This window comes from Pituophis catenifer, unplaced genomic scaffold (assembly GCF_029215685.1).
Source record: "Pituophis catenifer annectens isolate HBS135680 unplaced genomic scaffold, rPitCat1.0.hap2 SCAF_3, whole genome shotgun sequence".
In the NCBI taxonomy this organism is placed as follows: Eukaryota; Metazoa; Chordata; class Lepidosauria; order Squamata; family Colubridae; genus Pituophis; species Pituophis catenifer.
Window position 1 is genome coordinate 191,359,023 of NW_027256883.1, and position 72,089 is coordinate 191,431,111.

Genomic DNA, 72,089 nt, shown 5'->3' on the forward strand with positions numbered 1-72,089 from the left:
ACTTTGAAATCTATCTTCATTTTTTTCTCCAAGAAAACAACTACAAATAATTAGTCATCTAAGGAAATAGTCATAGCTGTTCTGCTCCTCAGAGTGAATAAAATAGTTGTGACTTTACTACTATATTCACCCTAGCAAGAACCCAGTTAAGTGTCTTCTTGAATTACCCACATTTTTGTGCCACTGTAACAATGATAAGACAGTTTTTATATCACTTTAACAATGGCTGGGTGATGCTAAAAGACTCTTTAAGACACTCCTTAGAAATAAATTATTTCTTCTGCTCTGCCCTCAAAAAATTAAGTCATTATTTTAAACACCTTTTTTCAAAAGCATATTTAAAATTGTCATTCTGGAGTTAGGTCTCTTTCTCTGTGTATGTGTGAATTTTTCTATACCAGCTTGCCTTCTTTATTAAAATAAGCTACTTTTCTTTTACTAGTCATCTATCTGATAAATAAAAGACAATCATTTCAGAGAGCATTAGTAATTCAAAACAAATTGCAGCAACAAAATATATTAAAGGGCAGGACACATGCAATGCATTCAAACTTATTATTCATAGGGCTTAAGACAAGGTCAGAGGTGGGCTGCTGGGGGTTCGCAGAGGTTCGGGAGAACATCTAGCTAAGATTCTGTGCAGTTTGGAGAACCCCCAAATCCCACACTTGGCTGGCCCTGCCCACCCACCCTTCCCAGGAGTCCCCACGCGGCCCGTTTTGGATGCAGATAAGTGCAGGGTGCGCGTGGAGGCTCAGGGAGGGAAGAAACGAGCCTACCGGAAGTTTGAGGAGGCCAGAAATGGGCCTGTTTCCAGCCTCCAGAGGGCCTTCAGAGCCTGGGGAGGCCGCTATTGCCCTCCTGGAGGCTCAATAAAAGCCTCTAGAGCCCGGGGAGGGCAAAAATGCCCCCCCCGCCACCGTGGTGCAGGAGGCCGACTAGGCCACACGCACCATGGCCACCCCAGCAACCCGGCAGAGAACCCCTTGCTAAAATTTTTGAAGCCTACCCTTGGACAAGGTCCTCTCCCAACTGTAGATTTAATTCATGAACTCAAGAGAGGTTGAAACCTCAAGAATTATTGCAGCAACCCACATCAAGATAATTTTTCTTAGATTCCCCTGCAGTAAAAATAGGGACCAAACAAGTATCCAAAAACCAGTGTTTCCCCAAATTGTTGCTCTTAGCAAATGCAGCAACGGTGACACAGATATATAGATAGATAGACAGACAGACAGACAGACAGACAGACAGACATAGATATAGATATAGATATAGAGATATAGAGATATATATAGATATATATAGATATAGATATAGATATAGATATAGATATAGATATAGATATAGATATATAGATATATAGATATATGGAAAAACGGACGTTTTATTCTAAAATTCTCCTGGCTATTTTCTCTAGCAGGGCACGTTATTTTTACAGCCTCTGCTTTGTGGTGTTCCTTGTCAACGTGTGCCATCTGTTCCTGGCTTATTTTCTACCCTTACCTGGTGACCTGACTACTGTAGGATCTGGTATCAGTCTGAGGCCCTGCTCTTTCCAGAACCCCTCCCCCCCTATAGAATAAAGGGAGCACCATGGCAACCAAAGGCTTATTTCCAAAGGAGGAAAGCCAGCCAGGCCTCAAGTTAGGCCTTGTGCTGTCTTCAGGTCAAAACCGCCTTCCTCATCCACCTAGCCCTGTTGATCCCACTTCAGACATAGAGAGTGGAAGACTTGCACCTGTTTCTCTGTGTAGCATCCCATTTAAATGCCCTGGCGGTTAAGCTCCAACAACTCCAATGGTCAGGGCCACCTGAAGTTCACACCTGACTCTTGAAGATCTGGAGGTTGGAACACGGTCATTTGCAATTTTAACTTCGTAAAATGCAGGACTTGGGTTTTAGGGGTGCCAAAACAGCAATGCTGTACGAATAAGGAAGAGCTCTTCTCAGACTGTACGGTCTCCCTATTTGTTTCAGTTTGGCTTGATTCATTTTTTTTTCTTTTTGACCAATGCTTCATAACTGGACAACAATGTCATTAGAACAAGAGGGTTACACACATTGCACAAAAGGGGGCCTTAACAACCACTAAAAAAGTTGCACACTAGCCACTTCTAATTTAAACTTATTTAGAAGCAACAGTCTTCTCTTTGTTAGGCTAAACATACCGAGTTCCCTTAGCCATTCATCATATGATTTAGCCTCCAGACTACTTACTTAGCCTCCACTCACACATTTGTGTTGTGAGTTGTGTTGTGGCTAGATTTCAATTATACACTATTCTTCCCAAAAGGAAATATACTTCCTAAAAGATAATAAGAGGAAACAGATTTGCATATCATTTGCATATGCTTATTTGCATATGCATCTCAGAAATACCAGCCACTGACCCATAGATTTGCAGACATCTACTGAAGTCTACAGTCTAATGGAAGAAAATATACAGTATTTTGTATGCAGAAAATTCTCATTGAAATCCCTGAAATTTAGCTTAAAAAATTCTCAGCAGGCACCAATTATCTAAGTATGAGAAGGCTAATACTACTAGGAAACATTGCCATTCACAATTGACCCACTCCTGCTGCTTGAAGTAACTCATGAGAGGACCTCCCAAGCTTGGTACTCTATTTACCCACTTTCTCTAAGGCAGCTTGGAACTTTGTCATTTCACCCTTAAAATTGGCACCATTCACGCTAAATTTCATCCAAGGCTTTTGACCCTTTATCCCCACCTCCTCTTTAATCTTGAAGTCTTAGTGGACAATCAGCTAAATATGAAACAGCAGTGTGCAGCGGCAACTAAAAAAGCCAATGCAATCCTAAATTGCATTAACAGAGGGATACAATCAGGATCAAGTGACGTAGTAATACCACTCTATAAAGCCCTAGTAAGACCACAACTAGAGTACTGCATCCAGTTTTGGTCACCACACTATAAAAAAGATGTTGAGACTCTAGAAAAAGTGCAGAGGAGAGCAACCAGGATGATTAGGAGACTGGAGACTAAAACATATGAAGAACAGTTACATGAACTGGGTATGGCTAGGGAAGGACCAGGGGAGACATGATAGCCGTCTTCCAATATTTGAAGGGCTGCCACAGAGAGGAAGGTGTCAAGCTGTTTTCCAAAGCACCTGAAGGCCAGACAAGGAATAATGGATGGAAACTGGCCAAGGAGAGATTCAACCTAGAAATGAGGAGGAACTTTCTGACTGTGAGAATAATCAACCAGTGGAACAGCTTGCCTTCGGAAGTGGTGGGAGCTTCATCACTTGAGACTTTCAAGAAAAGATTGGACTGCCATTTGTCAGAAATGGTGTAGGGTCTCCTGCTTAGGCAGGGGTTGGACTAGATGACCTATAACGTCCCTTCCAACTCTGTTAATCTGTTAAAAAAACCCCACCAAAAATGGCCCCAACATGTTGCCTCTGCACAATACTGTGATATCATGATGTCATCAACTATACTATCTCTGGCTTCTAGGAGAAGAACAACATAAAATGCTCACCTCTAAACTAGAATGAATCATGCCACTTTCTCTTTCATTCTCTCTTGCATCTCAGTATTAATATTTCTGTCTCAGGCAAATGCTGACATTTCATGACATTATCCAGGTTTTAGAAACCACATTATTGAAGCCTGGCAAACTTTGGACCTCTCTACTAGATCCCCGTGATTCCCTTCAAAGACAACTAGAACAGTCTCACATGAAATTCCCAAACCAAACTAAGAGGTTTCATCTTATAAATAAGGGAATGAATCTCTTCTCCCCTATCCTTGACCTGTGAGAAAATGAGTTTTACTTTGTCTGTAGGAAACCAAAAAGTAGGAAACTCTCTTCACTCCACAGTTGGCCAGCTCTTAGTAAACAGAAATAAAACAGCACCCATGAGGGTATCACTATGGAAAGAGATTTTGCCAAATGGCAACACGGAGATTTTTATTCTCTGAAGACATGATTATTTTTATTCCTTTATCTTCTTGATTTAAAAAAATATATTAGCCAGTAATCTTTCTCTAAGTTGCCATTGGAAGAATTGAACAATTCCAGTTTTGGAATACATTGTTAGAAAGCTGATAAAAATTTTTACAGTCATATGGCTTTATATGGCAAGAATGCAAAATATATACTAATCTAACTAGGTTATATTCAAGCAATTTGCTGCAGTCTTGACATCACATAGTAGATTATCCATACAGCAAAGAATGAAGGCTGTTAATTGTCTATGTACAGAACTTGCAGAAGGTGGACTCCATTATAATGTACACAGTGGGAAATTGCCCTTAAACAGTAAAATGGCCAACCCCTAGAAATAAAATTAATTTTATTTCTACACAGTGCAGCCCACAAATGTCTAGTATAAACACTGCAAAGTTCTGAGAAATTCTTTGAGCAAAGGGTAAAAGAATATTGTAAGCGAGATGGGGCATCATATACATTTTATCAATTAATAAATAAAATAAGCATGATAAAAATTCCTAAGGCATTTAGTTCTTAGCAAATTCTTCATTTTGATTTTTTAGACCAACCACCTGTGACTCCAAATGCTAAAATAACATGAGATTTGAATCAGAAGTTGTATCTTCAATAGAAAGTTTCAAATTCTAAACAATTAATGAATCACAATTAATTGGTAGATATGCAGTTACTAAACTCTAGATTGTACAGAGTTTCTTAATTTATTTTCTGAACTTCTCGGTATGAATGAAACTGAAACAATTTTTCTATTTGAACTAGCACTGTCAGTGTGACCTAAAGTAAACATTTTTTCAACGTAATTTAGACTTTGCCAAACTGATCAAATGTGTTCATTTCCCAAAGTTCCCAGTCCACAAGGTTTAGCCATATTTGGCAAAGATTATGGAACTTCTGCAGCATGATGGAGGAACTCAATTACAGAACTGATGGGATATACCTTTTGATGGCACATCATCCACCCATCAGTGAGACTTCTAATATGACACATTTGGAAGGACACTGATTGGGATAGGCTGTGTTGGTGTGACAAATGAAGGAACTCCAGTGAACTTCAGCTCTTTCCAAGTTCATGCTGTGTATCACAACTGATCCCTAACCACATTTTCTTTTCCTGTGTACTTTTTGCAATAGAGAAAAGTAGCAGTTAACACCCTTTTCACATTTTGAATAAGTATGTTTTAAAACATGTGAGATTTTGTTACGTATGATTCTTAGTACAAATATTATGCACTGGACTGAGTTTTGTTGCACATTACAATTTTAGTACATCATCTGTACTAAAAAAACCAGAATCAAGGAATATCAGAATATGTTTTGTCTTAGAGTGCATACACTTTTCTTCTGCCTTGAATTATTTCTGGTGGTCAGGTACTTACCAAGAGCCTTGGTAGTACAGTGGTCTAAAGCACCCTGTTATTAAGAACAGCTGCCTGAAATTACTGCAGGTTCGAATCTCGCCAATGCTCAAGGTTGACTTAGCCTTCCATCCTTTCTAAGGTAGGTAAATTGAGGACCCAGTTGTGGGGGCAATAAGCTGACTTTGTATAAATATACAAAAGAATGAAGGCTATTCCTTAGCGCATTGTAAGCCGCCCTGAGTCTCCGGAGAAGGGCAGCATATAAATCAAATTAAAAAAAAAAATTATCTTTGTGTGTCTGCATATGCATGTGCATGTGCATATTTATGTGTATATATCTCTCATATGGGATTTTCACCTTTTCCAGTTTCTTTACAAATCCTGACTTCAGGGGTGAAATGCTCCCGGTTTGGACCGGATCCGGTAGTGATGGTGGCGGGTAGTTTGGAGAACCGGTAGCAAAAATCCCTGCGCCCCCCCCCCCATGCCCAGCTGAGCCGCACCATCATCAGAGGCTTTTTTTTTTTTTACTTTTAAAAGCATTTTTTCATTGGAAGAGGTTGTAGAAAAAATGCTTTTAAAAGTAAAAAAAAAAAGCCTCTGATGATCGCGCGGCTCAGCTGGGATCATCAGAGGCTTTTCAAAGCATTTTTTTCTGCAACCTCTTGGCCGAAGAGGTGGTAAAAAAAATGCTTTGAAAAGTCTCTGATGATCCCAGCTGAGTTGCCTGATCGTCAGAGGCTTTTCAAAGCATTAGAAAAAATGCTTTGAAAAGTTTAAAAAAAAAAAGTTGGCCATGCCAACCCAGTCACATTACCCCACCACCACCAAGCCACGCCCACAGAACCGGTAGTAACAAATTTTACATTTCATCTGCCTGACTTCTACTTCTGCACCTATTTATAAATAAAATATATTTAAATTCAAGGGAAACCAGAGGAATTAAAGAGGATTGAAAAGGAAACTATACCCCAGAATAGAAGAAGAATCAAAAAATCTTGGAAAGAAAGGAGCAGACTTCATTAGTACATATAAAATACTCTAATTATAAATGATTCCAGATATCCAGCAAGAGAGTAAAGTGTTTTCTATCCCCACTGATGAAAAACCTGGATTCATAGTCACCAGATAACCTATTGCCATTCAGATGCCTTGGGCTACAAGGCCTACCAGACACTGTTGCAGTGTTTGGAGATGATGACAGCTATAATCCAACACATCTGAGTAAAGCTAGGATATAGGAAGCTTCTCTAAGATGATGTCTAGAGACGTTTCTGTCTTCTGTGGCTATAATAAGTCTTCTCTGGGATAAAGTTGACAGATTTATCTCAGCCTTAGTTCCTAATCTGCACAAGGGGCTGTTATGTAGATAATGGCCTTTTAATTCTTAGAGTTTAGGACTGTATGCCTATTGAGTTCAAAGTAACACACAATAAATTTAGCAGATTTTCCATCAGATTAGTCATGACTAGTTTCAGGCTATAAGGCCTGTTAAATTCAATAACCCAGGAGACATACTCCTTTGAGCCTTTTAGTAAATGTACCATCATGCAAAATCCATCATGATAGAGTTTAGCCTATGCCCTACAAGTAATTAATAATATTCTATAACCCAGAAACCAAATATTAGATTTCATAAATATACATATATTCATTGACCTACAGTATATCAACTCCTAAGCATTAACCTTAGGCAAGATTGGACCTAAGCAATACATGGAAGACAATCAATAAATGCCAGATCTGAAGACTAGAATGGGAATATAAAGAACATTGAGAAGAAGACAATAGTAAACTATTTCCATATTGATGCAAAATAAGTTATTTAAATATATTTATAAAGTTGCCACAAGTCATTCTGTAAAAGAATACAATTTTGATATAAATTGTAATTGAAGGTTGTAAGAATTATTAACTGAGTTACACCAATGATGTCAGTCCAGATGTTTTAAAGTGCAGCTGCTAAGCAAATGTTGTATGCGCTACTGTTTGTTCCAAAAAGGATATCCTTTCATGTGGCAAACCAAGTTGAATCACTAGTTAGCATAAACTGATGCAACAGTTTGAATAAACCCTGTCATAATCTCATTCACTTTATTTATTTGTTTGTTTATTTAATTAATGTGCTGCCCATCTCACCAATAAGGTGACTCAGAGATGCTTACAAATAATAAATATATATATATATAGAAACAATTACAATTAAAATGCTACCTAAGAACTAAGACCAAGGAGATGGATGGCATGGGGTTGAGGTCTTATCATGTCAACCATCTCCAGCAAGGAATGCTTCCATCAGGGCACCAAACCAACAGGCAAAAACAAGTTTTTAGACTCCTCTGGAAGGCCAGGAAAATGGGAACAGATCTCACCTCCAAAAGTAGAATGTTCTACAAGGTGGAACAAACTCTATTCCTCAATCACGCTAGCTGAAATTACTGGGGCAGGCTAATCCCATTGGAGCGAGATGGTTCCTCAGATACCCTGGATCTATGACATAAAGGGCTTTAAAGATAATGATCATTTTGAATTGGACCCGGAAGCAAACTGGTAACCAATGCCTTTAAAGGTACTGATTTCATTGTGAAGGATAGACTTATGATATAAACTGATTTAATAGACATGACCTCTCTTTTGAGAATTTATGGAGGGCCCTTATTGCCTGCATAGAACTACAATTCCCAGAATCTTTGAGGAACAGACATGATCTCTTCCTCTGTTTTGGAGTCATTTATCATGAAAACATTCTCAAAAGATGCTAAATAATATTCATTGTGGAATATTCTGTGATTAAATGCCATTTATTCCAACATATTCTTCCAGTAATATGCATATTTATTTGTAAGGACTTTTTTTAAGATGTCTTCAGATGTGAATTGCAGTGAAAACTTGGAAAAGTATAGATTTCAGTATGCCTTGCATTTGGAAGTTCAAAATGAATTTATTCATATAAAATTTGGGATGGAACAAATTTCTCACCCATCCATATAGTTTTGAAAATGCATGCAGTAAAACTGGGGGAAAAAAACCCTGCTAAAGACATATCTTATCACCTCACAGAGCTGTTGTTGAGGATAAATACAGTAGGTAGCAAGAGTATTGGGTATATTCACTTCCTTGAATTACAGTATATTTAAAAAGGACAGCTGAAACTCTTATATAGGGAAGACATAAAACTAATTGGGGTTTGTGTTTTAGATTTTAATTCCTTTATTTATCTTGATACAAACATTCCCTTTTTACCTTTAATCTGCTAAATTTTAGCATATCTCAATTTTACACAAATTAAACAAGTTATAAATAATCTAGCATTCTTCTGAGATTTAGAGGTAGGATACCGGTATTTTGATTACATAAATTTAAATCTGAGTTTTATTTATATTTTAAAAGTTCTTCCTATTTTGATTCCTTCATATAATTGTAAGTGAATTTATATGCTGTTAAGTAACATTTTTTTGACAGGAACATCCTTTGAGAGTTGCACTATATAAATTGCATAATGGGAAAGATAGATTTAATTTTCCACAAATGCAGTTCTATTATTATGTGTTTATTTTAGCTTTGGTCAGCTGGAATGTCAGGAAAAAAACAACCTGAAAGTGACTGTCTGATTGCACTGAAATCTTGGAAACCTTCCTTGATTAGGAACCTTCCTTAATTAGGGATGTGTTTGAATATCTGATTTAATGCTACATGTTATATATGGAAACTATTAGGTTGCAAAACAAAGTAAAACTTCACATTATGGAATTATATTATGGAATTAATTAAAAATATCCCATATTTTAAGGAATATGGGTAGTCGTCAACTTATGACCATAATACAACCTGCTCATCACAGCTGTAAGTCATGATGGTCTTAAAATGATTAACTCAATTTTATGCTCTTTTTTGCAAACCTTTTGTTAAGTCTATGCCACAGTTTTTAAGTGAAACTATTGATCATTATGGGTGAAATTTTGCTGAAAACCAGAAATAAATGCCACCTTTCAGTAAAACTGTTGTAAAATGCAGTCATGTGACTATGAGTTGCTGCAAACAATTGTAAATGAGGCCTGACTACCAACTGCCTGAAATTCGATCATGTGACAGGGAGGTTTATTCTGACCATTGGAACTTCAAATTTGGGTGATAAGTACCCCCCCCCCCCCAGGTAGGGCCACTGTAACTGACTGGACATAAAAACACGGGACAATTATTCATCTTGGACTAATTCAGTTCTGTGGCGCAGCAGACTAAAGTGCTGTTAAGTAGCACCAGCTGCCTGCAATTACTGCAAGTTCGAATCTCACCAGGCTCAAGGTTGACTCAGCTTTCCATCCTTTCGAGGTAGGTAAAATGAGGACCCGGATTGTGGGGGCAATAAGCTGACTTTGTATAAAAAAAAGAACACCGCTTTGGGGGGAGGCGAAAGCCCTACTAAGCAGGTATATACAAAAGTATGAAGGCTATTGCTTAACGCATTGTAAGCCGCCCTGAGTCTCTGAAGAAGGGCGGCATATAAATTGAACCAACCAATCAATCAATTAATAAATAAATAAATATTTTTTAAAACATTTCTTGAACTCAATATCAAGTTTAATTTACTTGGCATACTTTTCAATTTAAGCATTGGTTATTTGGACATGAGGCCATTGCTGCTTCTGAAATTCCATACTTATTAAAAATTTTGGAAAAACCTATTGCAGCTCTAAAGCCAATAGGTTACTACATAAGAAACAGATGAAATTTATAGTAATTATTTATATTATTTGGGAGATAATGAGATTGATGGCTCTGTGATTTGAAATTATGAAAACTTACTTTAAGAATTTAATTTATTTTTATCTTAAAAAGTGAAGAGTAAAACGTTTTTGTTTTGCACATATTGATCACCTCAGAAAATATAGAATAATAGATGATTGCAACTCCTGCTCAAGAATTCAAGAATTAACTTGTTCTAATGGTGCATTATTTTGAGTTGAAATTTTCAGAATGAACATTAAATATCACTTTAGGCCATAACTGCATTTTGGGTGGAAATGTTTTTCTTAGATAAATCTTTTTAATATAGGAGAACTTTGGACATCTTGGGGAAAGTAAAAATGAATTATTATGCAATATAGATCTGCATCAAATGTTAAGCAATAGATTACTAGATAAATTAGACTGAACAGTAGGTTGCATCTTGCCATTGAACTGAAAAGAAAAATGGTTTTTGAACATAGACATTCACACCCACAGACAGAATGATGCCAAAATGATATCTCCACCCATTTGTATTTCTTTCATGATGTCTCGCATACAACTATTGCATTATGATAGAGGTTGCATGATGTATATTTTGCCATTTGCCCTTATGCTTTTCAATAATATGGTGAATGCTTTTATGTTTTGTGTGTGTGTGTATAATTATAGTCTAATTATACAGATACTGCTTCACTAAAAAGACAGCAGAAACAGCACAATTTAGGACAAAGTATATTTCAGTTAAAGACAAGTTTAAGATAAAATGGATGTCTGCCTAGGCTTGTTTGTTTTTTGCAATGATTCTAATCCCTTGCAGTTCCATCTTTTTATCATTTAATAACGTTTGGCCTGGATTAAAGTTAGTCATACCTTTTAAAAAAAAATAATAAAAGGACCATTTTACTGCAGCTACACTTTGCTGTATGGAACCACATTCTGAATACAGAATATTTTAAAATCACTCCCTAAAAAATAAGTTAGAAATCTTTCAGACACAGGCTGAGAATAATATTTGCCTATGTTCTTGGATGGATGTTGCCAATTTATAATTGACAATAGCTGACTACAGAGAAATCAATGATACACGCGTGAGACTAGTTCATAGTATACATGAGTTTGTTACAGAGTGCTTTGCCAATTTATCATTTCATATATTCCATTTCTCCTATTTTGGCCATTAAACTGTGTTTGATGTTAATTAATCAATATTTTAAAACTCAAATGTTTGTTATCAAACATTAGCAAATATATCCCAAATTATTATTTCATTGATATTGTTCAATGCTTCATTATAACTGTAAGGATAAACAACACAAAATCTTGAGTTTATGTAATAAATTGTTAATTAGGAAAAGAGTTTAAACAGTACATATTAATATTGATTACATATTAATACAATAAATGAATCAAACAATTGTTAGTGACATTATTGAGATAACAATTAATAGCTTCTCTTTTTCCAGTTCCTTCATCAGCAGAATGCAATAATCTTTAGAGCCAAGCGGTTGTGTACAGATCACTACAGTGAGATATATCACTGCTATTTCTGAAAAAGACAAATTTTCTAATAACTTTAATCTGCTTCATTTCCCCTAAGAAATGCTTCATATATTTATTTATAATTTGTTCCTATAAGATATGTTTTCTAGTAGGAAGCATAAATTCCTACTAGAATTCCTAATTTTCCCTAATTAAAATTCATGTTAGTAAGAGGCCGGCATAAATATTATAGAAAAAGTACAATACATTTGAAACAAATATCCTGCATCAGTCCAACATGCCTCTATTAGAATTTGGCTGTCCTTTCAGTATAATTCCCTTAACTTTGTGAGGTAAAACTCATTTCTACAGCTGTTAACAAGCATAGTTTAGCATGCTGCACAAGTTTACTCACAGAAATGGCTTCAGCAGCTCTCAGGCCAACAAGTTAAAGTCTCTTAAAATTCAAGGATCAGATACAGTTCAGTCCCACATGTGTGCTTGGGATGGCAAATAGCCAGAGTTCCTAGAGTATTCTTGCTTTAGACTTGCTGCTTCTGTTTCTAAACGCAGATTGATGAAGTTGCCCTTTCTAGAGCTTAGGAGGCGTTTCCTTGCTCCTTTGTCAGTAAGTCTTGTTTGTTGTAATCCAATGCTCAGTCTGGGTGATGTCAAAGAGCTTCTTGCTTGCTTCCATCTCACTGTACACAGGAGGGATCTATTTCCTCTGCTTTGTTTAGCTGCATTGTAACCTCATCTCCCAACAGCTGTGTGCACTGAAACATCCTTCCTCCAATTTTCTCTTTAATTCAACAGGGCTTCCGACTTAATGTACCCACCAATTTTTTAGGTGCAGACCCACTTCTGGGCAGGAATGTCCTTCTTTGGGTCAAATGCATGTGAATTATGACTCAACAGAAGTCACTAGAATGTGGCTTAGATGTTGGAAAATTTGATTATCAATTTCCACATGGAAATATATTATCCCAACGGCCACATGCAACTCCATGGTGTAACTGCTACTTAAACTATTGATGCAAAAATGTAATCAGCCTGATGTTACATGAAAAAGTATTCAGACCAAATGTTTACCACAAGCCAGTCTTTTAACAGAAATGTTAGAGTACCTTTTACTCTTTAACTTATTTTTCCTTGAGACGTAGATGCTGAATAGTCTACCTACTTAGCAGCCACTGTATTAAATCTGGGGGCATTTGAATTATCATTAGATGCAAAACACAGAGCGTAAAACTTGTATTAGATGCCATCTTACAGGTACTAAAGTCATCTCTATATGAACCACTGTAGAATTCATTACCAATAGATGGCCTTTGACAGGTTCACATAATGGTTTATTTAATTATGGCTTGTTGAATCAACTATAGTTGGCTGGGTTGGTATAATTAATTGATAATTATGCTTAACAAAGCGTGATTGTTGGGTTTACCCAAGTCAAAGCCAAATAAACGATATTAGGAGTGCAAATTCAGCCACTAATGTTATTCTTAAAGTTTAGTCAGTGCTCTGGTAGTGAGTATAAATTTAAATTGCAGCGAATGTATAATATTTTTTTTCAAGGAATTTCCAAAATTCATATAATACTAAGTGGTTTATAATACTTGATTCTACTAAACCTGCATTTCTTTCTTTCCTTTTTTTTTTTTTTTTAAGTACAGGCAACTTTCTTGAGGTCAGGGTTACTTTTCTTTTTAAGAAAATGGCTGCAAGAACAAATCAATGTTTCTCAATCTTGGCAACTTTATGATGTCTGGACTTTAATTCCTAGAATTCCTCAGCCAACATACTGTTTACCTTTTCACACTTTTGTGTGGAGGGAGGTTTTAAAGACCAAACTGAATGCTTAAATTACTGCAATTATTAACCATAAATACTCTGTACAGTGACTGAAGAATCTGTTTTCATTCCTAAGGAACATGTAGTTTACATGTAAGTCTGAAAATAGATAGGCATCTGGATATCTGATAAGCTACGAAGTTGCTTTCTACTTGTAACCAATTGAATGAAAAATAGTGATGGAAGGCATGTGCAAAATTCAGATACTCTAAAATATTTTGTTGCCTTTGCTAATCATCTGCCAAATTTACATAAATATAAGAAAAACAATTGACAATTGCTTTTCATTGGTACACTGCTTTGGCAAGTTGACTGAAACAGTAATGTCTTGGAGCAGTGTTTTTCAAACTTGGCAATTTAAGACATGTAGACTATAATTCCTAGAATTTCCAGTCAGCCACATTCACTGGGGAATTTTGGGAATTGAAATCCATGCATATTAAAATTGCCAAGGTTGGGAAACACTGCCCTGGAGCCTTATTTAGAGTTTATTAATTTAAAAGATTGTCTGTCTGTTTCTCTGTCTGTCTGTCTGAACTTACAAAGGTGACAAACTGTAACAAATGACTATTTCACCATTAAAAATAAAACATGGGATGATGAAAAGTATAGTTCAACACTTTTTTAGGTTACCAGATTGCCTGGAAACTTTCTTAAAGGCAAAATAAAAACCCAGGGAAGTTGCCATTTTATTATTCTTGTCAGCCACCAAAGCAAAATTGGTTTGGAAATTGAGATCTCTACGAGATACAAAGATACAAAAGTATCTTTAAAAGCATATTATCTTAACTATTGGGGTTTGTACCTCTTAGTCTCTGAAGTGTGGACGTGCAAAGAGAAAACATGATTCTTTGAAAACTGCACTGAAGACCAAGGCAAATGTTTACTCTCAACTAGCTATTTATAGCTGTAGTAATCTGTATTGAAATGATAAACTATGGAGGAGAGGCAAGATAGTGCTGTTTTTTTCCATCCCTTGGGATTTCATTCCACAAGTGTAGCCAGTTACTTCCCAAGAAAAACTGTTCTCTGGTCCTAAATTGCACAAACAGATCTGTTTTTAAAATGGTAGTATCAGTTTCTTCGATAACAGGAGTAAGAATGTGAATACTTACTTGAGAAAAATGCAAACACATTTCTCATGTGATAAACATGTAATGTTTATCAGAAAATTGAATCCCTCATCTTTTAGCAAATGGTTAGAATAAAGTATTTGCCACTAAATGACAGCTTATTAAATGTCTACTTTGAAATGGAAGAATTCACAAAATATTCAACCTGACAAATTTTATTACAAAGAGATTCCAACAAATTATTGCCTATAATTAGCATGACTTTGCTTTGCCAGTCCAGCAGTATTAGTGGTAACTCTAGAAAACTTGTGTAAAGCATGTTATGTGGAAGTAATGGGAAGAAGTCAATGGATCAAGCCCTTAAAATATTTCTTTATAGAACTATGTGAGCTAAAATATTTGTTCCATATACAAATGTGCCTGAGGTCAAAACTAAACCTAATGGCAATTATACAATACGTATTGCATGCCAGAATTTTAGTAGTACACTTAGCAAACAGGAAATTCCAGACTGGGATGGTGAGATGGGATATTTTAATTCATGGTCCTGTTGAATTGGAGCACAATTTAGGAATCAACATAATGGGCAGATTCTGGTTCAAACTACTGGGTACATCTAGCCTAGCATTATTGACACTGACCAACATGTGGTTTCTAAAGTTTCAAACAGGAGTTTGTACCAGAACCTGGGGACTGAATTTAGGCCTTCCTTCATGTAAACATATTCTTTTTGAGATATGCCTCTTTCTTTTAGATAACAGAATAGTTACAGGTTATGCCAACTTGATCTGTTTAAAAAATGTCTAATGCTAATGTTGCATAAAGCTTCTGAAAGGGCAGGAGTGTGAATTCAATACTGTTGGGAACTGTACAATCTCTTCCTATGCCTATTTGACCTCTAAGACAAATGGTTAGATAAATAGATAGAAAGATCTTTTTATATTCTACTGTGTATGTTTCTCATTTGGACAATTATTAGATAACTGACTATCTATTTCTGGTTTTTTGTTGTTGCTTCAGATAGAATAACAAATTACAGAATTGGAAGGACCTTGGAAGTCTTCTAGTCCAACCCCCTGTTCAAGCAACAAAATCTATATCACTTCAAACAAATGATTGTCCAATCTTTTCTTAAAAACCCATTAGAACTGCAGTTGTTTTACAAAATGTTTCCCATCTGCAGGTTATTGCATTCTGATAGAAGAGGTTATAAGCAATATGTATTTTAAATTATGAATGCTTTGTTCATAGTTTTTAGCACAGTACTAGTGCTGGACATACCCAAGAAACTTACATAAGAAATGATTGCTAAGGTATTTAAGTTTTATTCACAGGTATTTTTATTCATATATTATAGAGAAAGTCGAAGTATGAATCTAATATATTTTAATGAACATTTGGGCAAATTAACCATTGCTAAAAAAAACATTTGAAAACAAGAAATACAAAAAAACAAACCATTTTATTTTTAAGAGACAAGCTCTAGAATACAGTTGCACGTTTCCCAAGCACTGAATAATATATACTTATTAAGTCTTTCATGTGAAAGAAAAGTTTTATCAAAAGCCTTATCATTGAGAATTGTAAATCTGCAATCACATACTAGATAGTAAAGATTTTCTCATAATTTAGATAGGATATAATGATTAGACTACAATAAAGCAGGTTTTTTTTTTACTTTATCCATTTAACAGAATGGTAAACATGCTATTAAACTGTGTTCACTTCCTTGTGACTACATGAATACATCTATCTATGCATGTTTAGCAAATGGAAGTGATCTGCCACTCATTTCTTTTACAGTTGTAGAGGTCATACAGAATATATTTCAGAATGAAAAGTTGAAGTGTAAGAGTTCTCTAAGCAGTTTTTCATTTGTAAATGTTTTGTTACAGGCCTGGGTAATATCTTTAGTGTTACATTCTTGAAGACGTAAGCACTACTGAAATTGTTACCTGCATGGTAATAAAATGTCAGCAAATGGAAAACTAAGCTCATAGACTCCTGAAACCCAACCTTGATTTTATATATAGGAATTTCCGCTGTAAGTACATGTCTTTCAAGAAATATAGGTTAAATGGTACAGGACACGTAGAAAACTCATACTGTAGAAAAGCAGCACGTTTGTTTCTTAAATGGTCTATTACCTTATCAATCACTTATTCATGGTAAAATATACTTGAAATATAAACAGTGCATTTATCTAAAAAAGTATATGAGTAAAACATTCACCATGTTCTAAACTTTTCATTTTAGAGCCTCGAGCTTATATCTAGGCTCTTTTCTTAGTAAAAAGTAAGTTAAAGATAGTCTCAGACAGGGGTCCCCAACCCCCAGTCTGTTGACCGGCACTGGGTCACAGCATACCAGAAACTGGGCCACGCAAACAAGCAAAGCCCCATCCGCTGGATGCAGGCAGCATATGAAACCATGCCTGCTATGGTCCATGGAAAAACCTCTCTCCACAGAACAAGTCCCTGGTGCCCAAAAGGCTGGGGACTGCTGGTTTAAGTTATGAGAGAAAGAAAATTATGTGTCATCATGTTGCTGTCAATTCTTAGTTACCACACAGATTTTCTACAGGATGACCTATTCCCAACCTGGTCCTTCAGATTTTCCAGTGGTATCCCTATGCCACTGAGTCCATCGACCTTGTGCTGATTGTCCTCTTTTTTTCCTTCCTTTCCACTTTTACAGCATTATAGTTTTTTTTTAGAAAGACTTAGATCACTGGACTATGTGTCCAAAATATAGTAACTTCAACCTGGTTATTTGTATTGTTTAATATAGTTATATGCTCAGATGCACTTTGATGTCTGGACTACGAGTCGCAGCTGCCCTAAATAGAATGGTTGCTCAAAACAGATGGAGTGCATAGATCTTTTGTTCCAATGTGCTCTCCATTCCATAACAATACACGGTACAGAAGAAGCACAGCAAACAGAGAAATATTACGGAAAGAAAAGGCAGCTGTCATATCAATGGTACTATAAAGATTAAGAACTGCATAGTATTTCTGAGTATTCAAGTGTCAATTCAAAAACTAAAAAAAAAAGGAGAAAACCCCACTTGGTTCTACATTAAATGCTAATTAGCTGTTATGAGAAGTACATTGGATATGTGTGTGTGAAGTCTTTTCTCTTAAACTGCTTGATCAGTTGCAATCCCTCTCTCAAACTTGTCCAGGAGGGAAAACTTGCTAGTAATTGGATGGAATACAATTCAGGTACTATGAGTTAATGTAAGTACCATTTATTATTCATTAATTCTAGATTATTTAACTTTAAAATAAGTTGTTTATTCCTACTCGGGCATTGTATTACCATATATTTTATCTTCCTTCCAAACAGCTCATGGTTGCATACATTTTCTGCTGATAAGCAAGGCTCGGTGCATGGTGCACAATCATCCAACAACTTTCATGGTACAGGATTTTGAAGACGATTATCACAGACTTAATGCAGCTACTTTAACCTGTTTAAAATAAAATGGAGACCGTTAAAATGGCATTATGTATAGAAATGCAGACATGACCCATACTTCTGATGGTCCAAAAACATTCATTATTATCTTAAATATTTCTGAAGTCCTGCCTTAGGACAAAGCCAACTTTGGATAAATAACAAACCCAAAATAAGAATAGTTAAATGTTGCTGTTCTGGTCCAGAATTTGGCTGCTAAATTGTTCCAAATATCTTGAAGTTGCTAAATGAAATAATTGAGAAAGTCAGCTAATGCAGTTAATATATGTGATCTACCCTGTGACAAATATTCAGTTCAGCAAATAAAAAGTCATGGGAAGAGAGTTGTATACCAAGGAGATCATGTGAAACTATTTCCTAGCCTGGGGGACTCATTTGCAAAATTGTGTAAACAATGCAACATCTGAAGTACTTTCTAGTGTTCTATAAAAATCTGGAATCTAAAAACATTAGCAATGATGCTAAGGAGATTGTTAAGCTATTTAAGGGAGAAACTATTAACTCTTTTATTTAGTAACTGAATTTGGAAATGTGTAAATACACTGGAAAAAAAGAGACAGAGTTGGATCCCAGCCAAGTGAGTCCTACTTGCTGAAATTAATTGAACCTAAAATAGTAATTTAATCTTAAAAAACTAAATGTTACACCATGGAAGGTTTTTTTATAAGTGAACACTGTTGTGAAACAGTTATATGCACAAAAGTGGAAAGATTCTGAAATAACCATCAATGGAGGAATGATTGGTAAAGATGGCAGAGTTAGCAGATAATGGCAAAATTTGCTTAGAGTAACTTCAATTCTTACAATTAGTAGTGACTGGAAATCTCTTACGGACTTTCTGCTGAAAAAAGAAAATGAACTGATGATTTATGGATTTGAGAATTAGAAAAAGTAGATAATGGGGAAAAAGGACACTTTTCCAGGGAGTCCTTGAATTATTACAGTCGTTTAGCAACCTTTAGAAATTATGACAGACTCTCCAAAAACTATTCATGATGTTATCCAATATATATTCAATCCAGGGGTGGTATTCACTTACCTTCACTACCGGTTTGCAAAAGTGAGCACGCTCATGTGCAGAGCATCAAAAACACTATGTGATATCTGGATGGAGCCTCCCGCAGCCGCCACTACAGATTCGCCTGAACCAGATAGAACCAGCTGAATATCACCACTGATTCAATCCTATCTGACCCTTGGTGATTCTATGGGCCAGGTCTCTCCACATCTTCTGATCCTGCATTACTTCTTTGAGTTTTTCTATGCTATGGCTGGTGTCAGCTTTGATGGTGTCCAAGCATCACTAACTCTTCCAAACATAATTGCTTTCTCCAGGGAATTCCCCCATATGATATGGTCAAAATAAGTGAGACACAGTTTTGTGATTTTTATCTCCAAAATCTACTAACACCCCAGTTTCAAAGTTATGGCCACTGCAGTGCTCACACCGTTGTTCACCTTTACGACCAACCAGAGAGATGCTGCAGAGCCTCCCCCCCACCCCATCTCTCCCTATCCCGCTTGGTCTCTGCAGGCCTTGATGTGATCCCAACCCAGCCACTCAAGCAGCAGATACTACTGGTGCATGCAGGACTGTGAGAGTTTGCAGCTTAAGGCCTTATTCCCACTCAGCCATTCAAAGAGCCTAAAGCCAGGCAAAAGACACAACCAGTGTGCGCAGGATATGAGACCTTGTAGGCCAAGGCCTTTTTCCCATTCAGCCACCTGGGGACCTGCAGGATTCAACCTGCTCTTCAAGCAGATGCAGGGTCCAACAGCATCCAACTTCTGTGTTTTTTTGCACACCCAGTAATGTGATGCAAGGCTCAGCTTTTTTGCAGAGGCTGCCTCATGGTAACCACGTACTATTCTGCAAGCAATTTCTATTGTCGTATAGAATGCTCGGTTCTATAAGGAGGCTCCACAAACTCCAAAACAAATGGAGTGTCTGCAGAATGGGACGATGATCTCGGCGTACAAGCTCTTATAGTCCTGTGTGCCCCAGTAGCATCTGCTGCCCAGCTTTAGGCTCCCTTGACACTAAGATATCTGGGATTCAAAGAGCAGGACGTGGAGCACAGGATGCCCCAGGGGGTGGGGGAAGCCTTGAAAGGTTAAGTCGAGAACCACCTGTATTATACAACCTTAAGAATGAACAGTAAAATATTGTTGGACGACTGCTTGGAAAGATGGTTTAATAGTAAACAGGACCATGTGGTTTGAGGTCCTGGGGAAAAAGAGCACATGAGTAAGAGAGGGAGAGAGATTTATACCCTCTGTTGGGCTTTGAATTTGCTTCCTGTTCCTGTGGCAAGAAATGTATCCTGATTGGTTGTCAGATTCCTATGCTTGGTTGAATCTTGCTGGGTGATGTAATCTTCCCGGGTGCTATGTGGTGAGATAGGTAGAGGGCTAATCCTATTATGTCCTGAGGGTGAAGGTCTTTTGTGTTGTAGATAAGCTGGCCCAGCCTTTTTCAAATAACCAAAGTATCTGCTGGGGGCTGAGTTTCTGTTTTAAGATTTCTATTTCTCTTTTAGGTGAAATATTCTGCCTTTTTAATATTTCCTTTTTCTAGGAGAGGGCTGGGTGCTAACTTCCTACAATATAAATGTACATATATTGTGCCAATTTGCACAAACAAGTGGCAGGATTTGGACTGCATCTCTGATTGCCATCTTGTCTGTTTTAAGTCCTCCAAGGCAGATGCTATTCACAAATTGACTCCCCCTCCCAATCATTTTGCAAAATGTGCTCTTCACTTCAAAAGATCTGGTGAGCTGCAGGACATCTGTCTGCTCCTTCCTCTTTCCCTCATGAAGGGATACAGTTGATCAAGTTAATGATAACTGATGTATTTATCTAGATAAATTTAGATTGCAAGGGGTTCCCATCTCATGATTTGAAATATTATTTCCTGTTAACATATTCAAATGAAAAGCATTTGTACTTTCTCACTGAAGCTGTTTGAAAAAACTTATATGGCTTGAAAGGTAAGGACAGGATATTAAGAAAATCCAAATGTTTGCATTTTGTACCTTCCTACTGTACAGAGGATAGTTTAGTTCACTTTCTCAAGAGGAAATCCATGTCTGGCCCAAGCTATTTATTTCAAGCTTGACTGATTGAGATAACCTTCTGGCATATTCTGTTTCTTTTCCTACAACAGTCAAGAGAGCTAATCTCTATTTTTTTTTAAAAAGCAAGTAGTTAAGAATGACATTGAACAAAACCAGTAGTCTTTTGTTACACAGAGGCAAATGAATGTCATCTATTGATTGATTGATATGATTTACATAACTGCCTATCTCACAACAGATAGGATGTCTCTGGATTAATGGATTACAATGTAATGTAATGGATTAATTACAAGGATTAATGCTACAATAGTAACATATGGCTCATGACAACCAAGTTTAAAACTGTAATCCTCAAATGATAAAACACATCACCTGGAGAAACACATAAGCCCTGATTTCACCCAAGGAATAATAAAATCCAGTTCTAAGCATTTTTTAATAAATCCCACTATATTCAGTGTCATACACTCCCAGGCAAGTGTTCATTAAATTATAATTTTGAATCAGGCTCTTGAACACAGATTTACTGCTAAATACCTGCTAGAGGATTCTGCAATAGGATAATCATAGTGTCCACAATTTGGATAAAGCAGAAATTTTTGATTTTGATTATTCAGGATTTAAGGAATATCATGGATCCCTTTGTAAAATGATCCCTTTGCTATGGTAAATGTCGTTTCTAATCCCAATAACTAAACAATAGAAATATCTTCTCTTCCTGCCTCTATCTTCCAAGCTGCTGAAACAATGCACCCAACTGGATCAAGTTTTGAGCTCATCTCACTCAAGACTAATATTTTATTTATTTGTCAAGCATATATAAGATTACAGATAAAAGTATAAACGTAATTTGAATACATGAAAAGGATACGAGTAAAAAGAGACATTAGGACAGGGATGGTAGGCATGCTAGTGCACTTATGCACGCATAATTATGCATAATATATAATTTAATTATAATTATACTATATTATATAATGACTAGGTGGCTCAGTGGCAAGCCTGACTAGGTGGCTCAGTGGCTAAGACACTGAGCTTGTCGATCAGAAAGGTCGGCGGTTCTAGATGACTTCCAAAGGTACCTTCCAACTCTGTTATTGTTAAATTATGTACGCATAATTCTGCACAAATGATGGCAGTGGGCAGCGACATAATTTGGGAATTGTGTGCTAAAATGTTTTGTTTGCTTTAAAAAAAAAAAGAGGGCACACAAAGCACTGGCAAGGTCTGTGGATTCTTTATAAAAAACTCCAACTGTATTTTTAGTTTCTATCCCGAGATTTTTCCACTTGGATTTGAGCACGTGGATTGCAGTTACGAACCACCCAGGTTACAGCGGGGGGGTTAGAAGCAGTTAAAAGACACCCAGCCTTTCTAGAGCAGCAGAGCGCAATGGCAGATTCGCGCCAAACAATGATGCCACGAAATGAATCTCTTCCTTCTTTACGTAGGTTCCTACTTGAAGCAACCGCGCATTTACCAACGGTTGCCCCAGATACAGTACTGTATCCAAGTCTGCGGGACTGAACACGGGAGGAAATGCTTCTGCCCTTATTTCATCTCTTCCCCCCCACCCTACTCTTCCTCCTCTGGTAATTCTAACTTTCCCATTGGTCAATGCAGACAATAATCTCCCGTCCATCACAACCCTCCACCCAATCAGCGCACTCCTCCTTTATTAGGCTTCCCTCCACCCCCTGGCCAGCTGCTAAGGTGGCCGCCATTTTCCTTCTCTGGCTTCGCGGAACCGCGGGTCGAACCTTTCCATTGGTCTGCTCATTATTCTCCGCCCCCCTCTCCGATGACTGGCTTGGGGAGCAGCGTCCGCGCGGCCAATCAGCGCGTCCCGACAGGGTGTCGCCTGGGCTAGCAGCGCCCGCGATAAGCGCTGATAGTGCTCGGGGTTGGAGCGAGTTGGCGGTAGCTGCGCGGGGGCATCGCTGTCACCATGGGGGCAGTGCTCGGGGTCTGCTCTTTGGCCAGTTGGGTGAGTCCGGAGGTGGAGGGGTGGGACGGGATCGGCGGGGCCGATCAGCCTTGAGATGGATCCCAGTCCAGGTGGACTGGATCGAGCTAGCGGGGACCCAGGGGGAAATGAAAGTCGAAAATCCGTAGCTTTGTATCCTCCAAAGGAGCAAAGTCTGCTGTGGTTTTTTTAATGGAAAATCTGGCAAATCGGATATCCCGATCATTACTCGGGTATATGTCTAAACCAGGGGTCTCCAACCTTGGCAACGTTAAGCCTGGAGGATTTCAACTCCCAGAATTCCCCAGCCAGCTAGAGGACTTCAATTCCCAGAATTCCCCAGCCAGCAAAGCTGGCTGGGGAATTCTGGGAGTTGAAGTCCTCCAGGCTTAATGTTGCCAAGGTTGTAGATCCCTGGTCTAAAGGAGGAGACATAAACAAGGGGGACGGGGTCTTCTGCTCCTCTTTTGGGATATCTGCCTAGCGACAGGTGAGTCCTCCAAAAGACATTCAATAGGCTGTGATCCTAAACCTGGGAGTGAATCTCCTGGCCATTCGAATGAATATTCATTCTTCCAAGAACTGTAAAAACACAAGGCGTTCCATCAAACTTTTTAAAATGATTTTATTAAATAATTTTTCAACCCATTGAACCCCAGAGAATGGGCGATAAGGTAAAAAGCCCTATCAAATTGTGAAAACGTACATACTTCGTTATTTTGTGTAAATACAACTGTCAAGATGGGGTAGTAAACATTGGAGGCCCCGTAGCTCATGATTTTGTTCAAAGGTTTGTTATGGCCGTGTTATGATTGTACTTTCATTTCCTTCCCTCCGTTTCCTGTGGCATGTGATTTAATCTCTAAGAATGGTACTTATGTCTCAGCCAGGAAATGGCTGCTGAGTCATAACCTTTGGAGTGTGGTCGATGGCATGTCCACATAGTAAGCAAACCCGTCGAGGTTACTAGAGCCATTGCAGTGTTTCTAACTCTTTAATTTACCCTTCTTTTCTTTAAACCCAGTGAATTGTTCTAAACAGGCTTAGGGGGTCATCCTTATTCCCTAAAAAATAGTTTAGAACTTGGATATCTTTGCAGGGCAGGCTGTAGAGGAGAGAGACAGTACATCTATTCATTTTCACTGGTTTGCAGGCATTTAGAACAATGATATTTACAATGAAGGCTGACAAAAGGGAATAACTTTAAAGAAGGCAGAGATTGCAAAGTGAACAAAGGCTGCTTTCATATTTCTGCTCTTTGGAGAAATTAAAACTTAAAATACTTGGGAATCGGGATGGTAAAAGCTTCAACTTGAGTGCCTCTGGACTGCTTTCAGTTTGAGCAGAACTAAGACTTATTCAAAGTACAAAGTGCTATGCTAGTTGGCAGGTATAGATTTTTCCTACAATAAAATATATTATGTATGTTGTGAATTGCTAAACTTTCAAAAACACCCAGTGCTTCACTAATTTATATAGTAGTTCCATCCATTCTATACAACCATTGGAAAATTAAAGTTTTTCTATTATTCAGTGTTGATATTTACATTTAATCTTCACCAGTCATCTTTTCAGTATAACAATATTTTTCTTTGTCTTACCCTTTTAATTTGGTTGGGAGTTTAATAACATGGAGTTGGTTATTGCCCAGAGTTGATACGGGTTAGGTAGAGTGCTCAACTATGTTCTAGTTAGTAGTTGTTAGTTGTGAAGTCTGAGCATACAAATTGTAGGTGTGAATTAAGATATGCAATGCACACATTAACAAAGAACAGCATTTCTACTACGTTTACATTGCAGCGTTCAGTAGGACTGATTGGAGTCGACCTCCCCTTACAGAAGTGGCCCCCAACCTTTTGGGTACCACGGATCGATTCTGTGGAGAGAGGTTTTTCCACAGATCAGAGGGCGTGGTTTCACATGCTGCCTGCATCCAGTGAATGGGGCTTCACTTGTTTGCGTGGATCAGTTGCTGGCATGTCACAGACCGATGCTGGTCCACGGACTGGGGGTTGGAGACCCCTGCTGTAGAGAAAACTAATCCTAAATATACTATGTCATGAGAAAGTAAAAATATATCACCAGAAATAAGTTTAATTGAAGGCTTCAGTTAAGATAAATATATAACCACTCATTAAGGTGACTACCTGCAGAGAATTTGCATGATTTATTTATTTGGCTTTACAACTTTCTTGCAATATGAGTACTTTGCCATTGTTCTTTAGGCTTCCAGATGGGCTGTTCATGCTAATCAGAGCATTAAACTTGTATTGGACTATTAATATGCTAGAAATTAGTACTCTCCTAATCATAAGACATTTCTAAGTTGGCCTTTCTAATTTGGCATTCTGTGTTTCAATGCATTTCACATAGTGTGTGCCCTGGTCACATGTGGCCAATAGGGCAGTGGCTACACTAAGCCCATTATAAATAAGTATCTTTGAAAGGATGTATAGTACTGCTAATACTTAAATATTCTCATTTATTCCTCTTTTTTTTATAGATTCCATGTCTTTGCAGTGGGGCGTCATGTTTGTTATGTCGCTGTTGTCCTAACAGCAAGAATTCTACAGTTACTCGGCTCATTTATGCTTTCCTGCTTCTTCTTAGTACTCTTGTTGCATGCATCATGCTGGCACCAGGAATGGAGAAACATCTAAAAGAGGTCCTGAGGTTTTAAAATCTTGCTTATAATACGTATCATTGGGGACTGATTTCCTCCACTTAAGATAGAGGCACACTGAAAGTTGAAAGAAAAAAACTAGTGGAATTTCTGTTGAGTTCTTAATAATAATATGATCATTTTATTAGGTGCAATAAGACTCCAGTCCAGACTAATTTGAAAGATCAGCATTTCAGGTTTAAGCTGCAGAATTTAGAACTTGCCACCTTTTTTTGTTTCTTAGGCACCCTGATTTCAAAATCTGGAGCAAGCAAGCAAGCATTTCTTTTTAATTTTTTCTTAGTCAGAATTTTGTGGAATATATATTTCTGAAATGGCAGAGAGGAATGGGCTCCATATTTCTCAAGGATTACAGTCAGAAAACATACATACATACATACATACATACATACATACATACATACATACACAACTTTATTGTCATTGTACAATATGGGTAGACACAGTATACCCATATTACCCAGTATACACAGTATACCCATACAACGAAATTCACTTAACACCCAAAGACCAGGTCCAACACACATAACAATTGTAATGCTGTAATACTCTCTACATGGGGCTCCCCTTGAGGAGCACCCGGAGGCTCCAACTGGTCCAGAATGCGGCTGCGCGGGTGGTTATGGGGGCGACTCGGCGCTCCCATGTAACACCTCTCCTGCACCAGCTGCACTGGCTCCCGGTGGTCTTCCGGGTGCGCTTCAAGGTATTGGTTACCACCTTTAGAGCACTCCATGGCTTAGTACCCAGGTAATTACAAGACCGTCTTCTGCCACCGGTAGCCTCCCACCGACCAGTACGCTCCCACAGAGAGGGCCACCTCAGGGTGCCGTCGGCCAGACAATGCCGGCTGGTGGCCCCCGGGGGAGAGCATTCTCTGTGGGGGCACCTACGCTCTGGAACGAGTTGCCCCCAGAGATACAGCGGATCCCTGACCTTCGTACTTTCTGAACTGCCCTAAAGACGTTTTTGTTTCATCAAGCCGGGCTGGCCTGACCTACTCTTTTTAAAAAGAATTGTTTTAAAAAATTAGGGGTTTTAATATAGGGTTTTTAACTATGGGCCAAATTGATTTAATTGGATTTTAATATTGTTTTAAATTTTGTATTTGTGTATTTTATTTGCTGGCTGTTCACCGCCCCAAGTCCCTTGGGAGAGGGGGCGGTATATAAATATAATAAACTAACTAACTAACTAACTAATTCCCAAACACACTCCCACCCACCATGATTCTCCACCTCAAACCAGCCAAAGATCCACACAACAGAGGAAATAGTACTGTCCAACAGCTCACAGCTCACTGATTGTGGCCCTTTAGTTCATTGTGGAGTGCAATAATAATAATAATAATAATAATAAGAATAAGAAGAAGAAGAAGAAGAAGTTAATCTTTAGTGAGATTCACAGCCTTTGAGGCTGGTTAATAGCTCAGCTGCTCGAGTCCTAACCAAGGACCTAGGAACTGTTAAGGTATCGTCGGAGGATGTAAACTGTTCCGAGTAAGGTGGTTTTTTGTTTTTTAATTTTAATAATTTATTATTATTATTATTATTATTATTATTATTATTATTATTATTATTATTATTATTATTATTATTATGACTATACATAGCAAACAAGATGACCATGCTGGATTTCGTATCCCAAATCACTAGTTGAACACTTCCCAAGCGTTTAGGACTGCGTGATGTATCGGCAGATTATGTGATTATTATTATTATTATTATTATTATTATTATTATTATTATTATTATTATTATTACATCTTTCAACAAGCATCTCTTGCATGTTGGCAGCAGGAAAGAGAACTTTCATCTCTTTATGGTCCTATCCCCCCCCTCCCTCCCCCTCCCTCCCGCTCCCCCTCTATATCTATACATACATACACACATATACATATATATACACACACACATATATATCGCATACATATATACAAACTTTGTTAAAGCTTAATTTTCCTTCCTAACTATATCTGATAATAATATATTGGACCTGAATGCTTTTGGAAAACTGGAACTTAATTCCAGATTATTCTGCTCTTCATGAGCTATGATCAAAATGGAAGTCTATTAAACATTGAGCCCTAGACATGAGCAAACTGAGTTGACTTGGTCTGCACCAGCATTAAGTCCTGAATCAGAATCTGCACCCAGTCAAATATATTATCTCCTTGGAATTGTAAATAACGGACTTGGATTAATATACTGGGAATGCTTATACTATAGGAGCATTGTTAAGCAACAGCTATTTTAGGATAGAATGAGCTAGCAGATCCTGGCATTCTGGGTGCAGGGAGCCTTCAGTTTAAGATCATGATTGAGCTTGAATTACAGTTGTAAGCTGTTACCATTAAGCGAGTCATATTTTGTATTTTTTACCATGGTCATTAAGCAAATGCAGTGGGATGAGTGGATGTCATTAAGCAAATTCATTTTGCCCACTAAGCATTTTTTTTTGCCAGAAACACGAGGTAAACTCTGGAAACAGGCCAAATTTTAAATTGCAGTCCTGTGACTTGTGGGATGCTGCAAATGGCCATAAAGGAGAACCAGTTGTTAAGTGCTTAAAATGTGATCACGTGACCAGTTGGGGATTCTTACAGTATTGTATCTTCAACATTGAATTGTAAGTAGCTTTTGGGGCTCTGTTGTAACTTCAAACTGTCACTAAGTGACCACTTGTAAGTCGAGGACTTCCTATAGATGGTCAGCTTGATAACATAACCTAGAGCGGTACAAAATAACAACTTATAAACCATGGATTTTCAATCATGATCATCATCTGTAAGACTAGGATTTGAGGAAAATGAATATTGTATAATCTACTTGCATATAATTAAAGTTTTTGAATTTATTGTTCTCTTTTAGGTGCCTGGTTTTTGTGATGGCTTTGATTGTGAAGCTTTGGTTGGATATAGAGCTGTCTATCGAATCAGTTTTGCTATGGCCATGTTTTTCTGCCTCTTTGCCTTACTTATGATACAAGTGAAATCGAGTAAAGACCCACGGGCTGCCATCCACAATGGGTGAGTTAGATGGAAAAAGGGGACCAATCCCTTATTTATTTTGTCCACAGCCTGAAATGATAAATTTCCAAAACTGAATGGGTTTAACTCATTCAAAGTAGGAAACACTCATTATTCCAAGCAGGAAAGTTGAATAAATACATGCCGATGAAATGAAACAGGATAATGATTAATTTCAGTTTATATAATTCCAGATACAAATTTAACAGGAGAGGGTGACCTAGTAATCTCTACATATTGCAAATAACAATCCCTTATTCTTGGCTATATTGGTAGTGTGATTGTTGTATGCTTAGTAAATTGCTTGAAGTCCTGGGGATTATGATGGTATATAAATAAATACCCAACATCCAAACTTTGGCTTATTTTCTCCAGGCATAGATATTAAAAACTGCCTCTTGCTTTAGTCCTTCAATTAAAAATCACCAATGAGACTTATTCCTATAGCCAGATGCATCCCGTTAGACATATTTACTTTTGTTAACTTAATATAGGCAGAGAAATAATTCTCAATTGTCTTCTTTATGTTTCAATAGATTTTGGTTCTTCAAAGTAGCTGCAATCGTTGGAATCATGGTTGGGGCATTTTATATTCCAGAAGGGTCTTTCACAAGAGGCAAGGAAATGTCATCATTTATTGAACTATAATAGTCGGAATTATTTTTTTAAAATGTCAAATAATATCCAGTGAATGAAATGCTTATATAGACAAAAGCCGTTTGATAGTCCAAGGAAGAATTACTAGAGCGGGATTTAGATGAATGTGTGCTACACAGTGGTTGCTACTCAATGCTCCATCAAGCTATTACAATCATAATGGCTTCAGGGAAGAGAGACATCTAATAGAAAACCAGTCCTTTGCTTTCATGTATACAGGCACACCCTCTGTACATACGCACATTTTCATGTTAATCTATTCAAGAAAGCAAAAGTAAATGTTGCACATGGGACACAAGCTCCAAACTCTATTAGGCTATAAAACTTGGCTGCCAGAGTGATCATGAGAGAAAGGGAGTGACATGAGCAAGGTATAATTTTTTTCCCTCTTTGTAAGATGATCAGACTTTAGAATTACTACTCCAATAGTATGTTACAACTCTAAGAGATACAATAGAAGTGCAAATATTTGCAAATATGTCCTCTGTGGTATGTATAACCTTTCCCAATTTGCCATCCTGGGTTTTCTTCAAATGTATTGGGTCTTTATCCCATCTTTATTTTTTATTTACTCAAGGTATACATGCTTACTGTTCCCATGTCCTATTTTCCTCAACAATAACCTGGTGGCGAGGGATGACAAAGAGTGACTAGCCCAAAGTCACCAAGCCAATCTTAAGAGAGGACTAGAATTCATGCTTCCTGGTTTTCAGGCCAGCAACTTAGCCACTGCAGTGGCTCTCCCATTTATCTTCAAATCCACATTCGAGTTCAACTGCGATGGTTCTCAAATAGGATGCTTATCCTTAAATGTAGTTCAAAGCACTCCTTGTGCTGCATGCACCTGAATTTCTTTTAAAATCTGCGCACCTTCCGCCGCGCCTTAAAGACCCTTTTATTTCACCAGGCAGGCCTGGCCTAATTTTCTCCCTCTTTTATAAAAGATTTTTAATTTTTAATATTTTTTAGTATTTTATATATTCAAATTTTAAAATTGGTTTTAAATTGATTGGGGTTTTAATTTGTTTGGGCCAAAACTATTTAATTTGATTTTAATTCCACTTTTAAATTTTGTATGTATGTATTTTATTGTTTGGCTGTGCACCGCCCTGAGTCCTTCGGGAGTAGGGCGGTATAGAAATCAAATAAAATAAATAAAATAAATAAATAAAAGATTGCTCATGAATTGTTTTAGACAAATTCTTACCTGATCATAAATTCCCTGGCATAGCACCAACCAGAAAGGCATTTTGTGTCATCTTCATAGCACCTGAAATAGCTTTATGAGTTTTAAAAGGCATACAAATGAAAGTATGTACAGTATATAAATGGAGAAAATTATTGATCAGCTTTCTATCTGTCTTCCCTATTTGGGTTATAGCCCCATCATTCACATCCCTGTTCAATACATCACATGGAAGATGATTATTCTCTCTTGCTCCATTGAGATACATTTAACCAGATGCTATCATGATAGTAACTTAATTTCTTTCTTTCTTTCTAGTATTATTTGTTTTTGGAGCTATAGGTGCCTTCCTCTTCATTCTCATCCAGCTGTTGCTGCTTGTGGATTTTGCTCATTCCTGGAATGAATCCTGGGTTGAACGGATGGAAGACGGAAATTCCAGGTGCTGGTATGCTGGTAAGAGTCATTTGGCTGATGAATAACAAAATGAAAGAGCAGCTTTAATTCATGCTGCTTTGGGCTTCTCTTTGCTTGGGCAGTTTATTGACTGTATTTAGAGCCACCTATTACAGTGTTTTTCAAACTTGGCAACTTTAAGAAACGTTAGATTTCAACATTCAGAATTCTCGACATACTGAGTTGAAAGGAGTTGAAAGTCACGTTAGGGATGTTGTTGTGTTACCAACCAGCAGAGTAAGTGCACAGAGAAACGGTACTGAGAGTAATGAATACAATACATACAAACTGCTTTAACAAAGCTTTTACTTTGTAGTGAAAAACAATTGCATAGTCTTTTAGTCAATCCAAGTCTTTAGCCATTCAAATCAGTCCAAAGTTACAGATATTTTCTTACCAGACAAACAGCAGTTGATAATAAACAGCAATTCAATGCTGGTAACAAATCACGATGGTAGAATATCCATCCACGTCTTCACACACGACAGTAACAGTTCCAATCAACAGTTCCAGTCAAGCAGCAAGTCAAGCAATGATGAGAGCAGGTCCAACAATGACTATAGCTTGGCTTCCTCCTTATATACAGTTTACATTAGAAATTATCCACTTAAGATAAGTGAAGTCAGCAATGCAATGACTCAACAGTACAATTATGATAATTGCAGTCAGCATTCAGTCAGCAGTCATTAGTCATTACAATGACTCAGCAGTACAATTACTCAGCATTACATTTAAAGTTACAGAACACATATATTGCCTGGACAGCTTGTTAGACTTACACCATATACTAACATCACACATCTTAAAAAGAGGCCAAGTTTGAAAAACGTGACAACCTCCATAGGACAAAAAAATGGGGTTGCATTAAAAAAAATTGTCAGCATTATTCATCTGAAGACATAGTTAATAGCAAACAAAGTCTGTATACTAAGAATGTTCTTAAGAACCAAGTATAGGTTTTTTGTTTCCATTTGCATCCAGCTTTTGGGATATTCTGCTCATCCTTGGGCATGTCAGTTTTATTTTCTGATTTTGCTTCCTGATTGTGTGGGATAATGCTAAAGAGGGATAATGCTATGATTGTCAAATGCAGTGAGGGTTAAAGGTAAAGGTTCCCCCACACATATGTGCTAGTCGTTTCCGGCTCTAGGGGTGGTGCTCATCTCCGTTTCAAAGCCGAAGAGCCAGCGCTGTCCGAAGACGTCTCCGTGGTCATGTGGCCGGCATGACTAAACGCCGAAGGCGCACGGAACGCTGTTACCTTCCCAAGGTGGTCCCTATTTTTCTACTTGTATTTTTTATGTGCTTTCAAACTGCTAGGTTGGCAGAAGCTGGAACAAGTAACGGGAGCTCACCCTGTTATGCAGTGCTAGGGATTCGAACCACCGAACTGCCGACCTTTCGATCGGCAAGCTCAGTGTCTTAGCCACTGAGCCACCATGTCCCTTTATGAGGGTTAAGTGTGCCTTAATATTGAAAAAGTACAAAACCTGCCACTATAAGCAAACTTTTGCTTTAGATGGTAGAATTATGCACACTTGATAGGATAAAATGATGCTCTCTGTGGAGGAGAAAGCCAGGATCTTCCTATGTGAGACTAATTATTTCCACAAATGAATTTCATCTTTAAACAATATTATTGGTCCAATTTAGCACTTGATTACTTCTAAGAGGGATCTGCTTGTTTTCTTCAGCTCTCCTGTCCTGCACCATCTTGAACTACATTCTATCATTCATTGCGATCGTACTCTTCTATGTCTTCTACACAAAACCAGATGGCTGTATTGAGAACAAGTGCTTCATCAGCTTTAATATGATCGCATGCATTGCTGTATCGATCTTATCAATCCTTCCCAAAGTCCAGGTACGATAATGAAGCAGTGCTTTCAAATGAAAAAACTTAGTCGATTTATTTTGCTTTAGGTTTTATATTGGTGGATTGTATATCTTGCAAATGCTTCTAAGAATAAATCAGTGAATACAGAACATAAATTATTTTGGTCAAGTTTGAGTAGCCTTTTGATGTAAGGACTAGATTTAACTTTGGGGATAGGGGAAAGGTTGGAGTGATGTGCTGATATAAGCCAGACACACAATTTTGAGTTTTGAGAAAATTGTCAAGTTAGTTCTTTTTTTTAAGAGCTAAATGTATTTGTGGACATGTACAACAGTTTGGATGTGTTTCCTTCTTCAGAATGGTGAAAATCACATTGTGAGTTATTGATGCTTTGGTTCCGTGGCTGATGAGAGAGTTCTAGAGGCTGCAAAAAACAAGATGTGGAGAGTTGTGCCCCAGATAATTTTTATCCCTTTGACAATGCTTAATGCTGAATAAAAGTAGTTCTTGACTGGCCACTTAGACCATGAAAAGCTTCTTATGACCCAAGTTATAATGGCTGTATACATCCTGCAGTCATGTGATCTCATTGTGGCTACTTGGCAGCTGGCTCCCATTTATGGCTATGTGCAGCATCTTGCCATCACAATTTCCAATATTTTTCACTGCTTTCTGGTATTTACTTCCAATTATTGACAAAAAATGTTCATAGGGTAAAATGGACCATCTCAACAACCTTCACAAAAAATGCTTTAAAATCAGATCCATTCACATGTTGCCTGACTTACAACCATAATTCCAGGCTCAATTATGGCCATAAATTGAGGATTACCAGTACCCTGATACCGTAGCAGAAATGAAGCATTCTTAGCTTTAGCTTTTAACCTCTTAAACCTTCATGATTCTGATCATAAAATAATTTACATTATTAAAATTTACTTGTCTCAAATAGGAACAGCAACCTCATTCTGGTCTTCTCCAGTCTTCTGTGATTACTCTCTACACCATGTACCTCACTTGGTCAGCCATGTCTAACGAGCCTGGTAAGCTTCTATCAATGCAATAGTATGACAGAAACAAAACCATTATGCTATACATTTCAATTGTTTTCTTTAGAAACACATGAATTCCTTAAGAAACATCTTGCAAACACTTTGTTGTAGAGAGACTTCATTGTAACAAATGCCAAATCCATTGTAACAAATGCCAAATCCAACAATAATTCTCAGAATAGTGTGTGTGTGTGATATGTTTATATATGTTTTCTCTTAAAAATGTTTCTTTTTAGACCGCCATTGTAACCCAAGCCTTCTGAACATCATCAGCCAAATATCTGCACCTACTTCCATCCCATTGAATGCAACTGTTATTCCTACTCCTATACCAGAAAAATCACCTCAGTGGTGGGATACACAGAACATTGTTGGGCTTATTATCTTTGTGCTTTGTCTCCTGTATTCCAGGTAAGATATAAGTTTTATGTTTTCTGAATTAGAAGCTATTCTAATGTGATCTATTATTTATTATATTAAATTTGGATGTATTAAATTGAAGCTTTCTCTCTCTTTAAATCAAGGGAAATTAGTTTTGATTGAAGTGGTGTCAATAACCTAATTAAAAGCACTTTACAGTGTCTTCCAATTGTAGTAAGATCCATACTGATTAAATTCTTTTGAGTTAATTAACTAAATACTAGTTTTTAAAACTCAATTTGTTTTAGCTGAAATTTGACCATTGTTGATCTTTATGTGAAAAAGATCCTTGTTTTTTGTAAGCTTAAACCAATGGTCCAGTTTTATTCTACATCAGACTCTTGTACCCGTGGCATCCTCTGGGTGTGACGACTTCTAGACCTTTCAGCAACAGTCATGCTGAATCAGTCTTGAGAGCTATACGGATTAAAAAAAAAACACCCACTGTAAGATACAACTAGAGGATACCCAAGTTGGCCAAAGTGCTCTAATGAGTGCCGAAGAGCTTGCATATCATTTCCAATTATCTACCTTCTGAAATAGCTTAGATAGTTGGTCCTAATTATTATTAACAGCATTTTTTTATTTATGCCTGTTCAGAGTTAGATACAAAGCAAGTTAACAATAGCAATCACAGCAATCCAACAAAAGGAAAAAAAAATACCCTTAGTACTGGAAAATCCTCTAATCGACCAATAATCAGATCTTAATGATCTATGGCAGTGATGGCTAACCTTTTTGCCGTCGCGTGTCAAAAGCAGGGGGAGCGGGGGGGGTCGCGGGTACGCATGCGCACGTGATCCCCCCCATACTTCCCCCTGCTTTTGGCACGTGATGGCCCAGTGGGCCCGTTTTTTCCCCTCCCCAGGCTCCAGAGGCTTTCTAGGAGCCTGGGGAGGGCAAAAACAGCCTTCCCCATCCCCCCCGGAGGCCTTCCAAAGGCCAGAAACAGCCAGTTTCCCAACTTCCGTTGGGACTGGAAGGCCTGAAAATCAATTGGCTAGTGTGCGCATACGCGCTGGAGCTGAGCTAGGGCAACACTTGCGTGCCCACCAATATGGCTCCGTGTGCCACCTGTGGCACCCGTGCCATAGGTTCGCCATCACGGATCTATGGAATACCCAAAATCCTTGTGAACTATCAAATTTTGGGGAAAGGAAATATTATTTCAAAGAAGGAGCAATAACTGAGGAAGCTTTCTCCCAAGGTTCTTATGGAAGAGATCCTGAGGAGAACCCAACTTCTTACAGTTTATTGGATTAGTAAAAAATCTCTGACAAAAGACAGACCTTGTCCTGAGTCATGAAGAGCATTAGGTGGGATAATCAGCTTGAAGTGTGTGTCGAAATGAGTTGGTATATGGTGCAACGCTTGAAGTAATGGTACTACATAGGTAAACTGACTAGTCCAGGGGTCTCCAACCTTGGCAACTTTAAGCCTGGTGGACTTCAACTTCCAGAATTCCCCAACTAGCAAGCTGGCTGGGGAATTATGGAAGTTGAAGTCCACCAGGCTTAAAGTTGCCAAGGTTGGAGACCTCTGGACTAGTACCTAAACCATCCAGCTGCTGCATTCTGAACCATTTGCAACATATGAATCCTCAAGGGCAGTCCCAATTCAGACAGCATTTCAATAGGCCGAATGAGAAATAAGCAGGGCAAGAGTGATTATGAACAGTCTTCTGATTCAGGAGTGGCCATGGTTTGTGCAGTTTGCTTCTGTGCAAAAGCCTACTTAGCCCCAGATTACCTGCTGTTCAAGTGTGAACTCTGAATCAGGATTATTGACCATTTCTGAACAAGGTAAAGGTAAAGGATCCCCTCGCACATATGTGCTAGCTGTTCCCGACTATAGGGGCAGTGCTCATCTTCGTTTCAAAGCCGAAGAGCCATGCTGTCCGAAGATGTCTCTGTGGTCATATGGCCGGCATGACTAAACGTCACAGGTGCACAGAACGCTGTTTACCTTCCCACCAAAGGTGGTTCCTATTTTTCTACTTGCCTTTTTTATGTGCTTTCGAACTGCTAGGTTGGCAGAAGCTGGGACAAGTAACGGGAGCTCACCCCGTTACACGGCACTAGGGATTCGAACCACTGAACTGCCAACCTTTCGATCAACAAGCTCAGCGTCTTAGTCAGATTTGGCATCTTACTGGAATTGGAAGATTCCAGAATTAAGGAACTCTGTCTTCTTGGATTAAGCTTCAGTCTTTGTCCCTATCCAGTAGAGCCTGTGGGTACTGGGACAATCTGAACCACATTTCCTGCTGCACCTGAAATGCATATTATACATCTGATTATATTATATATGATGTATTATCTATGTCCCAGATGAATTCTCCCAGGAATTTAATGTAGATATGAAATAAAAGGAGAGAATCCAGTCCTGTCACAACAGAGGACCCAAGACTTGACTTTTCGCTCCTCACACTGAATCACTGTTCCCAGTAAAGGAGAGCCGTGTTTATAATAGTGCCTGCCACTTTCAGCCATAAAAATGTCATGACCGATGCCATGATTGTTGATTTTAGGGAGCTAAGAGATCAAACAGGAGCATGAGTTTCAATGGTGGTATTCAGCCAGTTCTATCTGGTTCAGGTGAACCGATAGCGTTGGCGGTGGGAGGCTCCACCCGCCTACCCGTACGTAATCACGTCCCATTTTTGATGCTTGCGCATGTGCAGAAGGCCCTATGCAAGCGTAGAGGTGGCGCGTGCGCTCACATTTGCGTACCGGTAGCGAAGGTAAGTGAATACCACCCTTGATGAGGTTGCATTTCTGCATCTCAAATCTTGCCACAGGCCACCCACAACAATGTGAGTGTGGTCTTAATTTTGTACCCAGACCAACCTAAAACCAGGCTGAAAAAGTCCAGATAATCTGCAGAACTTTGATTCAGACCCACTATTTTCTCAACAACTTTCCTCATGTAGGTTAAGAGACCGGTTGAGCGATTGCTGGGTTGGAATGATGGTTTCTTGAAAAGGGCCATATACCGTAATTTTCAGAGTATAAGACACACTTTCTCCCCCCCCCCCAAAAGAGGGTGGAAATGTTGGTGCTTCTTATACACCGAATACAGCCATTTTTGGCCTCACAAAACCCTGCCCGCACGTCCCGTTTTTGCAGAGTGCTCCTGGGGGCTGGGGAGGGCAAAAATGTGATGCGGGGGGGGGGGGGGTTGGGAGGCCAAGAACATTTTCCACAAAAATGGGGACATTTTTGCCTTCCCTAGCCCCCAGGAGCACTCTGCAGGCCTCCCAAACATTCTGCGTGTCCTGTTTTTGCAAAAAATGGACCAGTTTTTGGCTTCCCAAACCCATGTGTTGCATTTTTGCCCTCCCCGGCCCCCAGGAGCACTCTGCACGTCCCGTTTTTGCGAAAAACGGGCCCATTTTTTGCAAAAACGGGATGTGCAGAGTGGGAGGCCTGCAGAGTGCTCCTTTGGGCCGGGGAGGGCAAAAACTTTTTTTTTTCTTGTTTACCTCTTCGAAATCTTGATGCGTCTTATACTCCGGTGCGTCTTAATAGTCCGAAAAATACGGTAATTGTTTCATTTAAGTACATACTGTTTTCAGAACCAACAGTAGCTGAATGAGTTTTCATAGAATTTTAACTAACTACAGCTGTCTACAGCATAATTCAAAGTGTCCTTTTTTATCAGCTAGATTTCTGAAGCCTCCTTCCTTGTTTTGCAGCATCCGGTCTTCTAACAACAGCCAAGTGAACAAGTTGACGCTGTCTGTCAGTGACAGTGTCATCCTGGATGATGCACCAAATACAGCTGATGGAGAAGATGGAGAAGTCCGCCGGGTTTCGGACAATGAAAAGGATGGTGTCCAGTATAGCTATTTCTTCTTCCACTTCATGTTAACTCTTGCTTCCCTCTACATAATGATGACTCTTACTAATTGGTACAGGTGAGTATATTCTTGACAGCAATTTTAATAAAAAAGTTATTGCTGTAGATTACTAACTCAATATGGAATTGTTTACATATTAAAAACAATTTTTTTAGAATTTAGAATTAGAAATTTAATGTTAATTTTAATTTTTGCACAAAACTAAAGTTAGGATTCATCTTGTGACACTGAATAGGATTTTCTTCTGTATATGCTGAGAAAGATGTATCGTAAATATTATTTCTGAATAATACTTCTGTAGTTAACCCCAAATATCTACCAAGCATATCAAAAGGCTGTATAATTGAGTTGAATTAGCTGAAGATTTTCTACTAGTTGATATATACCATTTTTATTCATTTTACAGTCCTGATGCTGAAACTAAAACACTGAAAAGCAAATGGCCAGCTGTCTGGGTGAAGATCTCCTCAAGCTGGGTTTGTCTTCTTCTTTATGTCTGGACTTTAGTGGCACCCCTGATCCTTACCAGTCGAGACTTCAATTAAATGGTAACTTCTGTGAAAGCATGGAGATATGATGTTCTGCTCTGCTGAAAGCCAAAAGTTATGTATTGCTTCGTGGACCTAAGACTCCAGGCATCATTCCTACAACAGGCAGACAAATAGAAGTCTAACTTGTGTAAAGCTTAATGCAGAATCTTAAGTGCTGTACATATTGATGTGTTAAATTCAAAGCTAGCATTCCTGTTATCTACTACAGCTGTGCTGTTGAAGGATTTCGTAAAAAGCTTGTGTAAACACTCTCCCTACTGGAAATGTGAACGGAAAGTAATATATTCTAAAGTTGTTCTGATATTTCATTGTATGGAAATGAGTACCCATTGCTGCACTGCTTTACATTCCATTTCAGGAAAAAAATGTATCTGATGGAGTGTTGAATAATGGATAAAGTGTTTTTCTTAACAGAACAGCATGCTAATGTAATATACCAAGCCTATAACTGGCAACTTTTGGGATCATTGTAGAAAACAAATTTTGTAAGAATCTAGCATACTGCTAAACTTTTACTTTAAACACACTCAAGTCTTGCTTTTTGAAACAAGCAAACTAACAAGCAATGCTTGTTAAAACTAGTATATCATTCCACTGAGTTTGACATTATTTGCACTATAAATATGTTTGATTAAACTAAAATTTTAGTGTCATTTTTGTTGCCTGGTTGTTTCAGCAGTTCTACATATGTTTATCATTCTAGCCCAAGCAGTGAAGTTGGTCTATGTCTAAAAGCAAGTCATCATACAACTAATTTGTGGTGTTAGGCAAAGAATCTCCATGTGGGGCTCTTGATTCATATGTTCATATTCTAGTATAAAAGTTTACTTGGCACAAGCACTAGAAGTACATCAAACATTCATTGAAACAGCATGTTTATATATTAATATTTTAATATTAATAAGATTTAATACCCATTCATGCAGACAGACTGTTCATTTTATAAAGTGCAGTATAAAAATAAATTCTCAAGGTATATACTCTAATTCTGTACAGAGAGAGAATAAAACAGACCCATGAACAAAACTGCAAAACTTAGCCATAGAAAACAAAGCACCTCAATTACCCTCTGGAAAAATTATTACCATTTTTCTACTTCGGATACAGATTAACAAAGGCAACTTGTTTGTAACAAGTTTTGACATTTGTAACGAATTGCCAATGTCTTTTACTTAAGGCTTAGTATTCTTTTACCACATCTGCTTGGATTTTGTTTATAGAAGAACTAACATTAACAAAAAGATCCCTATGACCAAGATGCCAGACAATATGCATATTAACTAATTTCTTTACTTTTAAACCATATATGCTTAACTATAGGCACAACATCAATGTCTTAGTTCTGTCAGCACTGCTTCTAAAACCAATTCTACAGATAAACAGGATAAAAGCATGGAGGGCAATTTAGACTATGCATCTTAGAGGTAAATAATAGCCACAAATTTTACAGAATCTACTATTCCAATGTATCTGGGCAAAGAGATGTATACCAATAAAACGTTTAGTACAGGGAGGCAAACATTGAATTGGTACTCACATTATTTAAATAAGAGCTCTTTAAGATTCGTTACAAAAAAAATTAAACACTAGGAAAACAAGAACCATGGCATTTTAACTTTTTATATCATCATCATCATCATCATTCATTGTCATTTGAAACTGGCTTCTTATTTGAGGGAGAAAAAATAGACTGGGTAAAGTATACTTTAGAACAGTGTTCTAGAAATTATAAGCTTCCACGCTTTGCTAAAGAAAAAACTGTTTCCTGACATGTTACATTGATTTATAAAACCTTTTGTGATTCAGCCTAGTTCCTTTACAAATATGTTTCAATTTCAGCTGCCAAAGCCTCGCAGTTTTGATTTTTCTGCATAAAGATTACTTCCAATAAGGAAAAGAACATCCATTTTAATATATACTTCTCATATCTAAATTTGACCAGCATTTTCCTACAAGAACACATAAACAGAAAAGTATATCTTGTGCCTTCTTCATATCTTTAAACTTTTTTCCCTATGTGCCTGTAGAAAAAAACCCCACCAATGTGTAAATAAATCTAGCTGGTCAAGAGCAGCGTAGAAACCAGTTTCATGTCTGTTTAGATAGCTTTAATACCATACTGGGTTTGTATATTTAGAACTCTTAATTGAAGCACAGTCACATGACTAGACCGCTTCACTTTTTGGCAATAAGAGAAGCAAGTCACCAATTTAGAAAAACTAAAATACATTTTGGCACTGGCAATAACATGATCAATCTACAGAGAACATAATATTTACAGTAAGCACCAACTCTCTGGTCTTACTTGGCACTAGGCAAGAGCCTCCATTTTAGTTCCAACAATTTAAAAAGTGCTATGAGCTGCAACCTTATGAGCAGCAGTGAGTACAAAGTTCCAGCCTGTTATAATTCCAGCCTTGCATGCGAAGAATGGGCCCAAAGGACCTGCAACTTTAGTTAAGTGTGTAATTCAGAGACAAAACCTATGTTCTGAAAGATGACCCGCTGGTAGAGAGGATCTAAAGTTACATCCTTTCCTATACAGTATATTTTATCCTAGAGGTGAGACTGCTGGCCTTAGTAAATGAAGCCTAGATCAAAACAGCACTGAGGTTCCACTGACAAAATAACACAGTGAATGAGGAGAAACTACCATTTACAAATGGAATATTGTGCTTGTAAAATGTCCTATATTTGGTTTGCAGAGAACATTTCAAAACTTCTCTGTTCCAAAAATAAAGATATCTAAACAAGTTACCTCTTTTCTTATCGGGTAAACCTTTACAGCTATCATGTCTGTGTTTTTACCCCAACCTCTTTTCATGAGGCAGGTACCAACCAACAGTGCTATTAGTGGTATGCAAAATTATGTGCCTTCTCAGTTGGTCCCATCGTATGCAAATTCAAGTATGGGGGAAAAATTGGCTCATGGATTATTTGATGCTTTCTTTATAAAAGAAAAAAAAATGAGCATGTGCTTTCAACAGAACATCAATAGCTAATTGTTTCTGCAAGAATCAATTTCAAAGTGTAACACTCCCTGTAGTATACAAAGCTGCATTTTTGTAAATAATGCTGAACTTTATAGATGGCAACAGATTTAAGAACTGGCTATCTCTTAGATTAGTTTATGGCAGATAAAACTTCTAGTCAACTATCCTTGTATCATATAGATCACATTTCTTCCTTCCTCTGCAGAGTTAGCATTATATTACTGCTCTTCTTAATTTGTACATCATTTTTGCCCCCTTCAGCCTGAGAAAGAATCTAGTGCTTTGCACCTAAACCTGCTTATTTGGAAGCAAGTCCCACAAATGTTATCGCCACTTCCTTCCAAGTAATTGTGCTTAGGACCTTGTTATCAAGTAGCTTTTCTTTAGCTGTGTTCATTTGTGGCATCTGAGTTGCTTTGGGTCAGTTACCACAAGAACAAACATCCTGTTTGCTCAAAATATTTCCGTTTTTGCCAGTGTGCCACAGAATCTCACTTTCTTACAACTCTCTTCTACTTAAGATTTGCTTTGGTTCCAAAGTAAAGTAACATCCATCCACAACCATATGTTGTAGAAGCATGAGAGAATTAATATTCCCTTTGTAAACAGCAAGGTGACATTTTGGAAGCTTTATCTGCTATCCTAATAGCAGGAATAGAGCTGTGTTTTGAAGCTTCGCAAAGAATCATCACGCTGCTTCTCATCGATCTCTTCACTCATTAATGGATCATGTGGTGAACAGTCACTGGAGAAGGGCAGATGGGAGACATCATACTTGAAGTCATCCTCTGACGCCAGCAGGAGCTCGTTCCAGGTAGAGATATCAAGCTTTCCTGCTGTGCCACCGTATTCTTCAGGGAGAATTCGCGGTGGAAGGTTGTGATGAAGAGACCGCAAGTCTGACCCATGAAGAAAAAACTGAGAAGAGAAGAACCATTTCAACACCTTTATAATTCAAATTAAACATATAGTATTTTAGGAAAAAAAGGATACAATTTCCCTTTTAAGCTTAGACAACGGTTCACAGTATTTCTCTCTAATATAAGTCTGATTGACAGCAGCATTTAAGATTGGACTGATAATTCTTGAGAATCACAGGATAAAACTGAAAGTCTCACAATCTTTATTAACTTTTAAAGATAATTTTTCTTTAAACTGTTTTAAGCTGTTGGATAAGGTTCATTTGGACAAACCATTGAACTCCATGAATAAGCCAAGATGACTACTGTTTGGATGAAAAGGAAATCAGTTCATATTTGTACTACTCTAGAGCAGAGGTCTTCAAACTTGGCAGCTTTAAGACTTGTGGACTTCATCTCCCAGAGTTCTCCAGCCAGCTGCTGGCTGGAGAATTCTGGGAGTTGAAGTCCACAAGTCTTAAAGCTGCCAAGTTTGAAGACCTCTGCTCTAGAGAAAGCAAGCTCTATAGAAGACCATTTCCAAAAATTGATGCAGCTTAATATTCACATGTATTATCTCCCTTTTAGAATGTCTATACCTCCTGAATTCTTGCTTAATATACAACGGTGTGTGGATTATCTAATGGAGTATTTTTAATCTTTGCCTTTGTTTTTTGTTAACTGCCTTGAGGCCTTTAGAAAGGTATGGTGCACAAACGTGTAATAAATATATGACTACACAGCAGTTATAAATAGAAAAAGAAATGAGACTTCTGTTTCATCAATTATTACATAAGCTTCAACTTACATAAGTTGTTGTCTAATACAAATAGCAGTAATAAATAAACTTAACTCAGTTTCTAATAGGAATATACTGCTTTTGGTGCCTAATTGCTTTCACAGGAACAGTTATTAGGTTCCACTTCGCTATACACTATAAAGGATATTTACAGAAATGTATTAAAAGGGAAGAAATAATAGATCTTTTCTGACTTTGCCGTAGAGAATTATATTGGGTTTATTTACAAACTCCAAGTAAAGGAATAGCCAAATTTAGCTGTAGATGGATTTAATTTGATTAGCTGCAGTTAAGGTTAAAGTTAAGACCTGAATAGAACAAATGAGACTTTTTTTTCCAGATGATGTTTAAATATGTGTTTCACTAATTCAAAATAAACATTTTGAATTTTTATTAAATTCACTTTGCACATAGACAGCAGCTTTCCAAAAGCAACTACCTTGCTGGGTCAGACTCACCTCTTTAAGTCCAATTTTCTCTTCCCTACAGATGTGGAAAGCCCATAAGCCATGCATATATCCTAGACTAGCCCTCCCTAATATCCCTATAGACACTATATATTTCATACAGCTTTACTGAGTACTTACCCGATTTGCTATTTTTTCCTTTAGAAACGGTTTGAGAATAGCAAAAATGCCTTTGAATATGCGAGGTTCGTTTATGATATTGACAGCTTTTATTCTAATTGGAAAGCCATCCTAAAAGAAAGAAATGCAATAACATGTATAAAGATTAGTGTTTAGAAATAACTATATTGGTTTTCAAAACAAACTCATTCAGTCTTAATTTGTTTATGTAAAAATATTTTAACCACTATGCTCCATACACATTTCCACTATAAATTCTGAGTGGGATAGAAACTGTTTGTTTCAAAGAGAAATTCTTGGCAGAATGTGTGTTTCTTAAGAATAACAAAAGATTTTAGCACAAAGCTTTCCTGTACAAATAAGGTATTCCTCCTTTCTTAGTGAAGTCACCACAGGAGGGGCATTTCTTATGTCAACATAAATAGTTCCAAATTTATGATGCCGTAACATTTTATGGATCATAGTTCATCTAAAACATGAAATACTACCCTAGGTTGGCAGAAGTGGGGCACAAACTTTATTTGAAAGCATCTGTCTGATTCTATAAACTGTTGTTCAAGGACAAGGCTTTTAGGATTAATATGTTAAAATACTATTCAGTAGCTGACTACATTAATGAGCACCAATTAACACATCACAAAACTTGTAAAGAATACAATGTATCACTAAAGAAAATGCCCAATAGCATGCATGCATAAAAGACATAATTTTGCATTCCAATTATTTTCATGTAGAGTGCATATATGAAAAGCATATATAGCAGAGATCTTCATACTTGGCAGATTTAAGACTTGTGGACTTCAACTCCCAGAATTCTCCAACTAGCTATCCTATGTTGGCTGGAGAATTCTGGGAGTTGAAGTCCACAAGTCTTAAACCTGCCAAGTTTGAAGACCTCTGCTATATAGGTAAGCCCTTGCTTACTAACTACCTCACTTAATGACCAAAGTTAAGACACTATTAAAAAAACATTTAATGTTTAAACACATTGCTCTGTGACCAATTCCTGCATTTATGACAATGGCAATATCCCACAGTCACATAATCACCATTTGTGTGCTTCACAATTGGCTTCTAACAGAGTTATGGGAGAATGTGGAAGTAAGATTGCAAATTGCTGTCAACGTGATGTCTCGCTTAATGACCACAGTGATTTACTTAACAGCCAAACGGGAGGTGAGGATGGAAGTCTGTCGCAGTGATCATTTTCCACTTAATAACCACATTGCTTAGCAATAGAATTGCCGGTCTCAATTATGGTTGCTAAGTGAGGATTGCCTCTAGTTTAGCAACCGCAATTTAAGTTTTGAACTAGAAGCACAGATTGTCTCTTACAATAAAAATGAATTGTATCTACACTATTTATTGGTAAATTGGAAGCTTCATGTGCCTAAGACTTGACTGAGGATATTGTTTTGAGTGGAACCAATAGGAAAAAAACAGTTCTGGGTATGAACTTTTCCCAGACACTGTTCTATATTCAATCCACACTCATAACTGCAAGGATATTAACACAACACTAGGGCCATCCATGCTCTCTCTAACTGGCTCCAAGATGGGTTGCTTTCCATTTTGTGGAGGACTTTTTCTCACAAACACAACATCCAGCCTTGAAGCCAACTTCAGAGGGAAGTTAGCGATTGGAAAAGCTTCAACTGCTGCAGAACAATTCTCTCCCATCCGGCCATGGGCTCTGTGCCTCCAAAGCCATTTCTTGTTTGCCTGCTCTCACTTGGTCAGGGGAGGGGGATTAGGAATAGCAATAGCAGATGTGTGAAAAGTATGCTAATCTGGTCTTGATCCTAAAGCCAACTGCAAGCCAGGGCATGATTGCTGCAGCAGGCAATATCAGGCATAGAATTGAAGAGGGCATGGGGATTGGGAAGCTACTGCCAAAGGAAAGGTGGGGAGAGAAAGGTAAGAGACTGGTTTGTGTCCTGCGCACCACTTCGCTTCTTGCTCTCCAGGAGGCACTCTTGGTTTGATCATTGTGCCCCCTGAAGTACTTCTCATTGGGAAAATCCTTGGCTTTTCCTGAGGTCCTGCTCCCACCTTCTACCTACAATTGAGGGGGTGAGCTTTTCATCTATTCTTATGAGAAAAGGGCTTGGCAGGTGAATGCATAAGGACGGAAGTGTCCTGGGTTCAGCACTTCCGGTTTGCTCAGCCATTTCCTTAATAAACAACCCTTATATCTCCAAAGGTGACAGAAAATGGAGTGGGAAAGAACTGAGTTTGCATTTGGCACAGTTAGTCTGAATCTTGCTGTATCCCAGAAGTCTTCAAACTTGGCAGCTTTAAGACTTGTGGACTTCAACTCTCCAGCCAGCTTTCTGGGAGTTGAAGTCCACAAGTCTTAGAGCTGCCAAGTTTGAAGACCTCTGCTCTATCCTAAAAAACAGAAACCAAAGCAATGAAATAAAGCCGACCAGCACACAAAGATCTGTGCAGGCATGCACCCACAACCACAAGAACAGTAGCCGAGCATTCATTGCATCAAATTGTTAAGCAAATGCATCTCTTCCTTTATATGGGTAGTTCTCGACTTACAGCGGTTCATTTAGTGACAGTTTGAAGTTACAACGGCATTGAAAAAAGTGACTTCTGACCATCTTTCACACTTATGACCGCTGCAGCATCCCCACGGTCAGGTTCTTTACATTCGGATGCTTGACAACTGACTCACATTTATGACAGTTGCAGTGGTCTCCGAGTCAGGCAATCCTCTTTTGCAACCCTTCTGACAAGCCAAGTCAATGGGGAAATCAGACTCACTTAACAATTGTGATACTAATTTTAGAACTGCAGTGATTCACTTAACAACTGTGGTGAGAAAAGTTGTAAAATGGGGCAAAACTCACTTAACAAATTTCTCACTTAGCAACATAAATTTTGGGCTCAACTGTGGTCGTACAATGAGGACACCTGTACTGGAAACTGCTGCTGTTGCTACCTGAGAGCAGCAATTGTCTCAAGGATGTAAGGAAAGCACATCATCAGAGGTGTGGGGAAGGGCCTGCTAATACCTAATTCTTAATAATCAATTACCTTGGCTTTTGAAAAACTTATAAAGGAGAGTGGCATAATATTCACTATACACTCATCAATCTTTTAACTGCAACTCTGCCCAGGAACCATGTAAATCTTACTCTTGAAAGTCAGCAGAAGCTAGAATGCAGAAAAACAACCCTCCATATTCATAGGCGAATAGGCACTTGCTGCAACAAGTGAAGCAATGCGTTACCAAACTTTTTCTTCCCTGTATCAAAGCCAGTAGCAGAATACTAATTTTGATTTATGCCTGCCACATTATGTAAGCCAAAAACTAATAAGTTATATTTTTTTCATACTAACAACATTCTTATCTATATTAAATTGCCCATACTCTGTTTTGTCATTGCCTCCTATCTACTATTTGGACCTAGGTACTTCCTAAGGGTTTAAAATATTTTTTAAAAGACAAAAATATAGACAACCCCCAGATAAAATACATTACTTATGCTTCACTCTTTAGTTGAAATTTATTTATTATATCACCATACTTGAGGCTAGTCAGTTTTTCTTACAATACTTAAAATGTTAGACATCTACACACTGATTTATAAAAACGGGAACCAGTCTTAGAAGGAGTGCAATTATAGCTTACACTTTAGATTAAAAGGTCCCAGGAAGAAACAAAACTGTTCATCAGCAGTTTATTTAAAATATTTTCCATTATGGGATGAGTTAATTTGGCCTCAAGCTTAAAGGTTTTTTTTTTTTTCTTTTTGTCAACACCAAGCAAACAGTCACACAAAGCACTAGAAGTTTTCTACCCACCTAAAACACTCAGAGCTGTCATATCTACCTTTGGATGAAAATATATAGACAGCAGTGGTCGGTTGCTATCGGTTCGCCCCGGATCGGACAAACTGGTAGCGGTGCTGGCGGGAGGTTCTGCCCACCCACCCAGATATCTTTGCACATGCGCAGAAGTGTTGCGAGCGCGAGCCCACGAACGAACCGGTAGTGACAGGATTTGAAACCTACTACTGATAGACAGACAGAAATGTTAGGCAACAGAGGATATTGGTAGTTAATGGTGTTCTTAGACTGCTGGGTACAGTGGATATACTATGCCAAGGCTGTCAAACTCCCGGCCCGTGGGCCGGATGCGTCATGTGCTAAGCACGCCCATGCCTGGTTTAGCAAAGGGGGAAAAAAGTCCTGATATGTCACATGACACTGCCGTGACAACGTGAGTTTCACAGCCCTGTGCTATGTGAATCCAGGCACAGCTGGAGGAGAAATCTGCAGTGGAGAACCTGATAACAGCAAACAAGCCCCGAGAGATATGCAGAATGAATTGGTTCATGGAAAAAACTTCTGGATTTGGACAGGACAGAGCAGGTGTCAATGAGAACAGCTTGCCAAAGGACCTGAAATTCCAAGAAGCTCAAGAAAGACTTATTTTTCCCCTTTTCCATTCTTCTCTGTAGCCTAAAAGCAAGCCACAAAAGGGCAAGTAAAGAAAAGCCTATCAGAGCACAAGGAACACAACACAATAAGGTAATCACGAAACTTTAAAAGGCTCCATACAGAGATGTCTTTATAGTTTCTTAAACAATGGCAATTATATAAATAATCAGAAATTATTTATCTAAAAGCCCTGTAAAAAAAACATAGTAATTTATGGAAGAAAAGTGTGCCTGGAAAGCTTCTTTTTCCCAACATCGACCGTAAGATATTATTGGAATCACAAATATTAACTTCATAATATTTCCCTTGCAAAAAATGACCAAAGCATTTATATTTTGCATGATTCCCCCCCCCCGCCCAAAGGATCTGATTTGGAAAAGCAAAAAAGTTATATCTTCATTTGCACTACTGAGAATCAGAAAAATCAGTAATTTATTTGCTTATTTTTCCTCTAATGATTTAAATCTTACCTGGAGAATTCCAATCACTTTTTTCGCTATGAAGGGGCCAAAATGAGATGCCTTAGATAAACTGATTCCTTTGTAGTCTGCAAGAATTACAATTCCATTTACTTGGGTCTCCTCAGACTGAATGAGTTTTTCTAATGTCAAGTATATGGCACGAATGTTTTCAGTAATTGGGTAATTACTTGGTGTCCATTTGTCTATGATTAATAAGACAGAGACAGAAGTTAAAAGTTAAAAGAAAAACAAAGTAAATTACAAACGCGAATGTTTTCTTTGCCTTAACAATTATTAATAATCCTATAAAAATCTTTTTCTAAGCTCACATTACCTCTTACTTCAGAAAAAGCTATTTTAGAAACATAATTAAACACTCATATCGGACAAACTTTTTATGGTTGGACTCCTAAGATCAAACCAAATTAATACCTATAAGAAAATGAATACTGAGACTTACAATCCTATACAAAGATACAAAGATTATACAAATAATCTTCAAAACAATAAGCTTTTAGAATTATCTTAATTAAACACTAGTAAACAAAATTATGTTAATTGAAGGTAGTAATATGTACTGATATATTTATTCAACTGGTGTGGGGAAAATAGGAGAAGGGAATGGCACGTATAGTACCTTGACTGTACAAAATAAAGACAGAATATCAAATAAGCAAATAAACAATATAAAGATGGGTATAAATCAAATAAATAAGCAAGCAAACAAAAGATTCATCCATCTTAAAAAGTTAATCATACCTGGGCGGATACAGACAACATGGCGTCCTTCATTATCTAAATGAGAAAGCACAGTGACAAAGCCAGATTCCAAGACAGCCTTTACAGCAGATGGTTTCAGATTTGTAAAAACCTCAGGCCAACTTCTTCTACAGCAATGATAGTTCACGAGAAGCTGAAGTGCTCGATCATAATCAAATTTCCTTGCTCTAAGGAACCTAAGCAAGAAAGCGTCGTCTAGGCATGTCCCCAGATTAGGATAATCTTTGCACACCATGTCTCTGAGGGCTTGAACATCTCGAAGCCTCCACTCAGGTTTTTCCTGCAGCTCTTCACGTGCTTTGGCAATAAGCTCAGCAGACAAGGTGCACACATATGTTTTCTGAACTGGCAGGATTTCAATTCCTGACAGAGATCCCTCAGAGGGACTTCTAACGGTGCCATCACTATCTCCTGACATTGGTTAGAGAAATATCTGGGAGAAAAAGCATGACAAAATGCAGACAAAGAAAAATGACCAAGCTGATCACCAACTTTTACAAATAGAGTTTTGGACAGTAGTATACTATTATGCTGTGGATATGTTTAAATGTGCCAAATAGCAGTTAATTCCCATTTGCCAGTAATAATTTTTTTTTTTTTAATTTGATTTATATGCCGCCCTTCTCCGAAGACTCAGGGCGGCTTACAATGTGCTCAGCAATAGCCTTCATCCTTTTGTATATTTATACAAAGTCAGCTTATTGCCCCCACAAACTGGGTCCTCATTTCACCTACCTTAGAAAGGATGGAAGGCTGAGTCAACCTTGAGCCTTGGCGAGATTCGAACCCTGCAGTAATTGCAGGCAGCTGGTCTTAATAAGCTTAATAACAGGGTGCCTTAAGCCCCTGTACTACCAAGGCTCTTTAACAGTAAATTTAATTCTATACATTTATAGGAAAGAGTGGGATATACATGATCACACAATCATGGGGGAATTTATCTCCTAAATTCTCTACTGTTCAGAATATTTGGATTGGTACTTAATCTTTTTTTTTTTTTTTGAGATGGGAACTGATAATTTACCATCCCAAGCAACATTAAGGCTTACACTAAACAATTTCTAATTAAAGGAATTCTTGCAATTTATGACTCTACATCATTTCTATTGACAACCGTGTACATGAGTTTATTTTCAAGTGAGAATCCATAAGAGAGACTTGCTGTTAGCACATCACTTTGGCAACTCTGTTTTTAATTCTGTTGGTTAGATTACCTAGAGATTATTACTTTTTTGTTCTTGTTCCAGCCCTTCTTCTTAATTTCAAAAGGGATTTCTAAACTGTACTTTGGAGTTCAGCTGCTTATCTTACACAATCAAAAAGTTAATCTCTCACTTCTCCAACACTTTGACTTATATTATACACATTTGCAGACCACATAGGAAATTGGGAGGGTGGGGGTGGAACTGGGCAAATATTTCAGCAGCAGCTTCTGGAAATTTCAGCTGTCAGCGATCTTCCCTAACATTAACAGCCTGGGGTTTCTTAGAATATCCACACATTGCTAAGGTGATATTTGAAGGCTGCTGGCAGATTTGAAGAAAGGCAAATTGCACATAGCCTACCTTGTAGACACTTTGCTCTAAAATGGATGTGTCTGTCTCTCTCAAAAATTGCTTAGTCAGCGGAGGCTAAAAAACCTGATGTTTTATGTATGTATGTATGTATGATGTATGTGTGTGTGTGTGTGTGTGTGTGTGCGTGTGTGTATATATATATATATATATATATATATATATATATATATATATATATATATATATATATATATATATATTGTGTGTGTGTGTATAAAAATGTATACATTGTTGATGACAGATGCCTATCACGACCTCCAAAGCTGACCAAATCCAAACTGTGCTAGTTCATGTGATGTGAAAATATGTTTGTAATGTTTCTCCTCTCCAAAGGCATTTTAGAAGAGCCAGTTTAGTCTAATGGTTAAGGCACAGGCTAGAAAGCAGAAAGATTGAGAGATGAAGCTCTGCCTTAGCTGTGGAAGCCAGTTGGGTGACTTTGGGCTCTGAGTCACTCTTTCTCAGCCCAACCCAACTCACTGGTTTGTTGTTGTTGTTGTTGTGGGGAAAATAGGAGAAGGAAGGTGCGTTGGATATGTTCTCACCGCCTTGGGTTGTTGGTAAAAATGACGATACAAATGAATAAAATAAAATCTCCTAGCCAGCCACTGGACGAAGGGAGTCTCCTCGCATTTCCATAGTCCTAATATAATAGAAGAAAGCAACCACGCCTAACAGCCACCCCCCCACCCCAAATCATTCATACACTGCCAGAAACAGGTCAAAAAAAGGGGAGAAAAGCCCTCCCTTCAATTAGTTGATCTCTGACCAGTTGATTTCGGCATCCAGAACTATAAGCGCCATTGAACTCAATAGGATGCCTGCTAAATAACACCTCCCCAGGACGCGGCTGCAATAAATTCCATACTTCGACGGTCACCTACTTCCTAGGAAGCAGACGGGGGGCGACGAACCCCATCCCGCCGTCCCAGGCGCAACAGGAAGCAACCACACTTGAGCATCCACAACAAAACTAACAACCGCCGCGCAAACCCCGACGACACTCACCAAAACACCAACCCCACCACTAACCGGAAGAGGCTGTTTCCAGGAGAACCGGATCATAACCCGGAAATGCTAAATCAGCCTCATCAAGGCTCTTTCCGGTCGAGGAGAGAACGGGGAGGAGGGAGAGTGAGCATGCGTGGGATTTCCCGGGCGAAGCACCTCCCCCCCCGCCCCCAAGGATCGTAGTCTCTATAGCAGAGGTCTTCAAACTTGGCCGCTTTAAGACTTGTGGACTTCAACTCCCAGAATTCTCCAGCCAGCATAGCTAGCTGGAGAATTCTGGGAGTTGAAGTCCACAAGTCTTAAAGCGGCCAAGTTTGAAGACCTCTGCTCTATAGGTTTAAACCAGGGGTCTCCAACCTTGGCAACTTTAAGACTTGTGGACTTCAACTCCCAGAACTCCTCAGCCAGCAGCTGGCTGAGGAGTTTTGGGAGTTGAAGTTCACAAGTCTTAAAGTTGCCAAGGTTGGAGACCCCTGGTTTAAAGTGCCTGTGAAGATTCTCAGTCATCCAGGTCATGGCTGTCCCAAAGGTGATTTTGTAAGAGACAGCTGGACTGCCTCTGTTTTTTCTTTGAAGACGTTTTGCTTCTCATCCAAGAAATTAAGCAGAGCTGAAGAAGCTTCTTGGATGAGAAGCGAAATGTCTTCAAAGAAAAAACAGAAAGTCCAGTCACCTCTTGAAAAAAAAAGCACCTTCAGGATGTAGGTTTAAAGCTATAATTCTGGTTCCCGATGTCAACGCTTAGACGCCGTGACTAGGAGAGGTAGAATAAAGCAGAGACAGAAACCTCCGTTTTTATTGAAACCCCTTGAAACCAAACTTCTTGCTGCAGTTGCGAAAGTTTATGCAAAACAAAACAAAACAAAACAAAAAACCCAGGAAAGAATTGGACTGAAAAGCCAATTGAGTCCTTTCGTCAAAATACGAATTATAAGAGACGTATAAGAATTGGTGCTTGACCGAGGTTACGCATTTATACCTTTATGCGTTTATCAAAATCTGCCCGTATTCACGCAGCACAATGTGACTTGCAAACGGATTAATCACATTTTCTCCTAAGGTGTTGATTTTTTTATAGTTCAGTGTGTGTTAGATGCTTTAACAATGAATAAACGTGACATGCAATTACAGGTTATAGTGTATTGTTTTAATACTGATATAAGATCATTGAAAGATTGGCTTTGAGGTCTTGCTGACCCGCACAACTCTCAGAAAGTCATTTTTAATGGTTTGTCTTGATGGATTTAATGGTTTAGCTTGAAGGATTTTATATATTATCATGCAGTACCTCTCTATGTATGCACAAAGAAATTTCGGAGTTCATTTTTCAAAAACAGAAACTTATGAAAGAGGAATACTTATTTTTAATGCTACTACTACTACAACATGTAGTCCTTGAATTACAACCACAATTGAGCCCAAAGTTTCCATTGCTAAAGCAAGAGAGTTATTAAGCGAATTTTGCTGCATTTTATGATCTTTCTTGCCATAGTTGTTAAGTGAATCACTGCAGTTGTTAAATTAGTAACATGGTTGTTAAGTGAAGCTGGCTTCCCCAAAGACACTGCAACCATCATAAATATAAGTCAGTTGCCAAGCATCCAAATGTTGACCATGCTCAAGCTGAAGAAGCCTCTTGGATGTGAAGTGAAACGTTTTCAAAGAAAAACCAGAAAGTCCAGTTGCCTCTTGAAAATGCATCTTTTGGACAACCGTGACCTGGATGACTGAGAATCTCCCTAGACTGTATGGTAATTCAAATTACTCAGATTCCATCTCAAATATTATCTCCAGTTCCAGGTAATACAATTTAAAAAGGATTTAGAAAAACTGGAACTGAATGCTATGAAAAGAGATTGAATGAGATTGGTATGTTTATATTTGATAAAAAATGACAGACCGGAGCATCCGGAGCAAAGGGGGGTGATTAACAGGTGTCAGGACTTTGATTGCATGCTCATGCTCACACTCTTGGCTTTTTTGATTCCCTATGTGGATACCCTTACAGAGGAAAAATATGACACCACTCTTTAAATATCAGAAAGAATTCCCATAGAAGAACTCGTTCTTTCTTTCTTGCATGCAACAGGATAATGAAGGTAAGTGCAGAAAAGTAGATTTTTATTTATTTATTTGTCAAGCATATATAAGATAACAGATAAAAGTATAAACATGATTATGAATTCATGAAATGGATACGGATAAAAAGGGACATTAGGACAGGGACAGTAGGCACATTGGTGCGCTTATGCATGCCCCTTACAGACCTCTTAGGAAGGGGGTGAGGTCAACAGTAGACAATCTAAGGTTAAAGTTTTGGGGGTGAAATCTAAACATTGTTGCTACCGGTTCTGTGGGCATAGCTTGGTGGTCATGTGACTGGGTGGGCGTGGCCAACTTGATGCCATGTACGTCATTCACTGTTAGAGCCAGGAGCTGCACATTCTGAAGCACATTCTGTCCTTCTGAAGCCCCCAATGCTTTGAGTTTTCCTCTGCCATCTGGCTTGACTGCCCAAGTGAATCTTGGAACCTTCTCTTGCCCCGCTCTCTATCCCAGAGGGCCGCACATTCCCCCGCCAATCCTCCATGCAAACCGCCCACCCCGTTTCTGCAAAGGCAGATCCCCCCCCCACTTGCAGGGCGATCCAAAGAGGGGAAAGGGATGCTGCAGAAAAGGCCACCTTCCAGCCTGCCTCCTGTACCCTCTCTGTGAGGCTTGGGGCTCCGAAGCAGCCCACTGGATTCTCACCCAGCCACTTGCTTGCTCTCTTTGACCTCTGGCGCCATTCCAGGAACTCGGCCTGCGGAGTCCAGCGTTCTGGGGGAAAGAGGCTCAGCCATGCCACTGCTTGCCAGCAGCGAAGAAGCAGAGCGAGAGGAGCGGAAGACCCCCGTACAGGGAGAGGGCCAGGTCCGGCCATGCCACCGCAGAGCCTGCACGCTTTCCCTTCGGCCTGGGCGGTGGCGCTTACCTGGGCAGGCTAGTGTAGGTAGTCCTTCATCTTGGTGCTCCCTTGCCTGCTGCCGCTGTTCTCACCACCCTCCCTCCCCACCTGACTGCAGACATCTCCCTTCCCGAAGCAACCTCCCGAGAAGGAAGAAAGCAAACGGCGGCAGCACAGCGCTACTCCGGGAGGACAGGCAGGACCCGAGGCAGAGAAGGCAAGAAGGTGGCAGTTGGCCAAAGGCCCCGCGGAAGCCAAGCGCACCAGGCCCAAAAGGTGAGCGAGCTTCACCATGTCCCTCCAAGGAGCTGAGCGCAGCGGGTCTCCCTCCCCCCGCTAGCGTTGGCTTTATCTTCTAGATCCTCCGCTGGTATATTCAGCATGCCTAACAGAGCCAGCGCGTTGGTAAGGCTGACAGTGGGCAGCCCTTGGTGGACATGCAGCTGCTGCTCCAGAGCTGAGAGGGGAGGCGTTGCCACGGTGATGCTCTGGGAGGGCAGGCGAAGTCCTGGCCCCAGGGCTGCTGCACATGTCCTGGGGCAGCGCAGGGTCATTGTCTCCAAGGGCCGCCCGCTCACCCACTGGCCGGGCTGGGCGCCGACCTTGGAAGACAAGCAGGCATGGGGGACCGCCAGGAAGGCAGCATGGAAGGCAGGCAAGCATGGCAGTGCTGCGGGGAAGGGAATAGGCTGCTAGATCCTTCCCTGCAGTCCTGCCATGCTTGCCTGCCTTCCACGTGGCCTTCCACCTGCCGGCCTTCACAAGCTGGCCATGGGGATGCCGGGAAGGCCTCGTGGAAGGCAGGGAAGCATGGCAGGACTGCGGGCCGCGGACTGGTTTGGGGGCGTGGCCAGCCAGCAATTGCTACCGGTTCAGCGAATCAGCCTTAAAATCCGTTACCGTTTCGCCCAAACCAGTAGCATTTCACCCCTGGGTTTAGGGAAGAAACCACAGAGTCAGGTAGTGCATTCCAGGCATTGACCACTCTTTGCTGAAGTCATTTTTCTGCAATCATGTTTGGAGTGGTTTAACTTAAGTTTGTATCTATTGCGTGCTCGTGTATTGTTGTGGTTGAAGCTGAAGTAATCATTGACAGGTAGTGTTAAGTCCTCACTTTTACGACCTCCGCTGGAACCTCCCTTGTTGCTGCCCTGCTCTGATTGGGTTAGACGCGAGCAGGCAGCCAGCGGGAAATTGGGGCAATCGTATTGGTTACCGCCGATCTGACAGCTATCATTTAAGCAGCTGTCAGACGGCAGGTTGTTGTCTTTTATCTAACACTTCGTTGTGGTGTTACTAGTTACTGTTGGTTAATAAAGTGTTGAGTTCAGCAGCCGAGCCTCCTCATTATTGCCGAGTTCTCCAGCCAGAACATTGGCGACGAAGGTGGGATCGTTTTGAGGCTACGGCTATCTCCAAACACAACAAAACAAAAGAACAGTGACGAACTCCCTGGGCTCCTCAGGCACGAGAGGCAATCCTACCCACACCGTGGTGAGCTCTGACGAGAAGTGACATGTCTACCTTCCTGCCGGCGTTTGCCCCGTTCGTCCCGGCATCAGAGACATGGGACGCTTATCTTGAGTGTTTCGAATGTTTCTTGCAGGCCAATGAGCTGACTGATCTATCCAGCGCGCGGAAAAGGGGCTATTTCCTCAGCTCCTGTGGTAGTGAGATCTTTGGAACTGCCAGGGCTCTGGCAGCTCCTCAACAAGTGTTCGAAGTGCCTTGGGACATTCTGTTAGAGAGACTGAGGAACCACTATGCCCCAACTCCCTCGCGTATCGCACGGCGGCACGCATTTTGGCAGAGATCTCAGAAAACGGAGGAATCAATTAATGAGTACATGGCGTCCTTGCGATCCGCCGCCCTCCATTGCGAATTCCGCAACATGGATGAGATGTTGCTAGACCAACTGGTCTGCGGCGTGAAAGACTTGAAACTTCAACGACGCCTGCTGGCCCGTTCGGAACTGGACCTGAAGTCGGCCTTAGATGAGGCTAGGGCGGCGGAAATGTCAGACCGATCCGCTGCCGAAATACAACGCTTTCAGCAAGGTGCCGCATCCGGAGGGAAGCCGTTGTCTGTCCATCATGAAGAGTCGGATCAGGACAGCAATTCCGAGGACGAGGCGGCTGTCGGCCGCCTCAAGTCTACGCGGCGGAAGCGAGATTCTCAAACCTCGAAAAACGCGCCGGATGGCTGCCTAGGCTGCGGCGGTAATCACCTAAGGGCTGATTGTCGTTTTAAATCCGCCATATGCCGCCGATGCGGAAAGAGAGGCCACTTGTCCCGAGTTTGCCGGGCAACCCTCCCTGCGAGGTCGGCCACAGCAGAGACACCGCGGAATCGCCGTTTAGGCAAACGACCGGCTGCCCGGCGTGACGATTGTTTTGAGGTCTCCCGCTACGATGAGACCCTTGACGTGTCGGTGAACCACGCTGCAGCAGTGGCAACGGTCAACAAAATTTACCTCACTGTCTCTTTAGAGGGTGCTTCCTGCAAGATGGAAGTAGATACAGGATCTTCCAAGTCCCTTATTGCTTGGTCTACATTGTCCCAATTGCTGCCCAAGATGTCGAAACGCCGGCTCAAGCCTTGCCCGGTTGTCCTAAAAGATTACCAGGGGAAGACAATTCCGACCGTTGGCTATGACACTTTCCAGGTGTCTTATCAATCGTTCTCTGGCAAACTACCGCTTATTGTTGTTCAGAATGACCTGCCTTGCCTTCTAGGTCTCGACTGGTTCGCTGCGCTGCACCTCAATGTGTCCAGTGTCCACGCAACGATGCCTGATGTATCTACCCTGTTGACCCGTGAATTCGCGGATGTCTTTGATGACCGCCTGGGTAAATATACTGGGCGCCCCATATCTCTAAATTTGGATCCCCAAGTTACGCCGATCCGCCTTAAACCTAGAAGGGTGCCGCTGGCGCTGAGGCCACGGGTCGATAAGGAACTAGACAAGCTTATAGAACAGGGTATCTTAGTACCAGTGGACCACTCTAACTGGGAGACACCTATAGTGATCCCTCTTAAGCAAGATGGCTCAGTAAGAATTTGCGCTGATTTTAAGGGCACCCTGAATAAGGCGTTGCAGGCAAATCCGTACCCAGTCCCTGTGGTTCAGCATTTATTACATTCATTAGGGCAGGGAAAAATATTCGCCAAGTTAGATCTGGCGCAAGCCTATCAGCAGCTCCCCGTCGATGAGGAAACTGCCATGGCCCAGACCATAGTTACCCATAGGGGCGCGTTTAAATGTACGCGCCTCCAATTCGGGGTTTGCGTTGCTCCAGGGATATTCCAATGTATTATGGAGCGTTTACTGCAGGGAATCCCCGGAGTGGTTCCTTACTTCGATGACATCATTGTGTCTGCTGCCAACCACTCCGATCTCCTGTCTAAATTAAGAGCTGTCCTGACACGCCTGCGTGAAGCGGGGCTTAAATTAAAAAGAAGTAAGTGCACCCTGGGGGTGTCTCAGGTCGAATTCCTGGGGTTTCTTATCGATGCTCAGGGGATCCACCCTACTCCTTCGAAAATAGCGGCCATCAAGCATGCGCCTGCCCCGACTAACAAGTCGGAATTGCAGGCTTTCCTAGGGCTCCTCAATTTTTATGCGGTTTTTATACCGCATAAGGCATCTATTGCAGAGCCTCTCCATCGGCTCCTGGATGCCAAATCCCCATGGCAGTGGAATGCGGAGGCAGCTGCCTCTTTCCAAGCCGTCAAAGACGCTCTAGTTTCTAAGGCTGTACTCGTCCAGTATGACGAGCGCCTTCCCTTGTCCCTGACTTGTGACGCGTCACCTTATGGAGTGGGGGCAGTTCTGAGCCACGTATTTCCTAATGGCACAGAGGCCCCCATTGCGTACTACTCGCGCACGCTATCTGCCCCTGAACGTAACTACAGCCAATTGGATCGGGAAGCGCTGGCTGTGGTCGCTGGAATCAAACGATTCCACGACTACCTCTATGGTCGTCCTTTCTCAGTCATTACGGACCACAAACCGCTCCTCGGGTTGTTGGCCGGCGACCGCCAGACACCACAAATTTTGTCCCCACGAATGTCCCGTTGGGCTGAATTTCTTTCCGCTTATTCCTACCAACTACTATATAAACCGGGCTCGGCCATCGGCCATGCTGATGGCCTCAGCCGCTGCCCTCTCCCTACTCCCGTTCAAGACCCTGCTCCTACTGCCGCTATCTTGCTGGTTGAGGAATTGCGGTCACCGTTGTCCGCGTCGGACATACGCTCCTTGTCCGCTTCGGACCCGACCCTCTCGCTAGTCCTCGATCACGTGCGCAGGGGGTGGCCGAAGGGGCCGGTTCCGGCCGATCTTCTGCCCTACCATCGCAGGCTGCAAGAACTGTCCGTTCAGAAGGGGTGCCTACTTTGGGGTAATAGAGTCATAGTTCCCCCAGCTCTGCGACACCAGGTCCTAACATGTCTCCATGAGGCTCACCCCGGCATAGCACGTATGAAGGCACTAGCCCGCAGCCTCGTATGGTGGCCCCTCCTGGACAGCAAAATCGAGCAGTGGGTGGCCAGTTGTTCCACATGCCAACTGTCACGGCCGGGCCCCCCGGCGGCCCCCGTGCGGGAATGGGAAGCCCCTAGGTCCCCCTGGGCTCGAATACATATGGACCTTGCTGGCCCCTTCCGGGGTCAAATGTTCCTGGTGGTCGTAGATGCATACTCAAAGTGGGTGGAGTTAGCCGTAATGCACTCCACCACTTCGGAGGCTATAATAAAAGTCCTTGAGAGGCTTTTCGCAACTCATGGGTTGCCGGATCTAATAGTGACTGATAATGGGCCTCAGTTTACCTTGACACCCTTCCAGATGTTTTTGGCCACGAAGGGCATCCGCCAAGCCACGACAGCCCCCTACCACCCGGCTGCGAATGGTTTGGCGGAACGGGCGGTGAGATCGGCCAAAGAGGCTTTGAGCCGCTTACCCCAATCCGATTGGCACCATACTCTTAACCAGTACATGCTGGCACAACACACGACGCCTTGCCCAGTCACAAAGTTTAGTCCGGCGGAACTGCTTATGGGACGGAGACTCCGGACACCTCTCGACCGGCTGCACCCATCCTACGCCCCAGACACCCTCCACGACACGGCCACCAGGTTCCGGACATTCGCACCAGGGGACCTAGTGTATGCCCAAAACTATGGGTCCAATGTCCATTGGTTACCGGGGTGTGTACTCTATCTAACAGGACCATACTCTTATAGGGTCCAACTGGATGACGGGCGGGAATGTCGGAGGCACATAAACCAACTCCATCGGCGGGTCGTCAGTGAGGCCTCCGCCCAGCCGAGCCAACCCATTACAAGCCGTGGCGGCCCGGAGCATCCACCTACTTCCCCTCTAACGACTCAGGCCTTTGAGCACCCGGCTACACCCGAACCATCCACGGCGGCAGCCTCACCTGACTTATTCGGCTCTTCCAAATTATCGATGGTCCCGGCCGCCGCCTCGGCGCAAACTCCAGAAATTCTGATGCAGGACACTCCAGCTCCGCCTCCAACAGCGGCCGCTCCCGTACTAAGGAGATCTGGGCGGAGTCGACGTAGGCCACCGTACTTGGAGGACTACGCATGCGCCATTCGGGTGGGAAGGGGTGTTAAGTCCTCACTTTTACGACCTCCGCTGGAACCTCCCTTGTTGCTGCCCTGCTCTGATTGGGTTAGACGCGAGCAGGCAGCCAGCGGGAAATTGGGGCAATCGTATTGGTTACCGCCGATCTGACAGCTATCATTTAAGCAGCTGTCAGACGGCAGGTTGTTGTCTTTTATCTAACACTTCGTTGTGGTGTTACTAGTTACTGTTGGTTAATAAAGTGTTGAGTTCAGCAGCCGAGCCTCCTCATTATTGCCGAGTTCTCCAGCCAGAACAGGTAGGACATTGTAGCAGATAATTTTATGTACTACGCTTAGGTCAGACGGAAGGCGGCGTAGTTCTAAGTTTTCTAAGCCCAAAATTTCAAGTCTGATGGCATAAGGTATTCTAACTGAATGTTAGAGTAAACTTTGTAACGGGAAGAGCAGTGTGAGTACAACCAAGTGGAGGGCTTGCTGTTAAGGAAGTTTTAATCTAGATACTTGCACTGGGCAGGAGTTTGGAGTCAGTGGCCTAAATGCCCCTTCCAACTTGTGGAAAATTGGGGATGGTTTACATGTTGTTTAATAACTGATTGCTTAGCAGCTGTTTCAAGCTATCATAAAAATCTTCAGAGCTACTTACAACCTGGTTTTGGAGTTCCAACAGGGGAACACACACACACACACACACACACACACACACACACACACATACACACACTCACAATCACATTTGCATTTTTGATGCTTGATAACCAACTCATGTTTATGGCTATTTTGAAGCATCCCAAGGTCCTGTGACCACAGCTTTTGGTTGTGAAAAAAATGGGCTTGTTTAACAACTGTGGCATTCACTTAACAACCGCTGCAAAAAAAGGTTGTAAAATCAGGCATAGTCACATGGTGACCTACTTAACAATCGCCATGACTTAATTCCAGGTTCAATTGGGTTTGTAAGTTGAGGACTATATTGATATATTGAATGGGTTCTACTGAATTCATTTGCCAAAACTGTGGTGGCTTTTTCTTTTCTTCTTTTTTTTTAAAAAAATCTCCAACATTGTTAGTACTAAAACTTTTATAACCCAAATGAGGTGGTTGATTTGTAGAACAGTGCTGCACAAGAGGTACTACTTCAAAGAGTTAAGGGAGTAGAGAAAGCTTGCAGAAGATATTTAATCACTGCTGAACAAATAGTCTAGCAATAAAGATAACTGACAAATTTAGCAGCGAATACAGAAGACTAACACAGTTGTTAATTTTCAGAAAGGCAAAACAAAACTAGAATCGCTATAGATGCGAACCAGATTAGTGGAAAATAGTCAATCCAGAATTTGTTTTATTCTCCAAAAGCTGGCATCCTGGGAGTTGTAGTTCTCTATTTCCTGGTAAAGGAAGGCTATTCCAAGATCTTGACTGGTTCCATATCTAAGGTTATCATAACCTTAGATAATGGCACAGAGTAGTCCTCAACTTACAATCATAATGGAAGCTGCCCATGGAGCCTGTGACCGATCTGATTTTATGATCTTTTTTGCAGCAATCGTTAAGTAAACACGACAATTGTTAAGTGAACCAGTGGTTCATTCTGAGCACAGTTTTGCCTTTCAACAAAACCATTGTAAATTACGGTCATGGGACTCTGGGATGTTGCAAATGGCTATAAATGTGGCCTTGTTGCCAAGCCAGGTGACTTCAGGAGGGAGGCCTGACCATCAAATCCAGGTCATATATAGCCCCATAGTAGATCCATTGTAACTTCGAAGAGTCACTAAGCAACTAACTGTAAATCAAAGACTACCTGTACATAAGATTCCACTATACTGTAATCATATGGAAGAGCAGCTAGGTTTCTTCAAGGTGTTTTAGAAAAATTTATTTTTGAATATTATATATATAGATATATCAGTGGTGGGTTGCCCCCGGTTCGCACCAGTTCTATAGAACCAGTAGTAAAACCGGCAGGAGGCTCCATCCACTGACCCAACATCATCAAAATGCTTCTGTGCGTGCGGCCCCGCTACGAACCAGTAGTAAAGGTAAGTAGAACCCACCTCTGATATATATCTATCTATCTAGAGAGAGAGCATAGCCTGATGGTGGCAGATGAGATTCTGCCGAAATGTTGCCAAAGTGCTCTCAATCTTACATGGGAGAAGACCTGAATACACCAAGACTTGCATATATGTATATGTATATGTATATGTATATGTATATGTATATGTATATGTATATGTATATGTATATGTATATGTATATGTATATGTATATGTATATGTATATATTATATATATAAGGTATATATATTGATATATATATATTGATTAATGGCATATAAAGGCAGAGATCTCTGTAATGGTAGTTTAATACTCTGACGATGTCAGCAGATGGCTGACGAAAGCTTAGTAAAATAAAATTTTAATTCTTTTAAAATTTTAAAATCTTAAGTTCCGGAGTTCGCAGTATGTCTGCTTCTTTTTTTACTAATATACCTGGAACTCATATTTTTAGAATAGTTTGTAATACACACACACACACACACACACACACAGAGCCTTTTTATTTATATAAGTACTCAAGGCAATTTACAATAAAAGGGAAGCTGAATTAAAAATTAGTTGGAAACATCAACCTGCAAAACACCATGTCACAAATTTCCTCTTTCTCTAACTCTGTCAAAATATTTAAACATTTCTGCTCAAATGAGAAGAAAATGTAAAAAGAAAAAAATTCCAGAGTCTTATCGGAAAAGATTGTGCTAAAACTTTTGGGTGTGGAAATCCAGTAAGGAACATTATGATATTAGGGAGTCGGGAGAAGTGGTTATTTAACCACATGGTGGAGCTGTGCCAAAAGAAAAAAAATATATATCTAAGTTCAAGGTGAAAAGTCTGGCTTTTTGCTTTTTCAAATAAGACTTGCAACATAGTGTTGCAATTAGGAGCATTTGGGTTTTTAGGGTACCAGCCAAATATGTCCATTTCCCTTCTCTGGTTTTACATGCATTTGCACATGCACACTTGCAATTCAGCTTCCCAACACATTCAGTGAAAGGTTCTCATGCTTCACCCTCAATCCAGGGCTTTATTGCAAACAACTCAGGATTCTGTGTAATTTCTGTAATAGCATCTCCCAAATGATTTTGGAAATTGAAGTCTGGTGAGGCGGTTGACCGATCTTTAGTCCTTTCATTTTGCCATTCAACTCTCCAGTTCCCAGAATATTTGAAATCTGTAAACAGCTGTGTAAGTCAACAGAAGTGACAAATGCTGGGCATAGTTTATTGTGTACACACCTGAAACAAAAATGAGAATTGTTTGCTGAGATTTTATTGGCCTGGGGTGTGATTCCTTTTTCAATAGCAGTAATTACTTCTGTGAGCATCATGCCTAAAACTGAATTTAGACAGGAGCTCAAAACCTTACAAGAACCTGATTCCATTTGATGTCACAAATTGAAGTACATAAAAATGAACTGCGCTCAACCTTGAAGGAACTGAACACTGCCTGGCACAGGAAAATGCTGTCTCAGGATTGCCACGTCTTCAGCTTGTCCCTGATTCCTCTCAATTTTATGACTGTAAGGCCTTGAAAATGCTGTGGATTTTTATAGCAGTAATAGCTGCTTTTTCCAGCATAATATATGGGGCTATAAAACTTGTTCGCCAAGACTGTTTTCCACTAAGATGATATGAAAGGGGTGGGGTGGAATGTGAAAGCCATTTCACTAATTGAAGAATACATAAGGAATAATAACATGAAAAAAATTCATTATATCAACCTTCCCCCAACCTGGTCCTTCGATGTATATCAGTTTATGTTCACATTATTCCCAGTCAGAACATCTGTGAATAAGCATTGTAATTCAGTATGTATGGAGGCCACTCTAAGTGTAGTTGATTAGACAGTTTGTGTTATACAATAGCCTATATTTTGTTGGAAATGTTCAATCAGGAATAAGTCCTGTTAGGGTTCCTTCAGTTCAATTGGCAAAGACTGGAGATGCCAGATACACTTGAGAATGTATGATTACATACATTACATTTGTATTGTATTACATACATTACATTTGTATTACATTTAGGCCTAGCCTAAATGGTTTTTTAATGGGAATTTTTAAATTTTATAGACTTGGGGTTTTAAATTGGGAGGCCGATTGATTTAATTTATTTTAGCTAACTTAACTTTTGTATTGTATGTATTTTAATTTTGGCTGTCCACCGCCCTGAGTCCCTTTTGGGAGAAGGGCGGTATACAAATTCAATAAATAAATAAATAAATAAATAAATAAATAAATAAATAAATAAATAAATAAATACATAATTTTTACTTGCAATTTGCACCAGCAACTTACTTTCTGACAACTGATCTATTCTCTGCCACCCATTCTTGCCATTCTACCTTTCCTTACAGGTAAAATTAGCAGCAGTGAAATTGAGCAGTGACAGTTTGGTGTAGTGCAGGGCAGGGGTGAAATTCGACAGGTTCTGACAGGTTCTGGAGAACCAGTAGTGGAAATTTTGAGTAGTTCGGAGAACCAGCAAATACCACCTCTGGCTGGCCCCAGGAGTGGGGTGGGAATGGAGATTTTGCAATATCCTTCCCCCAGGAGTGGGGTGGGAATGGAGATTTTATAGTATCCTTCCCCTGCCACACCCACCAAGCCATAGCACGCCCACCAAGCCACGCCCACAGAACCGGTAGTAAAAAAAAAAAATTGGATTTCACCACTGGTGCAGGGGTGTTAAACTGGCAGTCCGCGGGCTGGATGTATCAGACACAGGCCACCCCCATCCCGGCTCTGCAAAGGCAAAACCCATCATGATCGAGTTTGACACTCATGGTGTAGTGGCTAAAGCATTAGATTAGAAGCTAGGAGACTCAATTCTAGTCCTGCTTTAGGCTGGGTAATCTTGAGCCCGTCACCTTCTCTCAGTCCTAGGAAGGACACAGTGGCAAACCACTTCTGAAAAACCTTGCCAAGAAAACTGCAGGGATTTGTCCAGACATGATTGAATGAAAAAAAAGCAATAGACTAAAGTCTGGTCATTTGCTTTGCTTTTATATTTAACAAGCTACAGAGTAAAGTCTTATTATTGTAATTAGAAAGAAATTCCTTCAGAAAAAGGGATATGTTGAGATTTTGCACAATTGCAAGCACCTAATCATGTTATCATCTGATTACAATCTAAAGACAAATTTGCATTTTCTTCTAATAACCACCTGTCTTAAGAGAAGGAACCAGACCAATGAATTTATTATTATGCAAGGGACCAAAGTGACACATTAAATGCATCATTGTGTTCTTGTTGAAAAATAAATTTATGAAACAAGTGACTTTGGGGGCGGACTAGTAGCAGCAAGTCAGGATAATATGTTTAAAATAGGAAGAATAACTTTCCTCTTTATCCCGTGTAGTTTTCAAACTGAAGTGAGAAGCCAATGTTAGAATCTGGGAAAGCTGTTTGCAAATTCAACAGCTACATGAACTGTTTGGGAAACAGTCTGGAAGAGAGAGACAATAGACTTTGAAAATGAGGGAATCTTTTGTAATGGATGGTCATCTAGCCATGAGGGATAAAAATGAGAAGAGATGAGAGAAAAGAAGACTTGACCAAATGTGATTGGACACACACACAAGAAAACCACTAATAGTAGGCTGAGCTTATGAGGAAAAATAGTTAAAGACTATTTTTGTGCTTTCATACTTTTGCTGCAAATCTTAACATAGACCAGCTAGGTATCTAACTCTCTACAGGAAAGATAAAGAGAGAGAAAGAAAAGTAGGCTTCCCTCTCTTTCATCTCTTACATCATAGAAGTCCTGCCATCTTTCAAAAAAACATCAACTGTCAATTTCCCTCTCTTAGGACTCCCTCAGAGAGTCCACAGCCCAGTTTTATAACCAGCCAAGCCCCGTTTTATGGCAGCCCCTTCACCTGAATGCTAAGGCTCTCTCCTCCTTACAGTATACGTACCTGATTGGGAAAAGCCATGACAATACTCCTTGCCCCTCCTTCAACAGATTGTGTATTACCACTTGCTATATCAGAAGATCCCAGGTTGGGCTGGATGATATGGTTAGGTTCTATCCCTAAAGCCACACGGATTGTTTTTAAGTTGTGGCAATTGGGACTTAACTAAAAGAATCACTGTCTGATTTCTCCATCCTACTTCATGTTTGAAACCAAAGCTAACCCCTTCCCTTTTTACTTTTCATCCCTGTTTTATTGACCATGTGTTGAATTTAACTTACTCCTTTCTACTATGGATGTGGTATTTTTTTTCTGAGGATAATTCGAATGGGCAGGCTAGTAATGTCTGGAGACAAAGCAGCAAGGAAATCCTTTTTATTTCTTGCCAACCACTCACATTTGCCTCTCTGCCCCTTACTTTGCCTACCCAATTGACTGCAGCCACACATCAGCCTTGTCTGGTTAGATTGACAATTAATTTGTTCATACCTGTGGTATATTTTGTCCCAGTGCTGCTAACAAAGTAATTTGATCCTTTGGTACATCTTGATGTTGGGGAAAATTTTCACCTCTAGAAATTTTTCTTTTTCCATTCCTTCCTAAAAACTACAATAACGTTACTGCCCAGTCTTTCAGGGCCCATTATTACTAGGCAACCGATTAATAGTAGAACCATGACTGAAAATTTGCCATAGCACATCCAGGCACTGCTACCCAGCCCCTTAGATTTTGTCTTGCAATGACCCATAGTTATCCCTACTGCTGCTCTTTGAAGCATTCATCGGAGCTCACCAATACCAGGCAGCCAGTCAGGGAGAAGCTGAAATTAGCTTCTTGCAGAGATGCTACTTTCATCTTGGCATTGCAACACTGTTTTCACACAGCAAATCAAAACATAGAAGCATAGAGGCATGAGACTTCATGTGATCCAGGCTACAATCTTAAACTACTTAGCTAGGACATCAGTTCAGCTGCTCAGCAAGGATAGTAGCATGAGAACCTACAGGTGCAGCATCACTAGTATTAATACCAAAGCATTATGTGGAAAGGCCCTTCATTCTCTTCCTTCTAGACCTGTATCTTCCTTTGTCCCTCTTCCCTGACTGTGATAGATGCTGGTCAGCACACAAAGGTCTCGTGACCAGAGGCTGTAATCGTGGAGTAGGAGGAGTTGTTTACAGTCTTTCCTAATCTTCAAGCTATTTCTTCACTTTTACAACCAGTAACAAATTAACTTTCACTTTATCTTTCTTTTGTGCTTTAGTGGCTCTGTCCTGCCTTTGGCGTCACTTATTTAACCTACAGAGAATTAGAATGGCAGAAAACCTATTTAGTTTTGGTCAGCATTTTTTAAGGTTAGGTTGTGATCGATGCTACATAGGTGAGGATGAATGCTTTTGAAAATGAAAATTATTACATCCAATGTTTATTCCTGGGAATCGAAGGTGATCCACAGGAGATTTTTGGGTGAAATCAGTCAAATCCAAATCTGTGGAGCCCTTTCAATGAACAGAAACCATCCCTGAGGCAAGAAAATGATTTCCAGTATTTTCCAGCATCAATACTTTAAGTAGGAGAATGGAAATAGTAAAAATAATTCAAAATATGAAGTACAATTGTCACTCAAGCAGTCGAGTGGCTTGGCAATTGAACTCAAGAATCTATAATTGAGACTTTTACTTCAGAAGGTAATTTAGATAAAAGTATAACTACTCTCAGTCTTGTAATACAATATTGTTTAAAAAATTATGTTATGTTATAGGGACAGGGACATGAAGATCCCAATGATTCCAGCTAGTATATCCAATGGCAAGAAACTGTGGGAGCTATACATCAAAACTTCTGGTGGCCTCTGTATTAGATGGCTATATGGATCCAGAGCAATTTGGGTTTTAGGTGAACCAGTGGTGGGATTCGAATAATTTAACAACCAGTTCACCCAGGGTCAGTTTGGCTGTTGGAGACATGGCCCATCCCCATTCTCCAGCTCCACCACATATGTGGAATGAACCTCCTTCAATGGCCAATCTGACCCCTGGGCGAACTGGTTGTTAAGTTATCCCCCCCCCCCCCGCTATCAAAGTGGATCCTGGGCACTGTGCTGCAATGGAGAAATGGGCAATGGAGCACGAGGGAAGGAGGAGCAGGGAGAAGAACGAGGAAAAGCGGCCTTCTCCTTCTCTTGCACTGGCTGCTCTGTTGCCCGTTTCTCCATTGCAGCGCAGTGCAGCGCCCATGATCCACTTTGATAGCGGGGGTGAGATTTAGCAACCGGTTCACCTGAGCCAGTACAAACCGGCTGAATCCCACCACTGGGGTGAACTTTAAATTAGAAATAACTTGTTCTGCTGAGTTTGAACAGAATGTAAATGCTAATACAGGCAGTCCTTGACTTACAGGCATTTGTTTAGTGATCATGTGAAGTTACAAAGGCACTGAAAAAGTGATTTATGACCATTTTTCACTCTTACAACCATTGCAGCATCCCCGTGATCATGTGATCAAAATTCAGATGCTTGGCAACTGGTTCATATTCATGGCAGTTGCAGTCTCCCGGGGTTACATGCAGTGGTGGGATTCAACCAGTTCACACCACTTTGGGAGAACTGCTTGTTAACTTTCTGAGGTGTTTGGCAAACTGGTTGTTGGAAGAAATCATTGGGGCAGAGAATTGGTTGTTAAATTACTTGAATCCCATCACTGGTTACGTGATCGCGTTTTGTAAACTTCTGAGAGGTAAAGTCAATGAGGAAGCCAGATTCACTTAACAACCATGTTACTAACTTAACCACTGCAGTGATTCACTTACCAACTGTGGAAAGAAAAGTCATAAAATGGGGCAAAATTCACTTAACAACTGTCTTGCTTAGCCACAGAAATTTTGGGCTCAGTTGTGGTCGTATGTTGAGGGTTACCTGTAATTTAGTGGCTCTAGCTCAGTTTGAAGCAATGAGCCCTATACATTTTATTTTATTGATTTATTTTATATGCTGTTTAACTCGCTGTTGAAATTACTCTGGGCAGCATACAATGTAATAAAAATAGAAATAGAAAAACAATTTAAATTTCAAAAATCAAATACAGACTAAAAACCGAAGGTTCAAACAGAGCAGCTGTCTTCTCTGTCACTGCACCAACCACCTCCATCCTAAAGCATTTCCACTGGGCCCCATGCTAACTGGCAAAGTGAGGCTTAAAGGCCCTTTTAGAAGACCAGAAAAGTGGGTGAGGCTCTCACCTCTGGCAGCAAGATTTCCACAGGGCAAGGGCTACAGCAGAAAAGAGTCTTCTAGAACTTGCTAGCTGAAATTCCTTCGCTGATTGTTTCTGCAGTAGACCCCTTCTGCCAGAACAACTAAGAAAGGCTACTCCAATTAGGGCAAGATAGTTTCTTAGACATCCTGGACCCATGCCATAGGTAAAGGTAAAGGTTCTCCTCGCACATATGTGTTAGTCGTTCCCAACTCTAGGGGGCGGTGCTCATCTCTGTTTCAAAGCCGAAGAGCCAGCGCTGTCCAAAGACATCTCTGTGCTCATGTGGCTGGCATGACTAATCGCCAAAGACGCATGGAATGCTGTTACCTTCCCACCAAAGGTGGTCCCTATCTTTCTACTTGCATTTTTTATGTGCTTTCAAACTGCTCGGTTGGCAAAAGCTGGGACAAGTAAAGGGAGCTCACCCTGTTACACGGCACTAGGGATTCAAACCACGAACTGCCGACCTTTCTGATCGACAAGCTCAGTGTCTTAGCCACTGAGCCACCACATCCCTTTGGACCCATTCCATAAAGGGCTTTAAAGGCGATAACCAACAGCTTGAATTAGATTTGAAAGCAGATTGGCAACCAGTACAGCTCATGTAACAGTGGGGTTACATGTGCTACCCCAGGGGCCTCCAGAATTGTATGTGCTGCATTTTGAACCATTTGTAGCTTCTGGATACTTTTCAAGGGTAGCCCCATACATCATGCATTGCAGTAATCCAGATCAGAGATTACCGGGGCATGAGTAACTGAGTGCACATTCCACTTGTAGGCTGTTAGAAATCTTAGATCTCAGATCTCCACATATGACTTTTAATTGACTAAGACTATATAAATCTGCCCATGAGAAAACCATTTGAAGCAGGGGTGAAATGCTCCTGGATCGGACCGGATCGGCTGATCCGGTAGTGATGATGGCCGGTAGTTTGGAGAACTTGCGGCAAGGCCGGAGTCGGGGAATGGTGCATTTCCTGACCCGGTTGAGGTAGGCTGCGAGAAGGCGGCGGCTCCGGGGCCCCAGGGAATGGTGCATCCCTGGGCCCTGGCCCCCGACCCAAAGCGAAGAGAGAGCAGGTGCCGAGTGGGTGGCAGAATAAAAATTTAAAAAGTTTTCCTACCGGGTTCTGTGGGCATGGCTTGGTGGGAGGGGGTCTTGTGACTCAGTGGACATGGCTGTGAGTGACATCGAGTTGGCCATGCCCACTCAGTCACAGGACACCCCAACCCCCACCAAGCCACGCCACAGAACCAGTAGGGAAAAATTTTAGATTTCATCCCTGATTTGAAGGGTGATTGAAGAGGTAAATCTTTTTACATGAGACAGGACTATGTTACAATAAGCACTTAAATCTAATTCTCCATCACAGCAAATGTGTGATGAATCTTCAGCATTAGTTTTATAAACATCTGTAAGAGCATGCAAAATCTGTTACCTGATTATTTGGAGCATTGGTGACATTTTTCTTCTAAACTAGAAATTCTCCTTGAGACTTTTAACCTATAGCCTTTGAATGTATAGATGACATATTTCAAATGTTACAGCCTTGAATAACATGAATATGTATACATGCAAGTTACACAAATTACATAAACTTTATAAGTTTATGCTTCGTTTTATACTAGGCTATATGCTTAGTATATGCTAAGCCACCCACTTTGTTATCCCATAAAATTATTTGACCATGGATGACTCTAGCCAACTGTGGTTTGTTTGGAACACCCTGGCTAAATTAAGTACTCTTGATATGTGTGAATCCAGCCCATTTCTGCATAATTCCACTATACTACACTGACCAACAGTAAAGGAATATAAAGGAACTAAAATCCTTGTATTTGACAATTAATTTGCTTTCATCTTAGAAACAACATGTGTTTGTGAATGGTTAGAAAAGTTTTTTGTATTTATTTTTTTAAAACACAAATAAAGAAATACAGCTGTTTCCATTGGAAGGCAGTAGTCAACAAAAATTAATATACTGTCCTAGAAGGTGGCA

At 40.0% G+C, this 72,089-nt stretch overlaps 2 protein-coding genes across 2 annotated transcripts; one reads left to right on the plus strand and one right to left on the minus strand.

The window, feature by feature from the left end:
* The first annotated feature begins 22,938 nt into the window (after nt 1-22,938).
* SERINC3 (serine incorporator 3) lies at nt 22,939-39,387 on the plus strand. The gene is made up of 10 exons (XM_070941713.1): nt 22,939-23,023; nt 25,506-25,667; nt 28,556-28,713; nt 29,250-29,329; nt 30,875-31,012; nt 32,707-32,876; nt 33,802-33,892; nt 34,138-34,312; nt 38,019-38,240; nt 38,590-39,387. Exons 1-10 carry the CDS (start codon nt 22,985-22,987, stop codon nt 38,726-38,728), a joined length of 1,374 nt encoding a protein of 457 aa, XP_070797814.1. The 5' UTR covers nt 22,939-22,984; the 3' UTR covers nt 38,729-39,387.
* Nucleotides 39,388-39,609: 222 nt separating this feature from the next.
* On the minus strand, nt 39,610-50,138 carry TTPAL (alpha tocopherol transfer protein like). The gene is made up of 4 exons (XM_070940007.1): nt 49,691-50,138; nt 48,941-49,134; nt 44,013-44,123; nt 39,610-42,645 (listed from the first exon to the last, which is right to left on the minus strand). The coding sequence occupies exons 1-4, from the start codon at nt 50,127-50,129 to the stop codon at nt 42,370-42,372; spliced, it is 1,020 nt and encodes a 339-aa protein (XP_070796108.1). The 5' UTR covers nt 50,130-50,138; the 3' UTR covers nt 39,610-42,369.
* Between the last annotated feature and the right edge of the window lie 21,951 nt (nt 50,139-72,089).

What these genes read in the sequence shown, in the direction of transcription:
- SERINC3 (XM_070941713.1), top strand. Translation starts at nt 22,985, where the DNA reads ATGGGGGCAGTGCTCGGGGTCTGCTCTTTGGCCAGTTGG. An exon ending in AGCCATGTCTAACGAGCCTG is followed by an intron (nt 33,893 to 34,137) that starts GTAAGCTTCTAT and finishes GTTTCTTTTTAG; the next exon opens with ACCGCCATTGTAACCCAAGC. An exon ending in CTTTGTCTCCTGTATTCCAG is followed by an intron (nt 34,313 to 38,018) that starts GTAAGATATAAG and finishes CTTGTTTTGCAG; the next exon opens with CATCCGGTCTTCTAACAACA.
- TTPAL (XM_070940007.1), bottom strand. Translation starts at nt 50,129, where the DNA reads ATGTCAGGAGATAGTGATGGCACCGTTAGAAGTCCCTCTGAGGGATCT. An exon ending in TGTTGTCTGTATCCGCCCAG is followed by an intron (nt 49,135 to 49,690) that starts GTATGATTAACT and finishes TATTAATCATAG; the next exon opens with ACAAATGGACACCAAGTAAT. An exon ending in AAGTGATTGGAATTCTCCAG is followed by an intron (nt 44,124 to 48,940) that starts GTAAGATTTAAA and finishes TCTTTCTTTTAG; the next exon opens with GATGGCTTTCCAATTAGAAT.